Raw genomic sequence first — 52655 nt, 5'->3', positions numbered from 1 at the left:
AGGTTCAATTTTTTTGCTACTATTAGCCCTATTTTTAGTACATCACTTGAGGTTTTTTTTATACTTTTTGGAATGATGATGATTATAAGTTGGGTGTTCAAACTTTAGTTTGGACCAACCAGCTTGGTCTTAGATTGTCCATAACTTAGTCTACTTATACGCTTCAATTGATTTTTGATCAAGTCTAGAATAGTCACTAGTCATAAATAATATAACATATTAAATTTAAACAAATTTAAATATATAATAAATACTATATGAAGGATAACCATGCTTTGCTCATATCGCAAAGGATTAGTTAATTCTCCCTTATTTTGCTAATTTGAAATTGAGTTGAATTATAATAACTAAGTTGATACTGATTATCTTGTCTTTAGTTCATGAAAACTTAGACATATGAAATTTGAGAGGCTCAAAATGCCAATCTCTTGATTATTTGCAACGGGTTCGGATTCATTCAATCCCTAAAATTTAGAGATTGCCTTGGGTATATTTGATACAGCTTTGAGGTGTTCTTTTATTGATAGTGTGAAGTGCCTCTATATTCATCTTGTTTGGAGTGCATTTAGGATTTGAAGTCTAGCTTTGATACCTTGGCTTTATTTGAAGTCTAAATTATTTTCAATCGTTATTATGATTTTAGTCTTGACTCAACTTAACGGGACATTAATATTTAACATAAAATAAATGATAGTTTCAAATACCACCAACAAGCAACAAAGTTAATCAATCATACAATAATAATTGTTCGGTTTATATTAAAGTCTCTAAGACAATATGTCTATACAAGAATTCAAATGGCAAATAGCACCATGGTAATGGTAAAATACTGTGACTTCTATATATATATATATATAATGCCACACTTTGAATAATTTCACATTCTTTATGCTTCACTAAAATTTAAATTTGTTACACCAACCAACCAACCAACGAACAACCAAAGTCAAAATCAGCAACGAATGTGGCTGATTCTTCGCAAAGCCCAAAAATATGATACAATTAATAATATTCATAGAATGCAAAGATGCCCAAACAACATCCTATCTATAAACAAAACAAAGACTGTTTCTGCTGCCGCCGCCGCTTTACAAATCTGGTCATCGAACGCGGGGTGAGTGCCGGTAGTGCAACAGCGGGGACGCAGTGGCTGCTGCCGGATTCATAGGTGACTGGCGGTGCCTCATTGGCGACTTGCCGGCTGAATCAGGAACTGTCTGATGCCCTGATTGGGACTGTTTGCTGCCGGAAATATTCTTGGGATCCTCGAGCTTCACTAGAGTTGCTAAAACGTCTGACATCCTTGGCCGGAATTTAGGCTCCATGCATAAACACTGTAAGGCAATGGTGGCGGCTGTGTAAGCAGCTTTTTGGGGGTATTGGCCCCCCAAATTGGTATCCATTATCCTGAATAGTTTTCGTTTGTCGCCCAAATATGGCATTGCCCAGACCACTAGGTTCTGCTCCACACCAGACTTTGATCTATCAACAGCCCGGCGACCCGACAACAGCTCCAGCAAAACAACCCCAAAGCTGTATACGTCGCTTTTTGCCGTCAGCCGACCTGTTCATCGGCAATGACTTTATCACAAATTCTCGTCTATTTGACCAAAATAACACAACATAGGATAGCTATGAGCAGAAAAACGACCAGAGAGGAATGAATGAATGCTTCAGAAAACCAACCTGTAGCCACATATTCTGGTGCTGCATAGCCCTGAGTACCCATAACTTGAGTAGAAACATGGGTTCGATCGCCGGTGGGCCCTGCCTTAGCTAATCCAAAATCAGACAGTTTCGCGTTGAAGTCCTACATCCCAGAGGCAGAGTGTGATCAATATGAAATCTATAAACATGAACTCCATATACAATGCAAAGCAATTTTAAATGCGTTCCTTCTATTTTGCATACCATATCTAGTAGGATATTAGAAGCTTTGAAATCACGATAAATGACTTGTGATTCAGCATCATGCATAAAAGAAAGACCTCTGGCCGCACCTATTGCCACTTTAATCCTTGTTGCCCAAGGCAGTGGCTGGGGCCCTCCTGCAAAACAAGAAAGGGTGGTGTCAGGTCAGAAGAGCAATCCCTGTGGGGGGAAAATATTCAAATTAGCATCAAAGAATACAAAATCTCCTATCCTATCGATTTGAATGAATGGATACAAGCGTGTCGGTTGTTATCATCAATGAGCAGATCTAAAATACACCAAAAGGTAATCTACAGAGAATACAAACTCAGCATAAACTGGCAGCATCAAAAGCCATTCATCATACCCTTCTTTTAGCTCTTCCCTTGAGATTAGTGCTCAATATTATCTGAAGAGGTGCCAAGTTTTGGGATCAATTCAAAGCTAATTCAAGATCAAACATATTGCACCGTTCTCCACTGAAGCCTACAATACTCTCAACAACACGGGCAACACGATAACAGATAAGCCCATTTTTCCTCAAGTTCAGAAGGTAGATAGAGATCAAACATTATCAGACTGTAATATTTCCTGTTATTAGTTAGCTTACTGTTGTTTGTATTGTGGTTAGTTAGTTTGCTGTATTAGTTAGCTTGCTACATTGTGTGCTGTTGTTGTGAACCAAGGATATTTCTGTAATTAGACAATGAATTAGTTTTAGGGTATTTAAGGCTGAGATCTGATTAATGAGGCTATTATTTCTCTGGCTTCCTTCTCGTCTCTTTACTGTCTAAGAAACATACTGCACTGTTTCTGATTTTCTTCTTCTTTCTCCCTTCTGCTATCTAACATAAAAAGAGTGTGCTCTGCAATCTCATTATAGTTACCTTACAACCTCACTTATTACCCACATATCCCTTTTTATCCAAGTTTGTTGATTTTTTTTTTCTCTTCCTACTGTGTATGTCTTTCTTAGTTGCATACTCTTATTATTTGGTGTAAATTACATACCCACATCATTCCTCAATCATTTTCCTTCGTTGATTTTTATATTTTTCTCTTCCAATAATGTATATTTCCCTTGGCTATATACCCTTAACCTTCTATTCTTTGTCTTTTATTAAGATTGGAGAATCATTTGTCAACAAAATTGCAGGTACAACAATAAGCTATATGACCCATTGATCACACAAACCACTCTTTTATTATCATTTAAGTCTATATTTTACCGCCTCAGCCAATGACACACTAGATGACCCATTGATCATCTTCTTACAATCAAGCACACAGTAACAGTCATAGCCTACCATTCACTCAAATTTTGGAAATGAAGCTATTAGCAAATTATCTTAGTCTACTTTAACAAAGTGCTTTGAACAGTTTAGTTTTTCTTCAAGAAAACTATTTGTTTGATAAACATGTTCACTGTGAATTGAAAGGGCAACCCATGGCTGCTCATCATCATCATCAACTGTAATTTATCCTAACCCGGTTAGGGTTATCGGCATGACATTAATAATGACTTCTAAAAGTCACATTGGCAATACAAATCCATACAAAAGAACAATGTGGAAAAAGTTTTGGTTGTTGATTTTACCATCAATTTTGGTTTGTTCTTTGTTTGATAAATTATATATTAAAATATTCACGAAAGAAACTAAAAACTCCATTTAGGTAATTTTGGGATATATCATAGCAATTTATTATAAATTGGTTTTATTTTCAAATGGGCTTGAGAAAAAAGAGCATTGACTATAATTAAATGGTTATCCATTTAAACTAAAACTTTACTCACTATTTCAATGCATATATATTGCTTATGCACAGAAGGTCCATTATTAACAGTATACTTATTTTTTTAATTTTTAATTTTTGGTAAGTAATTTTTATTTTATTAGTTGACCATACATTCCAATTTTTCCACAGATACTAAAATAATATGTTTGGCACATATAGAGCAATGTGATGAACCACTAGTTCTAACCAAATTTTATGGCATATAGTTCCATCACACCAAAACTAAAATGGCAGGAAAATAGTAGAAAGAAAACAAATGTACCAGTAGGCATATGGTTGTAGAGAATATCAAAGAATATGTCTAACAGAGAATTAAAATTAAAAGAAGACAGTTAAGAAACCAAAAGTTAAATCTGAAATAGAATTGCCTGATGCTCTTAGGTATACCCATTCAAATTGTAACTTACTTCGAAACAGATGATTCTCCAAGCTTCCTTTGGGCATGAACTCGTATACCAAAAGCCGGTTATTACCCTCTGCGCAGTAGCCAACGAGTTTAACCAGATTCGGATGATGAAGTTGCCCAAGATAATTGACTTCAGTCTGCAAATGGTTGCTAAATAAATAAGCCAACACTAACAGTAAAACTTAGGCACTAAATTACTAATCAAGAAGACATACCAACCACTCCTTGTGGCCCTGGTAACCCTCTGGTTTAAGCTTCTTGACAGCAATGACCATACCAGATCCAGGCCTTACAGCAGTGAGCGTATTTTCATCAATCCATCCTTTAAACACATAACCAAAGCCTCCTTCCCCAAGAAGACTGTCGGGACGGAAGTTTCTGGTGGCAATCCTTAACTCATTAAATGAGAAGGCTTTTAAATGAGGGGATGACAATAATTCACCTTCAGATCGAGGAGTGAGGAGACTTCCAGAACTCCTTTCACTGTAAGATGGAACTGTCAGGGTGGAACGAGCAGAAGAATTGCTAGTTCTGCTGGTACATTTTGAGGCTCCTGAAGTAGACAGAGAAGAGAAGATTCAAATAACAATAGTTTAAACAAAATAAAATTTTGGATATTGCAGAAACAACAGAATCAGCAAGTTTTTAACACAGACAATAATCTGATCCAACTCCAGTACCACTTCATCAATTGCACAATACATTTGGCCAGCGCAAGCATCTTGTTTGACATCTACTTACTACTTTTGATGCTCAAGGCATCCGTAATAACATTAATAAACAGAAGAATACTCATTTGAGCATTTCCTTCATTCTTCCATGTCTAGTCTCCACCTTCATATTAGGAAATCCCTTCAAGCCCAACACTTTGTATCTAGAGTGTTTAACTTGTCAAATAGCATCATTCCTATCAAAGTTTCTGATGGTTGCTGTGTCACCAGAAACCAACACTTCATGTCTAGAGGGTTTAAGTTGGTCAAATGAGATATATCAATCTCCAAAAACAAATTCATCACATCCTCCACATTATGAAGCCCCTCATTCACAAGACCTCTTCAAATCTTCACCATTTGCCAAAACTTGTCCTGAAGGAGCACCTCATAAATATGATCTAGATTCTTTCTTAAACATAACCAATTCGTAAAAGCATTATGGAAGTTTCATCTTCTGCAATGCAAAATGCGTGAATTGAGTTTAGAAAAAAAATTAGAAGTTTGTCATTAACATGGTTCTTGCCACTCTTGTTGAATCATATTTGTACAAAAGGTAGAAATTTCTTCTAAAATATCCTTTGGAGATGATTGATAGTCCAAACAAACCAGAAGAAAGACAACTTTCACAAGGCTTTGATCACAGTTAATTTCCAAATATGCTATTTTTCTTAAATTTAAATCTTAATAGTTTTAAATGTTATAGGATCCTGAATTTATCCACCATGATTGGTCCGAACAACTTTGGTTTTAAACATCTACAGATGCATCAAGCCGAGGGAGATGTTCTTAATGCAATACATGAAGATGCGGATCCTCCTTCCTATATATGTTTATGTTTGATCGAATCCTCCTATGTTTATGTTTGATGGAAGCAAATTAACAAATCTTGCAGCAACTAAATCTCATGACCCAAGACCAAAGAATTAGGGAACGGGTGTGGACATTTAATCCAAAACCCTAGAACAGAGATATAAGCAAACAAGCTACAAATAAAGCCTTTAAGTTAATGAAAACCATGAAAAAGAAGTTCAAAGCACTCACGTATCAAAGGTTCAGAAGAGAATTTCAAGGGCCCAACCAACCCACGCATCAAAACTTCAGAGCAGAAATTATACCCAACCATGATTATCAAAACCCTTAAAAAGAAAGGAAAGGGAAACAGATAGACGGCTAAATGAGCTGCAAAAGAGATTCCCCATTTTTCCCTTCACCCAAAGAGGAGTTTCAAATAAAACACTGAAAAGTGAAGGAGAGATTTATGCATTTTACCGCTGCTAATATGGGAGCTATGAGCAGTATCAACTCTTACAGACGAATCCAAGCAATTCCCCATCCGGCGAAGTCCGCCCTCCAAAGGTGAGAGATAAACAAACACTTAATGGCTACCAAAACAAGTTATCTTCTTCACATTAACAAGAACCCAGTTTTTATTCTCTTTCCCTATTTTTCCCCCTGAATTTTCCTTTCCTTCTCCCAATCCAGGTTGTCCCAATTCAATAAGAAAACCATTTCTTTTACGCACATAATAGAATAATAAGAAGAAGAAGTAGAAGAAGAAGAGAGGAGCTGGTTCTAAGAAGCTGAGAATGGAGGAAAGGGGCAAGAAAACGCGGAGAAGATGCTGTCCAACTTCAGATTTCACCTCCGTACGATCTTATCTTAGAACACCCACATGGAGGGCCACGAACCCTGGGGGACTCGTCTGGCTGCCACCTTTGTTTTTGTCTCTTTCCCAGAAATGTTAATTCATTCATTTATGTTTTTTTTTTTTTACCACAAATGATGTCAAAATCATCAATTGGACATTCTTTTGACAGCAAGTGCCCATCAAGTTCATGGACAACATCCCTTTGTTCCCCGACTGTTGTTCCTCCTCGATTGGGTGGTCTTGTTATTCTTGGCAAAAACAAAAACAGAAAAAGATCCTGTTTTGTTTCATGATGGATTTCACTTCCATTCATCCTCTAAGCTGGAATGATTTCTCCCTTGCTTTAAATCATATTTTACTTTTACTTTTACTGGTGAGTTATGGATTGACAAATTTATAAGTTTATCTTCCAACATAATTTTTTTTTGTAATGCAAAAATGAAGGAGTCCTCGATACATACATTAAACCATCACATTTTTTCTATAAACTATGGTCCAACCGATTGGACAAATAAGTTTGAGTCAAAATTCTGACATTGACTTCTTTGTCTTTTTGTGAGTTTATCAGCAATCTTGTTTTGAATAAATTTTTAATCATAATTTAATAATTTTTATCTTTAAATTAAATGAATCTAAAAGAAAAATGACTTTAAAATTTTTGTTCACACTTAATAGAGAACAATATTAAATTTTTAAATAACATTAAGGGTAACACATAGTAAAATTTTTTCTTAGTTCAAAACTTAAGGTTGCGTTCTTTTTATTATTTTTAGATTATTTTTAGTTTTTAATTTTTTAAAATAATAAAAATACTTTTAGTTTGTTATTTTCAAAAATAAGAAAAAATTTTATAAAAAAAACTCAAAGCAACAAATGTTGTTTTGTTTGTTTTCAACCAAAACAATCTTTAAATCCAAAATATGGAAAACATAATCTATTTTTCATGTTTTGGCTTTAAAAAAGAAAAGAAGGACGAAAAAAAATTATTCTTAAATTTTAAAAATAAAATTATATACTTATTTAAAATTTTAAAAATATAATATATTTATATTATAATTAAAAATATAAGATAACATATAATATATTATTAAGTATATTACACATATTATATATAATAATATTTAATATAAATTACCACTCAGATATCAATAATTTATTAATTAAATTTATTATTTATTTTAATAGTAAAATTTTATTAAAAAGAATTAATTTTATTATTTAATAATTAAATTTATTAAATAAAATATTATAAAATATTTTTCTCAAAATTCTAAAATAAATGCGTTTTCTAATGATACAATCTTATAATTTATAATCACATTATGTAATATTAGTTCATGTCTTTAATTTTTATTTTAATACTTCCTATTTATAATCACATTATGTTTCCATTTGTTATTTTTTTTAAGTTAATTTATTTATTTATTTAAAATTAAATATTTTAATTTTTTAGATAATTAAATTTATTTAATAAAATGTCATTAAAAATTTACTTTTAAAATTTCAAAGAGAACAAGTTTTTTTAATTTTCTGTTTTGAAAAATAATTTTTTAAAATGACAAACAGAACAATTTTCAATTTTTTGAAAATAGATTATCAAAATAAAAAAATAAAATGCAAAATTAAAAATTAAAAAGTAGGGAGAACGTAAATTATTTTAATTTTAAAAAGAAAAAAAAAAGGGAAAGCTAAACTTAATCACAAAAGACTTGTTTATACCACTGGAAGTAAAGCTTATGATTTGGCATAAAATTGGAAATCTCAGCATAGATATTTATGGGTACATGCAAATTTAAGGAATCAAAAGGGAAGGATGAATACTAATTAACTCACCACCTTTCATCTATGATATGATGCATGAATATTTTAATTTTTAAAATGTCAACAAAGATTAAAATTGTTTTAAGATTATTTTTATAATTTTAAAAATATTTTAAGACCATTTGATAATATTAAAAAATATGGAAAATGTGTTTTCAAATACGAAAAAAGTCAAAATTCTATCTCTATGTCTGCTGCATACCTCAGCCATTTGTCCTTTTGGTCTTCCCTCTTACCTTGTGCTTTCTTGACCTTTTCTGTTCTTCTTTTGCACTCTTTTCCTTTTATAATTCTCTTTCTATCTTTGTATCTTTTTTTTTTTCCCTCCCATTTCTTCTTCTTTTAATATTAATTCTCAAATATTAATATTCAATTAATTTATAATATTAATTTTAAAATAATATTATTAATTAATTTATAATTTTTTTAAAAACCCAATTAATTACATTTGTGTCCTTTGCTCGTTTCCTATAAAAAAAATTTAAATTATATAAAATTCGTGTGAAACTAACACTTTAAATAGGAAAAATAACATCAAGTTAAGACTAATGAAGATGCCAATAAAACCATAACAAAAGAGACTGATGAAGATGCCAATTAACAGAGTTAAAGAGTATGAGTGCTTAAGAATTGGATTAATTTAGGTTTTATAAAAATCAAAATCGTACTCTATCATGGTCAAAGTTCTGTTTGTATTTTAGTTTAAAGGCAAATTGGGAATAAGTCAACCCCTCCATAACTATGGGCTCCATTGTGTGCCATTTTTTAATAAAAATTTGATTTTTTTTTTATAAAAATAATATCATAATAAATAGTTTTATAATTGTTGTCAAATTAATATTTTTTTAATGTGTGACATGCATGGTCACTCGATCAAGTAACTGATTGGTATTTGTTTCTATCTACCCAATTAACATGTTTGAAGGATGTGGATTAACGGAATTGGTTAATTTAGTTTTTCAACTCAATTAAGTTAAAAAGAAGGTGAGTTTTAAGGTCTTAAATTCAATTTCTTCATTTTAATGAAGTTTGGGTGAATTGAAGTGTTCTAAACTCATGTTTATGGTAGAGTTGGCAAATGGGTTGGGTGGTTCATGGCCCATTTTGAGCTGTTTATTAAAAGTCATAGGTTGTCCTGGGTTCCCATTTCTCATTGCTCGGCTTGATCTGTCTCCCTTGTTGGTCAAATTCGACCCATCCCATAAAATAGATGGACCAAGTGGGAGGCGGGCGGGGTCTGACCTATTTGCCGACTCTAGTTTATGGGTTATAAATGAATTGAATAATTTGCGAGCGACTCAATGTTTAATTAGATAAAAAATTATTTGAATTCATTTGTTAAGTTAAACGAATCAAATTTTAACATCATTTTAAACTTCATACCATTGATCGATTGATAGTGTTTTGAATTAGGCGTGACTCGCCTTGCTTCAAAGACGGTTAATGTATTTTATCTATCCTTTCTAAGTGTGCCTAATAGAGTAAAGTTTATGAGTTATCATACGAAAGTAAAATTAAAAACAACTCGTTTAAGAATAGTAGGCACAAGTTCTTGAGACCTGAATAATAGAAAAACATGAACATTATGGGCTATTGGGCCATAGCACATTGATTTGGAGGCTGGAGCCCATGTAATACCAATAGTGCCAGCCAACGAGCCCAGCAGTATTACTTACGCCTAAGCCAAGCCTAACGAGTAAAAAAGTGGCCACGTTACTCCAACCAATAGAATTCCAAGATTGACTCAACCAGCCAATGCCAGATCTCCACGTGGAATGCCCACGTAGCTCCGAGCCCCATATTAATATCCCGACGCCAACAAGAGCAACAGTCTCGCCGGAGGGCGATTTGGCAGTTGGGAAAATTCTCTCGCGCCCTCGATCTCATTCTCTCTCACCTTCTCTGCAAATCTCGCCGGAGAAAGGCGGTTGGCTTACCGGATCTGGTGCTTCCGGCGGCTTTTCAGGGCCGCGCAATGGAGTCTCACGGGCTCCGCCGTGTTCTGGTGCTAGCCTTTTGCGTCGCCGGTATTTGGTCGGCTTACATTTACCAAGGCGTCCTTCAAGAGACTGTGTAAGTGCTCTCTCTCCCCCTCTCTGCGCTCTACTTTGATCCCTGCTTAAAAAGTTTGTCAGAGTTAGTGCCTCTTCGCAGCCTACCCGATTGATCGCCGCTTTTATATTGTTGTAATTTCGGTCGAAACGAGGTTAGAGCTCAGCTTCGATTAATCAGAGTATTCGGATGTAAAACTGCAATTTTTTGTGTGTAGTTAGTTCTGTACGGATCGCGTCGTCATTGTCATATTCTGAATTCTATTCCAATCCTGTAGAAATGTGGTTTTTTCATTCACAATGGCATTTGTTGGGCACTCATTTTTGTGCTATTGTAATGTTTAGGTCCACCAAGAGATTTGGTCCAGACAAGCAGAGGTTTGAACACCTCGCATTCCTGAATCTGGCGCAAAATGTAGTTTGTTTAATCTGGTCATTTATCAGTAAGTGTTTCTGTTATCTTTCAACTATGTGTTTCCCTTAACTTGGATTCATACATTACAATCTGTGTGCTTATGGGACAGTGATAAAGCTCTGGTCCAGCAGTAGTAGTGGGGGTGCTCCATGGTGGAGTTACTGGAGTGCTGGCATTACAAATACAATTGGCCCTGCCATGGGGATTGAAGCCTTAAAGTACATAAGTTACCCAGCCCAGGTATCTTATATTTATTTTTTCTAAGTGAACTAATGATCGCTAACTACAATAAAAAGCGTCAAGGATAATAACACATTTTCAAATTAAGCTTACTTTTAGTACATTGAGTGGCCATTGTTTCCTGCAATGATGAAAGATTAGGATATAAAATATTGGGACATGGCCAGATAGATTCAAGTATAAATGCGGTCAATTTGTGTCAATTACTATTATTCATGATTTTATCATAGTCATCAAAAGCTTGGTACATTTCCTTCAAAAGATCATCAATTTATATTATAGTTTGAATGCGGTTACTATATGTTTCTATTATTAATGACAAAAAAAAAAAAAATAAGTATTAGTTTTTGTAAACTTTTGTTGTTGCTTAAATGTGATTGGATAGTTTCTTCTCATTTTTATAGTTAAGAATAGTATTTAATCATAAAAAATTTTATATTCAAAAAAATGTCAATACCCTTTCAAATAATTTCTAAAAACACATTTTTCAATTACTGACTAAACATCTATAATAGCACGAAGTGCATTTCTTGGATCAGGGGCGGATCTAGGAGTAGATCTGGGGGAGGGCTGGCCCCCAGATCCATAACCCATTTCAGCCCTCCTCCCTTGCAAATCTGGGGGAGGGCTGAATCTTGGGGGGGGGGGCTGCAGCCCGTGCCTGCCCCCCCCTAAATCCGCCCCTGTCTTGGATAATCTAGCCAGCTAAACTAGTTTTTCTTGAAAGTAATTCTTACAAGTGTTTTTTGCACAAGTGATTTGCATGACAACAGAAATTTCACAGCAATTGCAAATGGACACGGGATATGTATATTATCAACTGAATACTCCAAGTACCAAAATAGTCAGTTTTTGTATTTGACATTACCCTTCCTCTGTAAAGAGTTTGTTTTCACAATTTGAACCCATGACCTTCCAGTTATAAAGGACCAACCTTGCATTTGCTACCTAAAGTTTCCCTTGTTCTATAAACAACCTTCTTATTTTGTGTACCCTGAAGCAAAATATATTGTTGCTACTAAAACAGGGAAATAAATGCTTTATAGATAAAGTGTTTTCTCCAAGAAATGGGGTTAAAACAAGGAATATATGTGATATATCGTCATAGTCAAAGTTTAGTTTAGGAATACCAAAATACTTCACTTGTACACACCATAAAAGGTATACAAAAAGTATAAAAAGATTCCTTTATTGAAATGAATTCTCTTCAAATTGAGTTACTTCTTTCTTTTTTCCTTTTTTGCTATTTCAGTCTGAGTTGTTTCATTCCCTCATTTGTACCCCTTAAGGCTTGTGATTGTTGTTATATTTGAACCCCACATTTGTAGGAAAAAATTGGATGCTACACGATAAAGTGAAAAATCATACAAGATCTGAAAAAATTAATTAAACAAATTTGATTCCTTTATGCTAGAATTGTTGCAAATTCAGTCTTTCAATGAAATTCACATTTGATTGTTACTACTGAATTAAAGTGTTGGCAAAATTAAAGGCTTGTTGATAGCCATCCTAATTATCTTAACTAATAACCCCAAATAATTTGCACTGGGCGGGAACACATCAAACCATTCTGGCCAAACACACATTGATGCCCATTATTACTAGACTTGAAAAATGCCGGAAGAGTTTATCTAATATAATGACAGAAATTATTCCAAAAGAAACCCTTGAGTTATAGAGACGTGGTTAGAATGGATTTGAAGTAAAAGGTTGGGTTTGATTCCTTTCTCCTGTGATGTGGAGGGAGAGATTTTGTGTTGCTAACCATTACAAATTTTTTGGGGTTCTTAAATTATGGTAAGTTGGAAACTGATTGGGCTACCAACAAGCCTTTTAATTTTGCTTACATTTTAATTCAGTCAGTAGCAAACATTGAGTTTGAGTTTGTTTGAAGGATTGCATTTGCAGTGATTTTGGTGTGAGGCAATCAAGCCTATTTAATTTCCAGATCTTGTATGATTTTCTACTTCATGTAGCACCTGATTTTTCTATAAATAAGAGTTTAAGTGAGGGAATAAAGCCTCTTGGTCTGATGGAATTCCCCTTGACAAAAGAGTTATTCTATATTTTTTGTATATCTCTTCTAGTGCATGAAAGAGTTAAAAAGTATTGTTTTCTTCCTCATGTCTTTGAGTATTTTCTTAGAAGTGATCTTAAATATATTTACCTTTTTGAGAGATTATTTGTCTACCCAATTTTCTTAAGAGTATTTGTATGCATTAGTTTATTATTCTGTAGAGTTTTGTTTGCCCTTCTTTTTTGCCTATTAATTATTAGATGGGTTTTCATGCAAATTTGGTGTTTCTTCAATTATTTACTATTTTTCATTTTTAATGTGTCCTGAAATTAACACAAAAGATATGTGGTGCCTAGCAATCTGTACATCTATGTGCCTTAGCATGTTATTAACTATGCCATTAGTCAGTTGCACTTGATTCACAAACCTGAGCTGAAGCTGTCTAATATGATTCTTTTTGCTGTATTCCGATGAACATTTATCTAGTCATAGCTGAAGCTGTCTGTTTTGATTCAAAAAATACCAATGTAGTACCTTAGCACCTTCTTTTAATTTGAGAAAAGTAAACAAATAATCTAGAATACAGCAACAATAGCAATCTGGTGTAAAAAATTTCCACCTTGTTCTTTTGTATAGATTTGTATTCTTAATGTGACTTTTAGAAGTTAATTGACATTCTAAGTACCATGCTATTGACTCTAACTTGGTTAGGATAAGGTGCAGTTAATGATGATGACAACAACAATAATGATCATAAGCCTCCCCCTTGGTGGGGTTGGCTACATGAATTTTAGACCTCTATCTATCTCTAACCATGGTCATATCCTCTTTTGCCCATAATTCATGATCTAAGATCCACCAACTTTTACATTGGTTATTGGCTACTTAATGTGACCACTCTCCTTTATCTGAGCTCAAGACTGGCTGTCAATAAGAGAAACACCTTCCAACACTTCTGGTGTTGATAAGGATTACTCAACCACAGGCGGGGTTATTATTAACAATCTACAATATTTAGAATGATACCATCCATGATATTTTAATGGGTTGCTATTGTTAACCTAATGCACTAGGTAACTTTCTTTTTTTGTTTTTTGTTTTTTTTTTTCTGGGCATGAAGTATCTTTTTTATGATGGCTCAGGTCTCCTTAGTTGGAACACCGTGCATGTCGGGGTAGCAAAGTTCGTATGAACCGTTTCTGATCCCTTTTTATCTGGCAGTCATGGGATAATGGATCGGAATTTTTGTTTTCCTGTTCTGTTTGGCTGTTCTTCCAAATTATGCTTTTTATCTTCATGTTGTGTTATGGGGTTATTGTAGGAGCACGAGGCACACAGTGTACCTCTAGATTCATGCTGATGTTTCATCTAAATAAACTTGTTTTAATTTACATCTATGGCAGAATAACTTTTCTTTTAATTATGTATTTTATCTCTATTGCTTTAGCCTTTTGCCTGTAGTTTTCAATGAACTAATATTATGGAAATTTAAAGTAAAAAACAAAAACATTACTAGTTTAAATACTCATACTCTTACTATCAATTGCAGGTCCTTGCTAAATCTTCAAAAATGATACCGGGTGAGTCGTCACATATCTTAACTATGTGTGACTATCGTTTGACAAAACTGGTTTAAGGCTGTTTCATCTTGTGAAGCATAAACACTTATAAGAAGGTGCATACCTTGATGCTGAAAACCCTAGAGTCCCTATGTGTCCAACACATGTAGGGCACACGCATTCTTATGGGGCATATCCTTTTCTTTAAAGTTGGAAGAATTGAACATGCTTCAAACACCTTGATGACATACATGTTATGACAAAAGAAAGGAGAAATAAAGTAAAATGGTGATGTACTCCCCTATGTGACATTTTATTTTTTGTTTGCAAGCCAATATGAACTCAAGAGTAACTGGTAACATCCTCCTAGAGAAAAAATAAGCCATACAAATAAAAGAAGAGAAGGGCAAAAAAAGAGATAGAACATATTATGTCGAACATGAAGAGGATTCTTTAGCATGATCTTGAAGTAATTGTTACGGTCTCTATATCAATGTCCCCAGAAAGTAGGTGCTGGCTTTTTTGGTAAGCTTATCAAGGAAGCCTTTGAATTGCTGGCCATGAAGTGACATCAGCCAGCATTTATGGCTTTTGTGAGGAACTATCACTTGGGTACATCTAGGAACATGCAAGAAACACGGATTTCAGTCACCAAAAAACTGAAGGACGTGTCTATTTTGTGATGGATGATGAATGTTCTCCTAACTTTCCTTGACAAGTACAAAGAAAAATCATCAAGAAAAGAAAAATAAGGAACTTCTATGTCCAAACAAGAAAAATAAGGAAAACATTTCTGCCCTGTGCTCTGTTTGTGATGTGTTCAGAAATCCAAAATTTCACTTGACTTATGTAAAGTTCTTATCATAGTATTCGGGTATATCACATCAAAGGTTACAAAACTTTAGTGTCTTTTGCAACTTGATCACTAAACTTCAATTCTTTGCAAAGTGATCACAAACCTTTAAAATGTTTTGCAATATGGTCACTAAAGTGATTTTTTGACAATTTCTCGTCAAAATTGTTGATGTGGCAATGGCCACATCATCGCCACGTCAGCAATTTCGGCTAAGAACTATCAAAAAATCACTTTAGTGATCACATTGTAAAACATTTTAAAGTTTTGTTATCACTTTGCAAGGAATTGAAGTTTAGTAACTAAATTAAAAAGGACACCAAAGTTTTGTGAACTTTAGTGTGATTTACCCCATAGTATTCTGAAGGCAGTTTTTTGTTAAACAGACCTATTTTTTCTTGGCTGTATTGCTTGTTCAAAAAAAAAAAAGAGATGGAAAAGAACAAGACCTTTTATAGTGGTTTATGTGTTTTATGTATTTGATGTCTTCTCTTTTTGCAGTGATGCTGATGGGCGCATTAGTTTATGGTATTCGATACACTTTTCCTGAGTATGTCTGTACTCTTCTTGTTGCTGGTGGTGTTTCTGCCTTTGCTCTTTCAAAGGTGAGGAATATATAATCCATTTCATAGGATGTACAAGCGTTCTTGTCCTCTTTACAAAATGTTGTCTTGTTTTCTGGTTCTTTTCCTTCTACATTATTGTTATCTTGGTAACTTGCTTGTCTGAAAGAAATAGGTCTCTTCCTGTTAAATTTAGTGAGTTATGGGTGAAAAATTGAATACTTCAGTTTTCAGCCTGATCCCAATTGGCTACTTTTTCTAAATACTCTGTGTTCCAGACTAGCTCAAAGACCATAAGCAAGCTGGCACACCCAAATGCTCCTCTTGGATACGGACTGTGTTTTCTTAATCTTGCATTTGATGGATTTACGAATGCTACTCAGGATTCACTTACAGCAAGGTATTTCAGACGAAGTTGTGTTTTATTGCATTTCTGATTGTCTATATTTGTTATTGCACTTCAATGCTTCCCCCCTCCCCCATTTTCTTCTGTTTTTTTTTTTTTTCTTCTTGGCCGGGGGGATGGGAGACTTGAAAAGATATGCAACATGACATGGTCATTCTCTATCAAATGTAACGTGTCCTGATGGCGTAAGAATGACTCACGGTCTTGTAATTTTGTCCTAGCTTTGAACCTTTTCCACCAGTGAATTATCCATTTTCCTGTCACGAGCATAGTACTGTGCTGAAAATAACTTTTGGCAAATGTCATAGGCTATAGGTTTGATAAAGTTTGTTTCATGTTTCGAATTATTAGTTAAAAGTAATGGACCATGTTTATAAGTTTATCCGCAAAATGGATAAAAACAGTGCCCCCTGTAAATTCCAAATCTTTACCATATGACATCATAATTGGGAGATTGGAATATAGTAAAAGTTCAAAGAAATAATGTTCTCTTAAACTACAATGCTTTGCTTTACTTCAAGGGCTTCTTGTCACAGCTCAAAATGTTTCCATCTCTACAGACTGCTTTGAACATTGATTCTCAACTTCCCCCCTAGAATATAACTGCAAGGACACCTCTGAACTGTGATTTGCTGTGTCTTGCTCAGGTACCCAAAAACAAGTGCCTGGGACATCATGTTGGGTATGAACTTGTGGGGTACCATTTACAATACGGCCTTCATGTTTGGGTGGCCGAGCGCCAGTGGATACGAGGCTGTTAAATTTTGCAAGCAGCATCCGGAGGCAGCATGGGACATTTTCCTCTACTGTTTATGCGGTGCAGTGGGCCAGAATTTCATTTTTCTTACCATTAGTCGATTCGGTTCCCTTACTAACACTACCATCACAACAACACGCAAGTTCGTCAGCATAGTAGTCTCTTCGCTGCTGAGTGGAAACCCTCTTTCTCAAAAGCAATGGGGAAGCGTTATCATGGTTTTTTCCGGGTTGTCATACCAGATCTACCTCAAGTGGAGGAAATTGCAGAGGTCGCAGAAGAAGAGGAAGCCCATGTGAAGGAAGACGAGAGCTTTGCTGTGTTATTATTGAAACTTACTATTTACCTTAATTCTTCAATTCTCGTCTATAGCATTTGTATAACCGTAAGGTTCATTTTTAACTTTTTGAATATAGAGGCTTGTAAGGTTACAGAACTTAATTCAAATTTACATGTAGTAGTGAAGTTTTGAGGTGCCATCTGAACTACTTAGTGTTAGTGAATATCAGTGCCGTTTGGTTCAACTGACATTTGATAATTTTATATGTTTTTGGTATTGTTGTGTATTGATATGAGTTGTGAAGTCTTATTTACTTATTTCCTTCCCCCCTCCACCACCTTCGAAATAAAAGGAGTAAATAAATAAAATTAATGTGAAAACGAAAAAAATTAACAGTGTGGAGGGGTCAGTGATTAGCTGGCGTTGAACATATGCGGATTTGACTGAGACTGATGTGCCACTTTAAGCCTATTACACACACACACACATATGTAACCTTAATTCTGAACCCTCTGGTAAAAGGTGAAAGAGAGAGAGAGAGAGAGAGAGAGCATTTGATTTATTTTGTATTCCCTCCCTCTTTTACCAAGTTCTTTTGCTTTGATCATGATGAGACTACTCCACCACCATTGCTGACCAGCTTAAACCCAACAGATCTATCAGACCCCTCCCTCCTTCCTCGCAGCAGCATTCTCATTTTCAAATCCCAGAGGAAAAGGGAACACAGGTTTCATTTGTGTAAGTGCCGTGTCTTCTTTCTTTCTTATTCTTTTTCCATTCTCCACGTTCTTATCTTACTTGAATTTCTGGGTGCTGATACTTCCACCGTCGTGTTTGTTCTATTATTAATATTTAATGTTTCTCTGGTTGGCTGCTCTGCTTCATATTTCTTTCATTTGTTTTCAGAAGTTCTCTGAAGGCAGAACAAGAAGCAGACGCCAATAGAATTTCTACAAACAAAAACCATATCACATTCTCCACTCCTATCCATATATTTTACAATATTTCATGAACACATGAATTGTCCCCCTGCACACCTACTTACTAAGCTAGAAGGAGATCAACACAACCTGTTGATCCGCTTTTCCTGTTTTTCCCTCTACGGCTTTACTCTTTTATCTTTTTCCCCTTATCCAGACCCCGCCTTCAAGGGATAATATAGGCGAGATGCCCCTATACAAATGACAAGTCAAGAACAAATCTTTCACCGGGAAAAGGAATACCCACGTCCAAATCCCGTAACAAAAGAGTAAAAAAAAAAAAAAAAAGACAGGGATCACTCTTCAAAGTCACACGAAAATTAAAGATTATAGGTACGGTAGCTCTAAGGGTCCGTTAACTCTTGAGAGAACGATAACATACTGTCAGATCTGCGAGAATGCACCCAATCATTCTAGTCAGAAACCACAGAACTTAGGCCACTTCGTAAAACTGAGGTTGAAATGACTGCAATCAAAGTGCAGTCAGAAAGAGAAGGAAAGAGCTCTATATGCTGAAAACTTTAGGTAATTTAGTAATTATAATGGCTGCAAACGACGTACTTGAGATGGATCATCAATGTTGATCATAAGCTCTGGAGCAGTGCCCTCTTGCAGGGTGGAGGTTGGGAAGGATTAGCGCTTGAATTTGAGGATGGAGATTCCATTCCAAGTGTTTTCAGTAGGAATTGCCTTTCCTGAATAAATGTATGAAAACTTGTGTATTCAGCCAACATTTAGTAGAAGGATATACGCAGAGAAACAAGTGTGATGGCTTAATTCGCAAACCAAAGACGACTCCTTCACCAGTTAAAATATTGACAGAAGGCGGCTATGGCGAAGAAAAGATGATTAAATGTGAATACCTGATTATCTTTTGTAAAACTTAAGCCACCTGATTATATTTTGTAGAACTGTTCATGAGCCAGACAGAATGAACAGTTCTAATTGAACTCAACCCAATCAGACCATGGTCTGAATTATTTGGGGGTAGGCTACAGGGATCACCACTTCCTCCCAACTACCTCTATTAAAAGAACCATTCAAGGGGTTAACTAAATTCGTTGCACTACGTGAAAATTAAAACTATTGGTTGAAAACAAGCAGCCCTACGTAGGAATGATCCGTTGCAAATTTCTGCAGGAAGATGGCCAATTCAGACAATTATTCGTAATTTAGCTCACTATTCTGAATTTATGGTAACGTTGTGTGTTGAGTTCATATTAGATGTATCAGTGATTAATGACCAGTAATGATGCGCACACGGAATTTTTAATTATTTTATGTATACTATATATGCTTATTATTTAATTCCATCCCACTATATTATAATTTTTATATTTTATATTTTATCTTTTATTTACTTTATTTAGATAATTATACTAAAATAATATTACGGTTAAGAATAGGATAGAGTTTTAGGCTATAACGAAGGCTACAATGTATTGACAAATTCACACTTTGGGTATTGATTTCTCTTTCTTGATCTTAAGCTGCTTCCGCTCTTCTTCTTTCTAAATTTCTGGCTGGTCCGTGTTAAATTGGTACTAGATCAAACCTCTTGGCTCCATGGCTTTCATCAATTTCATCACCATACACCATACACCATACATCAGCAGCAGTTTCCGCCATTACAACAGCAAGCCCGTTCATCAGAAACCCACCGTCTTAATCCTCAACAGCGACCGACAGGAGCAATCGACGCATATCAATCCACCGAAACGACCGAAGGCCACCGCTGAAATCAACAGTAGTCTCCTTCGTTCTTCACCAGAACCCTCGTCGTCGGCAACGTCGTCAAGGTCGGAACTCCATCGGCTAATCCCCTGCTGTTACCCCAGCCGATTAACCCGCCCTCATACCTCAATTTCAGAGCCCGATTACAAACTTAACCCAATTTCAGTTGACCCGAGCCCAATTTGGTACCCGACCCATTCCAGAACACTAATTTGCTTTGAACCCAAGCCCATAACCACTATAGCCTTCAATCCAAGCCCAAACCAGATTCATCTTACCCAATAACAGATGCGGAAGGGGTTTCTTTCCTTCCTCTTGGTTTAATTTTCTGTTTTCAAAATTTGCGTTAATTTATTCTTGTGTGCTTTTTAGAATTTTCATAGCCGTGCTTGAATTCTTTAACCATATTTGCCTCACTACACTTCATATATTTTGTAATTTAGTTAAAAAAATTGCCTTAATTGTCAATTGGTCTCAACATATTTGATCAGAGTGTGTCAATGAACATGCAGAGTGGTAGGGCCATGGAGTCTAACCTCTCAGACCATTCTTCCCAACCACTAGCCCAAGTATTACAAAGTCTTCAACAGCCACAAACCCAAATAGGTCAAATGCATACTAAAGTTGAAGCTTTGACCACAAGGGTTGAAGAATTTGAAATGAACCGTCATCAATCTAAGGCTGAAGAGAGTGATGCATCTTACATTAGGAACCATCACGATAGACGAGAGGGCATGATACCTGATGCGGGCCATAATATACATAGGGATTCAGAAAGAGACCATGGTAACTACCATTGAAACGCTAACATTCCTCTAACCAATCAGGATGAGTTACTCTTGAAACATGTCAAGTTAGAAGCCCCTACCTTTGATGTTTGCCTTGATCCTTGGGCTTTCATCCAATGGACTAATTCTTTGAATGGTACAATTTCCCAGAAAATAGAAAAGTTTTATTTGCACATCTAAAATTAACTGGGGGAGCCAAACTTTACTGGGGAAGTGTCAAAGCCCTCCTAGCAAGAAGGTGTCAACCTCCAATCAAGGATTGGGAAGAAATGAAGGCACAACTTCAAAAGAGGTACCTTCCTCCATCTTAACGGACCAATGGAACAATCTTAGACAGGATAACAAAAGTGTGCATGACTATTTGTCCCAAGTTGATGATTTAAGATGAGGTGTAACATCTTGAACATCTTTGAGGATGAAATTGTAACTTTGAGTAGGTTTAAAGAGACTTAATGACGATCTTAAGAGGGAAGTAGTTCTAAGAGGTATAAAGACCCTTGATCGCGAAGACCCTTGATCACGCTTATACTTTGGCCCAAAACTATGAGCTTTTGTCGAGACCTTAGTATGTTAGACGTAGAGGCAGTCATCCTTCTCCAGATTAGGTTGTGCCCCCCTTCCCCCCGGCGGGCTAACTAACTCTTTTGAGGATTTTCACATTCAGCACCAATATTTGTTTTGTGTTAGTTGGCTTTATATCCCATCCCATGATCAGTGAAAGATTTCTTAGTGTGGGAAATTCATGCAAGAGATCTTTCAAGACATTTTGGGCATAACAACACCATTAAGGAAGTAGAACACCAATTTTATTTGACGAGTCTAAAAAGAGACATAGCCAAGTTACTCCATTAGCATTGCACTTATCAGTTAGCCAAACATAAGAAACAAAGCACTGGCTTCTATACTCCCCCAGTGCTGTTCCTAGGTGTTCGTGGCAAGATGTTAGCATGGATTTTGTTTAGGTCTTCCCTGCACCCCGAAAAAACATGACTCAATTTTTGTGGTTGTGGATCATTTTTCAAATTGACCCATTTTATCCCACTTAGCAAAACCTCCTATGCATCTGAGGTTATATACTTTTGTGAAATTGTCAAACCATATGGTCTTCCTAAGACCATAGTTTTTTATTGAGATGTTTGATTTACTTGTTATTTTTTGAAAAATCCTATGGCATTTAGTTGGGACCAAGCTAAAATTTTGCGCTGCATTCCCACCCAAATGAATGGACAAATTTGTTAAGTCTCTCAATTGAGACTTGAGCAGAACAGAGAAGAGGGAAAGATAGAGAGACAAGAGAGAGAGTTTTGGAGGGAGAATTTGAAAGAGAGAATTGAGAGGGAAGTGAATTAGGAGGGAAAGAATTCTATATTCTCAACATGAACTCCCATCCTCTTACATCTTGGCCTTATATAGGCCCTTCCCACTGGTTTAACAGCATAACCGTGGGGAATCAATCAATAACTAAGGCTACTGCTTTTACAAGAAATTTGAAAATTGCCCTTGGGTCGTGACAAAATTGAGGTTGTCAACTTACTTGTAGGAAATTTGTTGAGATGCTTGGTGTAAGACAACCAAATGAATTGAGATTTGATCTTCCCCACTACACAATTTGTATATAACAACTCTTTTAATAGGTCTAACGATATGATTCCATTTGAGGTAGTAGATGGTTACATAGTGTCACAGGTGGATTCTTCTTTCCCAAGTGCGGCCTTAGATGCCCTGAATGTCCCTTGAAGCACTAAGTCAGCCTATCAACCTAGATGTTATTCAACAAGGTTGGAAATAGATGGAAGGTGGAAGAGAAGTCAAAGACACAAGCAAGACGTGCGAAAGGAAGGCAAACTTTCAGTAGGTGTGGGAAAATTGAACAAGTTTCATCAAGCACAAATGTGTCATGTACGAATTGAGTATTTATAGGCCTCAAAGCTCGCTCAAATTCGGTGAAGGTGGCAAAAATCTAACGCAATATTGATTTTTAAACTTCTGGTGCGGAGTGTTGCGTGCGCCCATATTGGCCAGGCCGCGCGCACCTAGTTTAAATGTGTGCACGAGCGCCTCGCCAGCCCGCCTCAATTTGAAATGCCTGAGTGCACGCACACACCAGGATGCTTGTGCCGCCATCTCCCTCCAGCTGCACAGTGTTGCACTGGTGCCGTTTGTTGGATGAACCTCCACCTATCTGATCGAAATTATTGGCCTGTGTGGGGCTCACGGGCACCAAAACTTGGCCAACACTTTGGTATCCCATGACAATAGGAAGCCTTTAACCCCCATTCCCATGTCACCCCAACGTTCGAGTGTTAGAATCCGCTGTGTCTTTTGCACAACACATTTGTGATGCGTGTTGAGATCAATAAACAACTCGAGGCAAGTAATTCATTATACTATCTTCAAGTTGATATTCATAGGCATCGTGTTGAATTTATTAGCGGTGGTTATGTTATGATCTGCCTAGGCCAGAGCAGTTTCCTCAGGAACTTTCTTAACTTGCAACCTTGTAGTGCGGGTTCTTAAAAAAAGTTGGACTGAATGCATATGTCATTGGTATACCACCTGATTTTGGTTTTAGCTCACATTTAATGTTGAGGACCTTGCTGCATATAGAAGCCATATCACACCACTTGATGATCCATTCATTAATTCACCTACCAACTATCCTCAACCCCAAGCCTAACACTTCATCACCTAAGCCTAACACTTCATACCTTGTAAATTCTGCACACAAGGTTAAAATTGATGTTATTTTAGATAAACAGATTATTTTTATCAGGGATTGGGGATTCAACAATTCTTTGTCCGTTTGAAAGGTCATCCTAGTTCTGATTCTACATGGATCACTAGAGCCAAATTGTAATAGCTTGACCCTCATCCTGGAGTTACAGGAGCCGACATGATATAGACATAACGACAGTGTTCTCTTTCTATCATAGGGGAGTCTGTGTTGATGACAACACACGATATCTAGTGATACAGGTATATGGTAGGTGGCAACAGAAGACCATCTGACCACTTTCCTTATGATTGGGCAATTGAGTAGCAAGGATCCATAAAACTCAAGGACGAGTTTGTCTCCCATTGAGGGACATTGATAGGATATTTAGTTGATTTATCTTATTCTATTTAGATTCTAGATTTTTTCTTTTATTTATTTTTTGAGATAATTGTAGTAAGGGTAATTATATTATAGTTAGAATAGGATCTCATCTTATAAATTTGCATAAGATGTATTCAGAAATTCATGTTATTGAATACAAAAATTTACTGATTTTCTCTCCTGAGTATTCTCTTTCTGTTCTTTCTTAATTCTTCTTCTCGTATTCCTTCCTTAATTTCTTCTCTTTCTTCTTCGATCCTTCTCAATGTTTGGCTGTTTCAGATCATCCCCGTATCATAAACATTTTGTACTTCAAAATATATATCTAATTGGTTCCAACGGCAAGATGCGTGCAAACTAATTGAAGTTTGTTGTACACCACTCCTAGAAATGAACAAAAACATCTAAGTTTTCAAACTTGAACATATGCTTAAACTTCACCACTAATGAGGTGGAGCTGGTCCTTTGAAGTTGATGTGAACAAGATAATATGCTCTGACTTTATCTAAATTCTTTTATAGACTAGGATAGTTAGTGGTGCTGCATCTGCTACTAGTATGGTGGTAAGTTGATTGCTTCCTATGAGGATCCAAGTGCTAGTATGGTGGTAAAGGCCTAACACCCAGCATACTAGAAGTCTTATTGCTGGAAATATTAGTAACAGTGACAGAAACATATTTAGTGTTACCATTATATAATTGGTCCAAAAAACAAATTTTAGCTAGTTTGACAATCAATAGCATGTTTGTCTATCTTATTTGTGTTCTGTGGAGGATGATGAGTGGGTGGCTGACTTTATGACACAAAGCATACTGCTATCCATAAGGTTAATAACAGCAGACTCAAAGATAAGATGACTTACACTTTCTGAAAATTTAGGGCTGGGGATCTCTGCAGCAAACGATCTGAATATTGGGGTTACTTGAAGAGGAGAACTGAACTCTGTACTTGAGAAGGAAGAGATGACTCCAACGTGTTCTTTTTTATAGTAACGAGATGGCAAGACATCAGCAGCAATTAAATAAAATATTTTTTTTCAGAAAAATTCTTGTCTATGATTCTATTGGATATGTAATAAGAGAATACCCAGTAATCCCGAATAAAATAGAGAATAATTACCTTGATTTGTGGTTTCCCCATAAAAATTTCCATTTTCACCATCACAATTTTCGTCACCCATATGAGTTGCCTGCAACTCAGCTATGCTGTCTTGATATAGAGTAGAGATATCACATTGACTCTGTTCCATTTTATCACGTGCCAAATCATAGAGGAGAGTTGATCCTGTACTGTGCTCAGAGCTGCAGGGGGACTCTTCGCATAAATCAGGTTGCCTGCAGTAAAAATACTCTAAAGCTATATCATGAGTAAGATCTACTTGAATCTTAATAGTAATATGCTTGTTTTTATTACCTCCAGGATGGTTGACTGCCCTCATTACTACTCCTTAAGTCCTCTACCAAGTCTTTACAAACTTCAAGTTGAAAATCCATATCATATATTCTATTATTGAGCACATCACTCCCATTGGTTTGGTGCAGAAAATCTTGTAGAACCTGAATATCATTTTTAGTTTTATGTTAAAAAGTATGCAACACTAGGGTGTGGTGTACGATTTACTACTACTGCAATTTAAACAAAATATTTAATTAGTTTGCAAGACTTTGTTAGCAAGAAGCATGTCACAGTCCTGTTTCTGGCTCATATATGGATTGGGAGCATCAGCTCAAACTATCTATCTCGAAGTTTTTGTGCAAGGAACACAAAAAAATATATAAAGCCACAAAAGAACCATACCAGATAACCACATCTGTTACCACTAAGAAGTTGTTGAAAGAAATGTGTTGGTTGCTTTTTCAATATCATTCATGCATTAAACTGATTAATTGGGCGGCACCTCTTGTATGCCTTATCAAAAGAGCGCGGGGTAAATCATGTGGGGTTTGTAGGCAAGGCATCCTCAGACATGTAAAGTTGTGTATTGAGACATAACCAAGATAGTGACCATAATGTTTCTCACCTCCCATGCATTTTCAAGACTCTGCCCTGTACCCTCTGTGTTAACTTTGACCGCAAGCGAGCTTAGTAGTTCTGCTTGTTGCAACAATGCAAATATCTTTGGATCATCCTTTTTGAGAAAAGTTCCTTGAATATTGTGGCTATTAACTGCTTTTGAAAAGGAAGAAAGTAGCATTATCACATCAGTTCTTAATCTTGGGGTGAGAACGATAAACAGACTTTTTTTCCGAGCGCAGAAATGGCAAACATTTCGTTGGCTAAAACCCTTGGTGCCATGATATTTTACAATTTCTGCAATGTATTATCCAGGTCATGACTATTAAGTTCATTTTCCAGTCAGGTGGATTTACCTTCATTTGAGATTTCCTTGGTGTCATGGCCGTGATGCCTAGAAGACAGGTCTTCCAGATTATGGAGGTTTTGCACCAATACCGCAAATGGAGGCCTGGGCTGGTGATCTGTTTTTGTTCCACATTCCGTGGACAATCTTTTTCCATGATTGCAGTTTTCCGTTAGATCAGAGAAATGGGTCCTCCTACAATCATGACAATTGGGAGTTAAAACTTTTGCAACAACAATTCCTTTATAATAACGTTCACTTGGAATTAGGCATTCCCCATGGGCTGCACCTTATTTTCTTTAGAAGTGTTGCAGTTTCTGATATTTCAGCTGCACTAGACTCATTTCCAAAGAGGCCCCTTATGTTATTTCGGTATGAAATGTTGTTCCCTTTTGCTAAGGCGTCATGTTTTGCCCTCTTCTTACACAGGGTGGAGAATCGATTCTTCACAGCATTATCAGTTCTAAATAAACCAAACAACAGACAAACTGAACTTTATTACTTTAATGCCATGAAATTCCGTACTTTAAAAGAAGAAACAAATATTTAGAACTTCGCATACCTCCCCGATACCACCTTTGCTATTTCAGTCCATCTGTTACCAAATATTTTTTGAGCCTGCATTTGATCTTAAAGGTGTTAGATTCCCTCGTATGCTTACCAAATATTTTTCTAGGCCTGGCCGAATCATTATAAATCTGCTCTGTTTTGTTTTATACTCAAAACTACTAATACTTTTGGAAGCAAGTCGATCAACTAACTAATGTTTGAACAGAGATCAATAAAAGCTACCGGAAAGAAAATTAATCCAACATTAGTAAATTAAGGTGCAGTTCATAAATTAATTTACCTCACATAGGAGCACGTCTTCCTCTGGAGACCATCCCCCCTTCTTGAAATCAGAATTCAAGTATGTGTACCATCTGAATTAAGGATTCGTCACATCCATGTTGGGGTAGAGCTAGAAAACCAAAAAGGAAAAGAAAAATGATAAGGAGTATTGAAATGGATTTTACCTTCTTCTGCATTGTCTGGTTGTTTTATCCTTGAACTTTGATGCAATGATTGACCAACTGCAAACGTAAATTACACAAAAACCCATTGATTTCATTCAATAAACCGCCTCTAATCCCGTCAAAAACAAAACTTGAATCAAAGACAAATAGGAAATTAGCGACAATAACTAACAGAACTATACTTTTCTGTTCCGTGAACTTGAATTTGCTCACGAAGAATATCATCCTCCTGCAACTCGAAGCAATCCTTATTATATCAGAGAAAGCCAACCAAAGCAGACCGAATGAATTGAAAGGGCTAAACGGGCAGATACCTCTTGCGACCATGAAACTATGTGACGCTCCTTCTGGCTAGACTTCCCCATTTCCTTCCCTCTTTCTCACTCGCATCGCATGCTAAGGCTACGAGTATTTATTGTCTTGTATGTATATATATAATTTGTAAGGCAAGGAAGAGCTCGTCCCCTCCCTTCTTCTCTTTCCAAAACAATCGACAAACACGACGCGTCTTTTACCTCAACGCAATTGCCCAGGACTCGAATTTTTCACTCCCTTTTTTTTTTCTTCTAATATCACGGAATTGAAATTAGGGTTCAAACAAAGCACCGCAAATGCACCAATTGCAATCGTGGCTCCTGATTTCCCTTTGGACGTTGTATAGTGTTCACAGAAACAGAGAGTGTATATAATTGGGAGTGACGACCCGAGAGTAGGTTACCTCACCTAGGATCCGAACTTTTGACTCGCTTTTTTATCAAGGAATCCAAATTAACAAGGCAAGGAAAATGCGCTAATTGCAAACGTAGCTCGCGATTTACTTTGAACATTGCATTGCATTGATAATATGTTCATATATAGCGATCCGATTGAAACAGTGATGTCCGGAAGTTGTCGAAGACGAGGAGAAACAGAGCGCGCGCATACAGATTGGAGAGATTTGCTGAGTGGATCTTCAATCGAGAGAGATTTGCTGTGCCGTGTGTGTACTTGCGCTGCTTCTTCTCCTCCTCCTCCTCCTCCTTTCGGTTTCTCTTTCCCTCTCTCTCTCTCTCTCTCCAAAAAGCAGGAACTTTCTCTCTCTAAAAGGCGTTTGCGTTCCTTTAACCAAACGGATCGTTGCTTTTGAGCGCGGGGATGGAGGCAAGTTTGAAAAAACAGACGCTGAAATCCACAAACCACCAAAGCATATGCGTTTCATCAATGTTGTCTCTGACCTTATTCCTTCCCACGCCACTCACCCCTTCGCCCCGCCTTCCCATCACTACTATCATTACCTCGTTTCATTAGTATTAATATTAATAATTTTATTATGTTAAGGGTACAAGTCAAGTGGTCTAGACACGATAAATTGAGATTCGCACCGGTAAATTATGTGTTCAATTTTTTATCTTGCACAAAAAATTAAATTTTTTACCTACAATTTATCTTTTTTGTCAAAATCAAAAATACGAATTACGAGAGATCATGCAAAATGATAATCCCAATAATAATAATTTAATTAACCATCGTGTCAGGTGAGGTCATTGTCTACTAACTAATAGATAATAAACAAACGTTAATTGTTGTGTTTAAATTTTAAATTTAAATTTTAATAGCCTTTCAAAGTCTTTATTAGTATTGAAAATTCTCTATATTGAATTTATCTCCTTTTACGAAAAAATGATTATTAATTAATTATATCATAATGATAACGTTAAGCATTGTCTTTGGGACAATAATTAAAGTGTTATTTTTGGATAAGGTGGATGTAATACACATTATTTTAGCATGTAGCAACTAATTATTTGTAAAAACTCAAATTAAGATGTAATAATGTACATATGCATGAGGCCACATAAGAGTTTTCGGGGGCATTGAATTGACATTTTGTGTGTGGTTTCATTTGAATTATGGGCGCGTTTAATTAAACAATACAGGGCATCCTTCGTGACCCTACAAGCCCTACAATTAATAACATCAGTGGACTAAGCATCTGCCGCACAGGCAAGCATGCATGGAGTAGGCAGTGAATGAAACCAAGTATTGGGGCAGCCTCATTGATGGATCAAGGTGATCCTAAATCCAATCCAGAGCATAGGTTAAGTGATGGGTAAGTAATATCTTAAGTTTAGTATTAATAGGTTATGAGTTTGATAATCGGCTTAGATAAGGATCAAAGACCCATTTACGATTTATTTTCTTTGTCGAAATCAAGGGCATGAGTCACGAAAGACCGTGCAAGAATGATAATTCCAAAATAATCGTAAATCCATTCATATTCAAATATTTGTTGCCAACTCTGGTAATTAACATTTGGCACGTGCATTTAATTAATTTGTAAAGAAAGTTATAGCTAGGCTGCTACCAATTTTGCTATTTAATTTGAGTGTCTAATGATAAATTGGATAAAGTGGAAAGCAATTAATTCAGTAGTTTCAAAGTTTTGACATGTGACTTTTAAGTTATGTTTAATTTCAATCTGCATTTCATTTTGTAATTATAATGCCAATTTTATTAATTATATAGCTTCTTAAATTTAAAATTAAGGATAAATTTCACATACTATCGGCAAAATTTACTTAAATTGCACTAACTATTTTTCTGTTTTTGAAATTAATATGCACATAATTCCTTGAGCTAGTTTCATGATTGTGAATTACTTTTCACCTCTTTTAACATAATTATTACAATTAAAAAACAAAAGAAAAATTACAAAAAAGTGATGGTCAATTGATTGCTACCACCATCATCTTCTATCTTCTAGGTTTAAAGAAGAACCCACAATTGTGTACATGCGCACACCAAGTGGCATTTGTGATGGTATGTAGGGTTTTCAATTAAATGTCATTATTGTGAAATTGATCGATAGAGAGAGACAGAGATTTCATAATTGATGGGGTTTCAACGAAAATCCTATTGGTCAAGATAAGATTTTTGGTAAAACCTCAGTAGTTACAAAATTGTCAAAGAGAGAAATAGTTGTCGACGATCATTAGAGATAAGACATTAAATAAATGATTTATTAAAATCGTTGTAAAATGAGAAATAAGAGAAAAAAGAGATAAGCGTGAGATGAGAAAGAAAGAGAATAATTTTTTATATATTAGGATAAAATAGTTAATTTTCATATTCATCACTTTAAGTGTAAGTGTGGTTTATGTCATTTTAAAAAATATATGGGTGATAGGTGCAATTTAAACGAATTTCGAGGTAGCATGTGAAATTTATCCTAGAATTAAATAAGGACGACAAAGTCTTTCCAAAAAAAAAAGAAAAGATCTCTTGATAACTAAATTAAATTTCAAGATAGCCCTTCTATATAATTTTTTGTGGGTCACAATTTAAAAGATCAATGTTTTTGATAACTAATTAATTTACTTGATTGAAAGATCTATCTCATGTCTCGAGGAGAGAATAAAAATTCAAACAACAATTAGAGTGACCAAGAAAAGCTTAATAGTCATGTAAATCAATGAATTAATCATACATGGATGGAGGTGGAGTATACAAACAAATGCTTTTTGAAGAAGCAACCAAAATATACATACAAAAGGAAGGTGTAGGAATGGCGTAGAGTGTGGAGACTTCAAGATATTTGCCCAACTGGTAGCCATCAAAGGGGGCACAAACACATGACATGGAAAGGACTAGACCTTGATATTGATATTGATACTGATAGAACCCTATGCCCAAAAGCTTTCTCTGCATTTTCCCGCACTTTCCTTCCCTTTTCAAAGTTGAAAAACCCTAGATAAGATGCCCATCTCTCGAACCCTGCAACATGACCTCTCATTTCCAAAAAGAAGGAAAATTGCCCTCTCCACTTACTTACTCTCTCCTTTTATTTAATAAATTGATCAAACATTCAATTAATTGATGATCAATGCCTATACCCAAAAAAGCATAGCTGGGCTTGTAAAACTGATTAAGTGGTTAGCCAAATCTTTGAAGTCCAATCAAAATCTAGGGTTAGCCCCATAGAGTGTGGATGAATAATTAGACTGCCATTGTTGATTTGGTGACACTTTCCTCACCTCAATTCAAGCCAAAAACATGAGACATGTATCATATATAATTATGAAGTGGAAAGAATTGAGCTTGGGAGGGAGAGAGGCCCAAGTTCCCAAGGAGATTGATGATGAAAAACATCCTCTCTCTCTCTCTCTCTCTAGTAATTATGCTTGCTGTTCTTCTTTTCTTCTTCTTGTGCAAAGTTGGTTATCTAATAAACACATTTCCCCCTGTTTATTAATCTCATTGATTACTTTTAGGAAAGGAAAATAATTCATAGTCTTGGTCTGATATATAACCAAGGACAGTTATCTACATTATACAAAGCTTAATTAATCACTGCCTTTTGCTAAATCAAGGTGCATGGAGATTACTATATAGACATAGCTAGAAAGGAAGACAAGATGACGCTAGAGTGAAGAAAAAGAGAGGAAGTTTTACCCCACAAATAAAGTTTGATGTAAAACAAAAACTAACAAGCAAGAAACAAAGAGTCGAAGGCCACTTTCTGCCTGCTCTTTTCTTCCCATCCTTTTCTTTTTCTCCTTTAATTTGATTTTGATTTTATCACATCCTGGCTGCACCATGCATAGGCTTCAACTGTTAAAAATATATATCTTTTTGTCAGACTTAGATTTGGAAAATTATATGAGAGTATGCATATGTTCTTACCACACTTTCAGAGCTTCAAAAGCATCAATATATGTGCTTTGTCTGACCTATTCTACAGCTATATATTGCACAGAAATAACTAGATAAAAATGCTTCCAATATAATTCAAACCAAAATGAATAAATAATACTGTAGCCTGTAGGTCATAGTCCTGTCGTGGGGTTCAACAGGATATTGTTGTATCTTTCATTATTTTGCTGTGGACTGTTTCTCTCAAATGGCTCATACTATGCAACTGAGCCCCATGGGGTTATCTTTTCTCCTTTACTTTTTATCCAAGATGACAAAAGTTGTGTATTTCTTTTGAAAAAGATTGCACATTTATTTGAAAAAATTGCCCAATCCACCAAAAGAAAGCAACAGATTAGCGAAAGGTCCCATGTGTGGAATGAGAATGAAGCTTTCCTGTTTGTTTTTATCTGTGTTCGGTTGTTTCCTTTTGGTCCAAATTCAGCTTCATGTGAATGTAGGATTAATCTGCTTGGGATTCCTATATATATATATATATATATATATATATATATATATCATCGTGGGGGCAACCCCTTTTTGTGACATGGGGCTGTTGTTCACTTCACTTATTTTCTATCCCAATCCATCTTTTTAGAGCAATACTCTCAAAAGAGAGGTTTATGCCAATTCTATGCCCCTCCCATGGAAAATGACAGTTGTGTATGCAAAGTTTCACATTAAAAAAATATCATCAAACTCACATGTAACAATAATATATTTTGAATAAAATAAAATTACATCATTTTTCGAATCTCTAATTAAATTTTTTATACAAAATCATGAGTTGTGTATAGTAATTATATATAATATGTGTAGGAGTAATAATATAATGTTAATCTTATTGAAGATAAGAGAATTAACTCAACCAATTAGGCACTACACACATGCCCAACACTGTCAATTAATAGTGAGGCTTTGATGTTTTTTGCTAGCCTTATGGTCCCAGTAAGTATAACCCCTTTTCCTATCCATTTTTCATCTGTGTGGTCCTAGGGTTTCTTGTTTTTGCTACTACGTATAGTAAGTATCTCTTCGGTAGTGAAACAACTCCAATCGATTATTATTGTCCCTCTTTCGAGACTCTATCATGCTGTTTGGACTACCAATAAAATTATTGATTGGAGTAGGTAAACTTTACTAGCTTGTTGTGATTTTATCATCTGATCTCTATTTCTGTATTACCATATCATGAGCTTGCTTGTAGATCTTTGTATGCTATATGCCCTCCCCATAAGGCCATTGAAGGCGAACGATAGACTACTATCTTGAGTCCCATGTTTTCCAATAGCTTTGTAATTGTGTGAGTGATGATTTCTTCTTTTGTTTCTCTTTAATTAGTAGTGGTCTAGATCATGGTCAATTGGTGCTTTTGATTTTCATGTCTTAGTCTTTGTTAGATCTTTTGATTTATAACTCCAAGAATTTTAGTTTTGTGAAGCTGCCCCAAACTATCTGTTTTAATATTGTCTAGAAATAAACAAAAATCATTGCCAAATTAAGTTTGTTAGACAAAAGAAAAAAAAAAAAAGTTAACTAATATGGGTAAGAAATCATATCTTTGTAAAAAAAATTATTTAACAAAAGTTATTAGATGGGTGTAATTTTATATTCATTTATTAAATTAGCTTAATATTAACGTAGAGTGTAACACTCGTCGAACTAATCATTTATTCTCTAATAATAATTAGAAAATTATAAGATTTTTTCTCAATAATATTTATAATATATACTTTAATCCTATACTCACTTCAGACATATTTGTCATGGCATCAGGCATATTTGTCGACTAGGGGAAACTTTTGATTGATCTAAAATATTTAGACTGCCCTATATATATATTGAGGAATTCAACATAATACAATAGACTTCTCACTATTATATGAAGGGTCAAAAGGTATTAGATTTATATAATCATTTTCAAATATGTTAGAGCTCTTTAAAGGAGTTTTTCAACTGCAAAAATGCGTTGGAATTTAATACCATTTGCATAGTCAAATACTTGATTTATTAGACAGTGTTTAGGAATTATAATCTTGTTTCAATAATCAATTCCTCGTAGGGTTGTTCTTCTCGTATTTTAGTTTATAATTTTGAATTTTAAATTTATTTTTATTTTTATATTTTAAGTGTCTGTTTTAAATTATTAAAAATGTATTCTTTTTATTTTTAACATTTTTTACATTTTAAAAGTTTTGAGTGTGTTTATAATGAAAACAATTAAAATGACTTTTTGTTATTTTAAGTTTTCTTTAAAATTTCTTTTTGTTTTCAAAAATAATTTTTTAAAAATATGAAATTAACATGTTTTCTCAATTTTGAAAAATTAAAAGTAAAAACGATTTGAAAATAATAAAAAGAATAGACAGGGTCTTAGTTTTTATTTATTTTCTTATTAGAGCCATTTCTGGTGACAATTAATGATTTGATATTAACATTATATCATAAAAACACTTTTCCAATCATTCACGGAGAAATCTTAGGTATTTTCCTTAAACAAATATGAGATCTCAAAATTGTAACGCCCCGTTTTCCCACAACGTGCATTACCTTGAGATTTCGATAATATTTTTTTTTTTTTCAACATCAAACGCACAACATAAGTCTCCCGATACATATACCTTTATCATAATTATTTCCCGTCAATCCCGATCGTACCTTCTTAGCATATCAAAATTTAATAATAAATAAACTAAGACAGGTATTAACAATCACATCAGCGGAAGCAAGATCGAAATCTCAATGATATATAACTGACAATTCCTTTATAATAACCAAATCGATGTTTCACATGAAAATATCAAAATATTACATAACCTCTGAACATCATAATCATAGACAAAACCTACGAAAACTAAACATAGCAGCTACATCTCGATGACATTCTTTCCCTTGGCGCCACTGCTTTCACTTGGAACATTTGAATATTCCAGGGACATAGTCCAAATTAGATGCTGAATCATCTAAGTGAGAGTTCAAAAACGTTTTCATACAGATATGAAAAATCATATACAAAATCAATAAATCCCGACATGCACTAGCCTAAGAGAATCCCACATAGCACTTAACCCAAACCGGGAAAAATGCAATCTCTCTAAAGGCGACACGACCACTTTGGCCCATTGGCAAAACAATCCTACTTAAGAGGGACAACCTCGACATATGAACCCGGGAATCACTCCATTGTCATTGTTAGGCTTTACGCTCCAACTCAAAAGCATTCCAAAACCCAATGCAACCCTAGCCCCAAGAATGTCACATCAGCACTATCGACGTCACCTCGACATTAATGCTATTGCTCAAAGGAACCTGGGGTGGTGTCCACTCGCAGCCCCGCCACTTGAGCCAACAACCGGGGTGGTGTCCACTCTCAGCCTCGCCACTTGGGTCCCGTAGGGTGAAGTCCGTCTCAACCCCGTCCCAAGTGAGTCACCTAGCATTAATCCTAGGTACGCATCCCGAGTGCTGTCACTCTGGGCTACGTCACAGGTTACCAACCCACGTCCCACATGGACGACACAAAACAAGTCAATGTCGAAAATCATAACATGTATAGCTTAAAATCAACATTTCGATGTATGCAATTTACCGTACGAAATTTAATGCATGTGTAAATAATCGTTTGGACAATCCATCACAATAAACCAAGTCATAGGATGATTCGGATGAACACTCACAGTAAACCATTCACATGTCACTTAAAGTCTTTTCGGGTAGAACCACTCACCTTGTAACTCAACTTTTTCTTAATGAGCGCGAGTCGCCTCGATTTGTGTGCCTAACCTCGATTCTCGTGCCCGACGCTCTTATAATTCAACCTCGAGCTTCAACGATACCCTAGACATCACGTTTGTTCAAAACCATATCAATATCTATTTTTTCAATTTTTCATAATTTTCCTCCTATTTCCTCTATATTTTTCCTCAAAAATTCTAATAAATGCCTACTCAAGATTTTTCCTCGATTTTTCTTCACAACAATTCATAAATAAATATTTCCTAACTCCTAGAAGTTTTTGAAAATTTTCCAATATCTCCTCCTATTTTTCATAAGCCTTATTTACCTTGAAAATTACAAAATGACCATTTTCTCCAACATTTTTCAAAATTTTCCTCCACCATAATTCCTAATTTATTTTTCTTGAAATAATAAAAAATTTTCAAAATTACCTGAGCCCTCACGTGCGGGTGAGTGGGTTGGAAGCAAAGGCTGGCGCGTGGCAGTCACGCGCCACCGTCTTCAACCTTGAGCCAGGCCGCCGGCGATTGCTCCGATCACCACAAAACGAGTACCCCCTAAAAGCCCATGAAGAATCGATCCTAGCCCCACCGGTTTTAGGCCAAAAGGACGCCAGAAAGTGCTTTAAAACTCGAGTTGCAGGTCTCGGTGGCAGTCCGCCTAGGGCTTTTCCGGCCACCCTCAAAACGCCTAGAAAATTCACCAAATTCTCCAGAAATGCTCCTCTTGCCTCAAGGATGAAAAGCCCCTTATTGGCTTCCCTCGATTTGCCCTCAAACCCGAGCTATTTGGTGCTTCAAATTCGGCTGAAACCCTTGGCTATTTATAGCCCAAATCCGACCCCCACGTGGCCGATTTCCGGCCAAAGCTTCTTCCCCACGCCTCCTAGGCCATGCCCTGACCAACCTAGGCTGCCAAATCGCCCGATTTCCCAGCCAAATCTACGGCCTAAATCGGCCATGCATGTGCAACTTTCTAAAAATTACACTTTAGCCCCTTGAAATTTCTCTTTTGCATTTTGGCCCTTGTCCTCAAGCCCCTGATCTTTCTAGCACCCTCACTAAGACCCTCAAGATTAGTACTTCTCATTTCTCCCTTGAAACTTTTGAAAAATTACCGTTTTGACCTCCCTCGAGCAATTTTAGAAAATTGCACTTAGGCCTGATTGATTTATTTGACCTTAAATCCACTCGATTCAACCTGAAACCACTTAAGGGTTGTTCTATACATCAAATACTAGTCCTTGACACTCTCCATTGACTTTTTGGACGTCGTTTACAATAATTCGGTAATACGACCTAATTGGCAGCTGTATTTTCGCTGTACCGAAAACTATTCCCGATCTCATTTCTTTCATCACTAAAAATCATAATTTATTTTACTTGATGATAATACACCATTTCCTTGGCTATCTAGCGTTCTGGGTACTCCCTCCGACTAATTCGGTCTTCCAAAACTGTGTTAGTGTACCCCATAGTCTTATTTTTTCTCAAAATTCCATTTGTGCCCTTTACCAAATATCATTTTTGTCCTCAAATTACTCTCAGGTATTACAAAAATAGCAACATAATACCAAATAATTTCACCTATGTTTACAAAATGATCGAATGTGAGATTACCCTCTCACATGACATCTCAACAAAAAACACCACAGCCCTAACGACCCAAGATTAGCTTATACGTCATTTCAAAATAATAATCACTACAAAAAATTAGCGTTTTAGCAACGAAAAATTCGTCGCTAAATTTTTTAGCGATGGATTTAGTGACTAGTACCTTTCAGTTGCTAAAAAGGGCGTTGCTGAAATTTAGTGACGGGTATTTTTTAGTGATAGAATCAGCGACGAGGTTGTACCCGTCGTTGATTAGCGACAGGGTTGATCCCGTCGCTAAATTTTAATTAATTAATTAATTTTTTTTTATTTTTTAGCAATGAGGTTTAACCTGTCGCTAAATTTAATTTTTTTTTATTTTTTAGCGATGGGGCTGACCTCATCACTAAATTTAAATTTTTTGGGGTTGACCTGTCTCTAATTCCGTTGCTAAATTCAACCCCAAATTTTAAAATTCATGCGCGCCAGGCCCTATGACCTCCCCTATATGTGCCACGTGGTAGCGCTGGGATATTACTCTCCCAACTATTATTCTCAAGTTTTCTACCGATTCGAACCCTCAACCTCTCATAACCAAGTTTCGCATGCGAGTCAGCCGATCTAGAAGCCTTATTGTTTATTGTTATACATAAAATATATTTATAGTATTCTTTTTCAAATATTTCAGAATTATATTTATACACCAAAATTTCTTAAACTTATTTAATAATATTAATTTTAATATTAATGTTAGTAAAGGGAAATGAATATTAATTTTAATTTTATTTCATTATTAATTCAAATAAAAATTTATTAATTATTATATTAGAGTGAAAAATTATGTTTTTATTTTAATTTTAATTTGTAATATATTTAAAATTTGTTAATTTAATTTTTACTAATATTAATGTCAGTAAAAATTATTATGTTGTTTAAATGTAAAATTTTTAATTAAATTTTTAATTTTTACTCAATTGTTTTTATTTTTTTAGCGATGGGCCGTCGCTATATTTTGATTTTTTTTATTTATTTATTTTTATTTTTAGCGACGGGAGCACCCGTCGCTAAATTTAAATTTTTTTTATTTAATTTTATTTATTTATTTTTTATTTTTTAGCGACGAGATTGACCCATAGCTAAATTTTAACTTTTTTTTATTTATTTTTTTTATTTTTAGTCACAGGTTGGCCCTGTCGCTAAATTTAATTTTTTTATTTTTTAGTGACTGAGTTGAGCTTGAATTTTAATTAATTAATTTATTATTTTTTTATTTTTTAGTGATGTGGTTTAGCCCATCGCTAAATTTTATTTATTTATTTTTTATTTTTTAGCAACAGGATTGGCCCGTCGCTAACTTTTAATTTTTTTAATTTAATTTTTTATTTTTTAGTAACTGGTTGAGCCCGTCACTAAATTTGAATTATTTTATTTAAGTTTTTTAATTTTTTTTTATTTTTTAGCAAAGAGGTTGGTCCCGTCGCTAAATTTTAATTTTTTTTATTTAATATTTTTTATTTTTAGCAACTGAAATTCCGTCGCTAAGTTTAAAAAATATTTAAAAGAATTAGCTATAGAAATTCTGTCACTATCCGTCTCTAAAATACAATTTTTCTTATTGTGAATGTTCATTTAGAATACCAACATAATATCAAATAATTTTACTTACGTTTACGAACCGGTTAAAGGTGAGATTACCCTCTCACATGACATCCCAACAAAAAACAACACACCTCTAACGACTCACAAATAGTTTATACGTCTTTTCAAAATAATAATATTCATTTAGAATATTAATATAACATCATATAATTTCACCTACGTTTACAAAACTGATTAAAGGTGAAATTATCCTCTCACATAACATCCCAACAAAAAACAATACATCCATAACGACTCACGAATAGTTTATAGGTCCGTCCTTTCAAAATAATAATATTCATTTAGAATAGACTCATTAATTAGCAATCTAAATATGCACTAAGAGTCTCCTAATGGCCTTTAACACTTGTAACCTTCTCTCGAACATCTAAAAATAATGGAGACACAATCACCGATCTTCTCCAGTTTAGTAAATCTAAACAACACAAACATCAAAGGATGAACCCCTAACCACATTAATTCTCAACATTTTAGGGCCTTTGTAACCATGGATGCCCCCCACCTTCAAAGAGATGACCTCTCTATTCTATTCTTTGAAGGTTTATCTTACACCAATCTCTTATTGGTGACAACCCTTTCTCACCAGTATTATAATTTTTTGTCAATAATCTATTTTCTTAAAATACTATTCATGTATCTTGTTTAAAAAATAAAAATTAATTAATTACACTAACAATTTTAATTCATAACCTGTGAATATTAATTGATTTCTCAAACAACTTAATTTACTATTACACTAAGAACCATTTTGTTTAAAATTTTACTTAAAAAATAAATTATAATTATCAATATCACTTAATGAAGTTTCATTATATGGCTGTAGGGTAAATTAAGACAGTTTTAGTAAAATAGGTAGTTATATTTTTAATTTGACTTGATTGGATATTTGTTTGTAAAATTATCTTTAGTATTATTATTAGGGTAAATAGCAAAAAAAATCTAAACCTTTTCACAAATTTATAAATTTATCCTAATTGACTCAATAAGATGTAATTTTATTCAACACCTAAAATTAATTTGAAAGACGTGTGTCATTGCTAATATGACACGCCACCTGTCATTAAAAAAATTATATGAATGAAACTCACATGTACATATATGAAAAAAAATAAAATTATACATGTAGGTCCCACATATATATATATATTTTTATGATAAGTGTCTTGTCTAATTAGCAATTATTGAACCTTCCAAATTAATTATAAGTGTTAGATAAAATTATTAAAATTAAAATATTTAAATAAATTTGTAAATTCGTGAAATAGTTTGGATTTTTTTATTATTTACCTTTATTATTAACATAAAAGTTTTTAATAGTTTTATTAATTTCTTATATTATTAAAATATCTTACTAAAAAAGATGTCAAACGGGTCGATTTGCATAATATGGGTTGGTGGGGTCGAGCCTAATTGTGTCGTGCCAATGCCCAACCCCAATCCCAACCCGCCTATTTTTATTTTTTAGATTCATAATAAAAACTTATTGAATAATATGTAAATTAATTATAAATAAAAAAACATAAATATCTTTAAAGATGGATTATTATTATTTTTTTTTTCTGTAAGACTGCCATCTTTAAGATGAATTAGGTAGTGTCGACGTTCAATTTCGGCCGACCGTGATTCGTTTTGCGTCGCAGTGAGTCAATCCAAAAATACCGAGAAGAAAGAAAAACCCCCCCAAAAATTCCAAGCGTGTACACCAGAATCTTTACGTGGTTCGGCCAGAACGATGCCTAGTCCACGACCGCAGTCTGATTATTCTCTCAGAGTGGCGGTATCTGATTATTCCTCCTGTCCCTGCCCCTCATGGTCTCTTTGACTCTCATTTATACTGAGGGGTTTTTACAATTCAGATAACATATAAAAATACAGTGATTGTATAATGGGGGACAAACAGTTCTTATCGCCTTCACAAGACCGGGAGTGGGATCCTCATTACGAGGGGCATGGGCTGTTACAGATAAAGTGATCGGACCCTACCTCTGACTCCTCAGCAGCTTTGCCACTCATGCGAGCTGGAGGTTTTAGGTCGGCGACCTGGATGGTCCAGCGATCTGGAGGATATTTCAGGAGCTCGTTAATCGATTGCTTGGAGCTCGTTGGGGGATTATCGGGAGCTCGCCATATGCTCGCTTTACGAGTTCCGGATTTTTGGTGGAGGCTGGACTTTCCTTGACGAGGTCGTTCGGACCTTCTTGGCCTTGGGTGATTGGGCCGGTCTATCGGATCGAGTCTGGCCCATGCGGGGTAATGCGAGAAATACATATAACAAGTAGTGATTGACTAACACTTCAGAAGAAACATGAAGTCGTGGATTCAAATTTTTCCATATTCTTTAATAGGGATGCTTATTGTTATTTTTAATTTTAATTAAATTAATTTAATTTAAAATTATTTTAAATATTTATTTAATTTTAACATTATTTATGATAGATAGGGTGTCTTGGCCATTTCTAGAAAGTTCAAAAATCCATATGGTAAAAAAATAAAATTTATAAGATGTTCAAACTAAAAAGCTAAAATTTAGAAGGTATATAGTTAAATTTAATGGGGCTCGCAGATTCATCGAGTAAATAAATAATTATACATTATTCTTATAGTATAAGTCAAGTGATTGGGTCATGATAAATTGAAATTCACACCCATAGATTGTGGGTTCGATCCTTGTCTTGTGCAATGAAGCAAACCCTCAACTTGTAATTTATCTCCTTTGTTGAAATTAAATGCACGAGTGGCGAGGACCGCGCAAGGAGAATAAGTCCAATAAATAACTATACATTAAATAGATAAAAGTTTATAAAAAAATAATCTATAATCATAAAAATATCATCATTGCCATAGTTTTTTAATTTTTAATTAGATCTTCATGTATATGAGCACTAGCATTAGTGTAGATGGGAATATCTAAATAAGAAAATCTAATGGGCCTCGCAGATTTTCATAATCCTAGCGGTCCGAAGTTGGGCCGGTTTCACAAATTATCCGGGCCTTGAAAGGCCCAAAAAGCTGACCAAAAATGACTGCGAAGCCCAATTCAATTGAACGTGGCGCAAGAATTAAATTTCACTGGTACCATTACAATTATGTGAATATAAAACGTCCCTTCAACTTAAATTTTCTGTCACGCACTTAACGATGTGACAAAAATCTCAAATGTAACGAAAAATTCTGGATCATTCGGATTATCTTAAGGGGCTAATTCATGATTTAGCACAGTAATTAATTATAATATATACTTGCTAGTCCTTAGTATCAAGAATCAACCTCGAAGTTAGGCAAAGAGTTGGGTTTATTAAAAACTATATATAGTGTATGCGACAGATTTTATAATGTAATGATGATGCTTCGTTTAGAATGGCATACTAAAGAAAGGAAAATGCTTTAATCATTGAGAGAGATAGAACCCACATTTGATTCTGTCTTTCTTTAGAAGGTTAATTGAGCAGAGCAGCACATGAGCTCTAGCTAGATTCTTAATCCAGCATATATATTCTAGCTAGCTAGCGAACAGGCATTAGAAACCCAGCATGCAAGCACATGGCCACTTAAGAGTCTCTACTACTTAACCAGCCAATTCTTAACATATATATATATATATATGTGCTTTAATTTCCACTATGCATAATTAATTAATTAATTAATTAGTTGATCTTAAACAATGTTGATCATCCTTCACTTCACATGATCCGAGAGAGCACGTAGAGATATTTATGTGTGCTCGATCTTCTTCTTCTTCTTCATCGGGATTCGTGCAGATTTCATCGTATCCCTTTTGGTCTAATTAATTAGTATCTGATGTTCATAACTTCGTTGGGTATTAGAATAAATAGTACATTAATTATATCATAAGCGCTACTGATTATTTGATGGGTATTTGTATTGCCATCGTCATTAAATACTTAATTAGAAGCCAGCCAGCCAGCAAGTGGAAGGATGGGATCTGCTTGGACATGGGAGGAAGGAAAGGAGAGGAGAAAGAAGACAATTATTGCATGACTTTGGGGGCGAACATATAAAACACGTATATATAGACGTCTAATCTTTACTTTAAAGTGGATTCGATCGCTTTTGAGAATCAACAAGAAGCAATTGAATATCGTAAACTAAAGGCAGTGCATGATTAATTAATGAATAGGGTCTGTTCCGCTGGCCATTCCTTTTTTGTCTTTTAATTTTTTTAACTGGGAAAAACCTAATGAAATGACATCGACTTTGGTTTGGTCATGGAGAGAGCCATATTGGAATCAAATCAACAGGCGTTGTGAATGGGAAAAGGGAGAAAGGTTCAAGCTGGAGCAAGAAAGGAGAGAGTGGGAAAAGAGACTATGATCGATGCCAGGAAGTGGGTGACACTGAGTGGGTCACATGAACTCTTTCCAAACAAGAAACTTTGAAAAGAGGAGAGAGAGGGTGGTGACTGGTGAGGTGGTGGTGGGTACATGTGTTAGATGCCATTCCCATTACTTGTCAGCGTAAGCTTTGGCAACGTCTCCTTCACGAGAATGACCATTTCCAACTCTCCTTGGTTTTTTCTTTTTCATATGTTTGTCTTCTTTCCCTCTTGGAATGTGTGCCCTTTGATGCTCTCTCTCTCTCTCTCATCTCTCTCTACAGAAATTCATACTTTACTAACTCCGAGTAGATTTTGTTCACCACAGGAGCGTGGTTATTGCTGGTTACTCTGTGGTACTGATTGATGATGAAATCAGCAAACTTTGTTTACGTACAAAAGGGCTTTATTTCAGATCCAAATACTACAAGGGACATCATTCCAAAGCAAGAAAAGTGGTAAAGGTTGAAATGGGCAGGACTTTATCATTTCATAGAGCTCAAACCAAACGCTAGCCAATGTAATTCAACTTTGCCATTCTTTTGTTCCATGAAACAACCCAACAAATTAACTTCTATTCTTGAGTTTTTATTTTATTTTATTTTTTTCCCCGGGGGAGTGTAAAAATAAAAAGACAAAAACAAAACAAAACAAAACAATGGTATATATATTAAAATAAATGCAAAGGGTGAACACCCCTTTATTCCTCCATAAAGATCTGCAAAAGACCACCTCAAATTCAACTTGATATGTGCTACTATTACTCTTTACACCAGTCTAAGGTACCAAAACAAGAATTTAACTTAGCCTTATAGAATGATGATCATATATAGTGATGACGAGGACAACAGCCGAGACGATGAAGATGTTCTTAATCCACCTAGCAAAACCATTCATGAAATGGGTAAATGCTTAATCACTAGCTTAGGCTAGGCTATATTTTGTGGAATGGAATGGATTCAATTGAAATGCTGCTGTTCCAGCCATGGCCAGAAGGCAGTTTGATCATCAATGCCACAGAACATGTTGGAAAAGCTCTCATCTTTAACAGTTTGGTCAAGCTTGTGGGAGTGGGAGTGGGAGTGGAGGTCAGGTCTTGAGGATGGGGTGTGGAGGAGTTGGGACAGGCCAGTGGGCCTCATGGAGGAAGGGAAGAGGGGTCTGCTGGTTGGATGTGTGGATAGAGGGCTGTCAATTGCGGGTGTCCTTGAGATATCCAGCTTGATTTCTGAGCTGTTTTCACTTCTGTTGCTGCAAGATCCCTCTGTCTCTTTGTTGAGGTTGATCGACTCCGTTGGCTCTCTACTGCCTTTCAGTGCCAATATCTGCGTTCATTCAATTCCACAATTAACAACAAATTCGCAGAGAGAGAGAGAGAGAGAGAGAGAGAGATTATAACTGTAGTCAATTGATCATATCAAAACGATGATCCTAATTAAGGCTATCTAGAGTGATTCTGAACTGGCCAATATATATTCTAAGTTTTTTTTTTTGGCTGATGGGCTCTTCAAAACAATTATTGATCAAATTATCAAAAAAATGCAAAAAGACATGGAGAGAGCTGCTTCCTTGAGAACCACCATTAGTACTAGAATATGAATATTATCGATCAAATCATCAAAAAGAGTTGGAGAAAGCTGCTTCCTTGAGAATCACCATTAGTAATATAACCTCAACACACACACAAACACACGCAGTAAAGTTCTCCAGAAAAAACTATATCTGAAACAACTTTAAGTTGAGAGCCAGCAATGATTCTTTTTCAATGAACAACAAAGAACAAGAATTATTCCCACTTTGTATCCAGTAGTCATCAACAGAGTCCCATGCAGAAATGTAAGTTAAATTGTGTATAGATGTACCACATATTTCTTCTCAACAGTCATGAAAAGATGAAAAAGAAAAATGAAGGATTGCCATCCTATTACAGTACAGATTCATTCTTTAGTAACATACCTCTGCCTGAAGCTTCTGGTTTTGGGCTTGAAGAGCATCATTGTCAGCTTTGATTGCTTCGAACTGTCTCTTTAGGACTTCATAGTCTTTCTCTAGTTGCTTGGTCTTCCACCTTGCCCTCCTGTTCTGGAACCATATAGCTATCTGCCTTGGCTGGAGACCAAGCAACCTAGCCAACTGCATTTTCCTCTCAGGTTCAAGCTTGTTTCCCAACTCGAAGTTCTTCTCAAGTGTCTTCACTTGCTCCATATTCAGCCTCCTCTTCTTCTCTCCAGCTTGTGACCCATCATCAGACAAGTCATCATCCCCATGAGTTTCCTGGTGATCACAAACCTCAATACCTGAAAATGACATGGATCTCTTCCCTAGAAGTGAAGCAACACCTGAACCATCATAAAAGTTTGGATACTATTAAGAGAAAATAAGTATAACGATATGCTACTTTTGTGTGTTAATATATTAATATGAATGCACAGACCTATAGTACCATGGAAGTCTTGAGAAGTGCACGGAGGCAGAATTGGATTGAGAGATGTTGGAGGCTGATGGTCATCCTCATGAGGAGTTTGTAGCATAAAGTTGGCTGGGAAGAACGCCATTCAATGCAGGTCATGATCTAGATCATAGCCACCAATCTAGAAAACAGTGGTGCTGATCCCACTGTCATGTTTAGTTTTGAGAGAGAGAGAGAGAGAGAGAGAGAGAGAGTAGTGGTGAAGTAGGGATTGAATGGGCTTAATATATGACACAAGTGTATTTGTCATGGAAATAGAAGAAAATAAAAGTTTCTTGAATTAGAAAGAGATGCATTCATTGCCGTATGATAGATAGCTTATATACCATATCAACTCTTAAGTATTTATTTTATATATTTTAGAGAGAGGGAGAGAGGGGTCACTTTCTCTCTATGATGTGGGATTTTTGTTTAATTCAACCTTGTTGTTTGGGACATAGAGTGTGTGTGCCTGCCTTTGCACATAGACATTTGTTTCAATAATTCCAGGCCCCTTTCAATAATTTTAATATTTTTTCTTCTCTTTTAAGTCATAAAGAGTAGTATATTATCTTATTACATAGTTGTCTTTGGAAATATAATATTATAGGCTTGTTTTTTGGTTTTCAATATTATATGCTTTTCAAATGGGAAATTATGTGTAATATTATATGCTTCTCAAATGGGGGGCTGTTATTTGGAGCGCTGAGAGGCTTGTGGTGCGTTGGGGAAAGAAGAGAGTAGGATGTGTAATATTTTGATGTTGTTCCAGTTTTGTGACAAAGAGGTTACTAATGAAAACAGAGAAATGAGTTGGCTGTGTCTTTAGTTGTATTGAAGGTTTTGCTTGGAGAAAGAGGGAAGGAGAGGGGCAGGAATCTAGGGGGTGGGTCCAATAAGGGGGCAGGGGCTGCCACCTAACCCACCAACAGGTATCATGCATCAGGAAGAAGCCCTTTCCCATCCATTATCCCCTCGGCCAGAGGTGAGAGAGAAACTAAAGAGAGTGTCTCTGCGTTTTTGAAATGCCAAACCACCCTCTTTAACCCTACAAGCTGGTCTTTTTTTGTCTTTGTGCAACCCAACGTGTCCATCTCTATCCCATTGCTCCTCTCTCTGCTGCCACACCCATCCAAATGCCCTTGTACATGTCCACTCCTCCCTCTCTTTCCTTCCTCTTTCCTCCTCCTCCTCCTCCTCTCTCTCTCTCTCTCTAGATATATAAATGTGAATATATATATATATATCCTAGTTTCTTTCAAGTTCCAAAGTAAATCCATTCATTGAGCAACAGCGGGTACCTAGGTGCATGCAAACATGGCACATGATGACAAGCTACCCTTGTTTTTTACCCATGTAAATTTTCTGTAATCTCCAATGTAGTTCTCCTTTTAAACTCATACCATCAAAATGATTATATCACATCTTTATATTAAAGCTGGCAGTCAAAAGTAAAGATGTAATTAGCATGGAGTGAGATAAAAACTTGAGAAATCCACAGGAAATTAATCCCAAATAAGGCATGTTATATCAAGCATAGACTGCATCAAAACATATCATGTTCCTATATCATTAACATTTGTTTAATTTATACACACATTAAGTTGACGCTCAACCCTAAAATGATTTGCCATGTATGGATTTTCTGCCTCTTGTTGTTTAAGGTTGGTAATTGAAGTGTCACAGAGGACATACAAATGAAGAAGACTATAAAAAATTGATGCCATATCCCATATGCATGTTGCACATTTACTGTATTGTTCACCAAACACCAAGCCTACCAATTTTTCACCACTTCTACTAAAATATTCTTCTGAATTCTTCTAATTCTATCACTAGGCAACACCAGAAAAGACATTGGACCCCAGGGAAATATACAAGGATCCAATCAATTTTCCATAGCTTGTTAAAGAAGACACAAAAGTCTGCAGCCAGAGATTCACAGAAAATTCAGTGGTTTGCCAATTACCTGAACAGTCCATCGATTGATTGCAGCTAGCTATACTCACGAAGTTGAAGGTTTGATATTGACATCGCATGCTAATGACAAAGGAATCCATCACATGTTATTGTGATGCCTTTCCTTTTCCTGGGTATAGCGACATTACGTTTGTACTGCTTGGAGTTATAAGCCAATGAAGTCTACATCATGCATCATATATGGACGCTGTACATAACCTCATTCATTCCCCTCTTCATTTTTACTCAAATTAATAGCAAGGCTACATAAATTAATAAATATATATATTTAGGTAAATTAATTAATATATAATTAAACATAAGATGGCAAGACTCAATATTAATACATTCTAATGAGCTCTGTTCACTCGGTTTAGAGTGGGAATACGAGGCAAATTTCATATGGTACAACATTCTTCACAGTTTAGACATGCATGTTTAAACAAGGCAGAGAAATCACCCCCCCCCCCCCCCCCCCCCCAAAAAAAAAAAAAAAAAAAAAAAAAAATCAAGAAGTCAGTTAAATAGTTAAACGAATTCATTCAGCTTGATTTGGTTTTGTTGAACTCTTGATTCGATTTTCATTTTAAAAATGGTCAAACCAGTATATACACTTTGTCATTAAGTCTTTGGCCGTAAACCCAAATCAAACCATAGATCGAAACCAAATCCATCTGGAACTAAACTACATCATATAACATTTGCAATTTTATATGTATGAATGGGTAAGTTCATCAAATAATTAGTTGTATCAAAAATCATATTGGTTGCCCTAATTCCAGAGGGAGGATGTGTGTGTTGGTTTAATTATCATCCAAAAAGAATGATGAGACCTTGCCCATCTTTATTCTGGTGACGACAGGGTGATTTGGGTCCCATAACTTGCCGATTTTATATTGGCCCAAGACAAGTTCCACTCACTACATCACATGACTCTCTTAGTTGGAAGCTGAGGGGCTACACCTTTGGAATGGGGTGGATCCATATTCCTAGGCCCTCACCCAATTCTATATTTTTTATTGCCCAACAGTCATATATGCATATGTCAAGAGTATTAAAAGAAGTAGATGAATCTTCTCAGCCACATGCCTTCATGGTTTTGGTGCGTTCAGCTTTCAAAAACTGATCATCCCCATGTGCCTTCTTGACGTCACTCTCTCTCATCTTTTCCAGACGGTGATTCGTCAACTGCGCTGCCTTGTTTCTCTAAATCAAACGTCTGATTAAAAAACACATCTTGATGCTATTTGTTTATTGTTATCCAATTGAGTGTACACACTTCTAACTCCTCAGAATTTAATCGAGATGATCCAAAGCCATGAAACTAATACAAAAACTAAAGAAGAAATAAGAGAACAAGTTGTTAACTAACGAATGCATCATCACAAATCAAGAGATGAGCACACAAGATTACTTCCCAGGGGTTTGATAGTTATCTATCTCTTGGTCCAGAACATTTATTAGTGTCATTTTTATATCATTGCGTCACTTCAGTGTTTTGTCTCCCCAATTGCATTCATTTGCTTCAAAAAGAAGATGTCCCGGATCTACAGAAAGAAAAGCATATCAAACAAGGTGCAAGTAAATTGTAATTCTCATGGGTCATATCTCGGCCCTCGGTTCTATGGTCCATTCTCCAGAAAACCATCCATCTCCGCTATTTACTGACCCAGTAACATGGTAGTTTGTATCTGGGTCGGCGGAGTTGGCCCGGTGGGTGAGCCCCTAGAAACCGGCCCCCTGATCAAAGAGCAGGGAATTGGATGGCAACTAAACCAGCAAAGCATGAAGCTTGACCTGAATAACACAGGGAACAATTCGTTAGACTTAAACAGAAATCTTTCTAGATATATATACTGAACAACCAGATTGTTGGGAAAAGAATGAGTAGGATCTGAACCTGAAACAACTATAATCTCATCATATGCTCTTCGCATTATGGATCCCAACAAGGGAGGAAATTTTGAATGAATTTGAAATTTGTATCAGTCTATCAGATACAAAAGATACAGAGAGGCATAAACAAAGGGGAATAAACAAGATTCAGATAGTGAGACAGACAAGAGGAAATGAAAAATTGTCAATGAAAAACTGGAGAAAAATGAATATGGTAGCATAATTTGCCCAAATTTGTCAAAGCATGAAGAATTTGTTTATGTAAGATGGAATTAGATAATCAATAAGAGAGCATGAAAGGGGGCAGTGCCTTGAACAAGAATTGGGACACAGAAATATCAAAGCCCTCCCAGATAGGCAATTTTAACTGTCATATCTCCTCAATTTACATTTTAAATCCACTAGGAACACTCTCACAAATTATAGCAGTGCCTGCTGTAAAAAAATTAAAAAGAAAAAACATAAACTATCTCATCGCCGGAACGAGTCTTGGACCAATGCTGACACTCTCTCAATGAAGAAAAAGCAAATGGCAAGTAAAAGCCGTCGAAAATGAAATGTATCCCCACTACAAACTTATCTGACCACCAAATCCATGTAAAAAAATGGGAAGGGAAAGGAAAGGAAAAACTGCAACCAAGAGAGTGATTACTAGTGGCATCAGACAAGGTTGAAACTGAAAAGATTAGAACAATAATATAATTAGACAGAAATAATCAATGAAAGACAAATAGCCTAATGCAAACGCCACAAACATAATATTGCTTCAACTGACAATCAGGCACTTACCATAAAAATCAGCATTGAATGCATGGTGGTGGTAAATGCCTTGTGTTGGCGAACAAATAGACTGCTACTGCTCGAACGCTTTCATTTAGAACTTCACAATGATCTTCTTCAGTTTTAAATTTTAGGTTCTTTAAATAACCAACTATTTGATATCCTATCATAGACGTGTTCCCCATTGCATTGTCACCGTCATGCAGCCAGTCTGAGATTTTGAAGGGTCAGTGCATCCATTAATTTGTACACAATATAGAAGTATAATATGATAAAGTTGAGGCGATCTTTTTGTTTAATGCCCCCTTCGTGGCAAATTGTGTCACAAGTATACATGAAGGAAAATCTGCAAGCAAACAAGACAAGTTCCAGTAATTGGAGCAAAATTTCAATATACCGGGGAAGAAAATTTAATTGGAAACATCTTCCTCAAAAAAGAACTAGTTATGAGGGCTGAGAAGTGATCAACTTATTTAATTATCTAAATATTTCAAAACTTAAAGCAAATATTGTTTTCCAATTACTTGGACATACAAGAAAACATTGTTTTTACTGTATTTACTCAAAACATAGTGAAACGAAAAATCCTATGGATCAGTCCATTATTAATGATGGGTCATATCACATATAAGCAAAATTTAGTAGTTCACCAGTCCCAAAAAGACGTCAAACTTTACCTTATACAAGCAGATATGATAAATCTATTATATGCTGTACCGAAAAAGTAGGTGGAGTTGAAAGCTGCAAATGACAAAATAAAAGCTTATTTAGATGGGATCTTGTGACCAGCAAACTAACTCTAGAAGTTTACATGCAATTTATTGACAACATCCAGCGTCCAGAAGTCAATTATGAAGACAAAAGCAGCCCTTGCTTGAGTATCATTGAGCATGTTGCTCATTCATATGTCGACTTGGCTACTAAGCACACAGATTACACACACAAGTGAATATATCAGAAAATCAGGAAATACCTGTACTAGTTGTTCTCTTTGCCCAGAAGATATTCAATGTCCAACCCCAGGAAACTGACTACTTCACCTTTAGTAAAAGAGCTCACAAAGACCAAGAATATAACCAGTGAAAAATAACCGTGAAGGCTCTTCAAAGCTCACAGCTACAGAAATCATGTGAATAAATGGTCACCTTCTTCCGTATTTGAAGTACATTATTACTTCAAATATCTAAACAAGGTTGAACCTAACTTAAGAAAAAAATAAGATGAAAAATCTAATTGACATCTATGTTACTTAACATGGGTTAGCAAAAAACAAAAAATAAATTCTACATTACTTAACATTGATTGCAGGAAATTTACAATTTTCTAAATAAAAAGTAACAACAGATCTTCACAAATGCAATTTAGTAGATATATGAGGAATAAAATAGCAATTAGACAGGTAGGATTGAGAATGTCAGAATGTAAAATTTATACAAAACAGGAAAGCAACAGGAAGGGGACATTAGTGCTATATCCATGAGGAGAGAAAATTGCATCAATATGTTAAGAAAACCAAGCATGAATTAGTTTCACCACACATATCAAACATTATGAAAGCATATGAAATTTTTTTGACAATTTACTGACTTGGGTAGTTTTCTAAGGGCAAGTCTTGATAGGAATGATAATGTTACTCTTTTGTGATAGGATAAGGTTTTATTTTTAAATTGTGAAAATCATCTCTTTGCTTAAAAAATAAAGCAAGGGTGGCCTACAAAACAAAATTATCCTTGACCCTTGGAAAGTGAGAACCCCATATCCTAGTGGGGACACCTTTATTGACTTGGGTTCTTTTTGCCTCAGAAAAACGTGGCTAGGCTTTGGTAAAAGTTTCATACTTCAGCAATTAATTTTGTCCAGGAAGTTCAATATGTACAGCCCGATCTGTTTCTACCAGCTCCAAAGAAACATAAAGCATTTTCTAATTTCTACAGAAAGCAGATCATAAGTTCCGATATCAATATCAATTATCAACAACCACGTGGTAACACATTTCCAACATATCTTTGTTACAAACTCAAAATGCAATAACCTAAATTAACCTCACTTATTGCTCCTCCATTCCATAGTCCCTTTTTTTTTTTTACCAAAGATGCATGTTATTTACTGCATGTTGATTTCTATCTATTGTCGGTCCTAAGCTTGAATAAAGGAGGGTTGTTTTAGG

General features: G+C 35.4%; 4 protein-coding genes and 1 long non-coding RNA gene across 15 annotated transcripts; 1 reads left to right on the top strand and 4 right to left on the bottom strand.

Moving 5' to 3' along the window:
* Positions 1-733: 733 nt before the first annotated feature.
* On the bottom strand, positions 734-6510 carry LOC127797814 (probable serine/threonine-protein kinase PBL3). Of its 2 annotated transcripts, XM_052330971.1 has the most exons (7): positions 6097-6510; positions 5869-5963; positions 4330-4667; positions 4116-4251; positions 1912-2048; positions 1687-1810; positions 734-1564 (listed from the first exon to the last, which is right to left on the bottom strand). In XM_052330971.1, the coding sequence occupies exons 2-7, from the start codon at positions 5948-5950 to the stop codon at positions 1101-1103; spliced, it is 1281 nt and encodes a 426-aa protein (XP_052186931.1). In that variant the 5' UTR covers positions 5951-5963; positions 6097-6510; the 3' UTR covers positions 734-1100. The 2 variants fall into 2 exon arrangements, with proteins under 2 accessions (XP_052186931.1, XP_052186932.1); XM_052330972.1 differs by lacking the exon at positions 5869-5963 and having other exon boundaries at positions 6097-6506.
* A 3716-nt stretch (positions 6511-10226) lies between these two features.
* LOC127797060 (UDP-galactose/UDP-glucose transporter 3) lies at positions 10227-17713 on the top strand. Its single transcript, XM_052329557.1, has 7 exons — positions 10227-10369; positions 10693-10790; positions 10872-11002; positions 14569-14599; positions 15933-16036; positions 16273-16394; positions 17048-17713. Exons 1-7 carry the CDS (start codon positions 10272-10274, stop codon positions 17454-17456), a joined length of 993 nt encoding a protein of 330 aa, XP_052185517.1. The 5' UTR covers positions 10227-10271; the 3' UTR covers positions 17457-17713.
* LOC127797059 (transcription factor MYB124-like) lies at positions 10263-28650 on the bottom strand. Of its 8 annotated transcripts, none has more exons than XM_052329554.1 (13): positions 27726-28650; positions 27594-27640; positions 27412-27468; positions 27246-27318; positions 26958-27013; positions 26685-26858; positions 26406-26590; positions 26057-26202; positions 25450-25592; positions 25156-25370; positions 24899-25014; positions 18979-19112; positions 17791-18883 (listed from the first exon to the last, which is right to left on the bottom strand). In XM_052329554.1, the coding sequence occupies exons 1-12, from the start codon at positions 27774-27776 to the stop codon at positions 19002-19004; spliced, it is 1374 nt and encodes a 457-aa protein (XP_052185514.1). In that variant the 5' UTR covers positions 27777-28650; the 3' UTR covers positions 17791-18883; positions 18979-19001. The 8 variants fall into 8 exon arrangements, 5 of the variants coding, with proteins under 5 accessions (XP_052185515.1, XP_052185514.1, XP_052185513.1 ...); XM_052329553.1 differs by having other exon boundaries at positions 17791-18807; XM_052329555.1 differs by lacking the exons at positions 17791-18883; positions 18979-19112 and adding an exon at positions 10263-10411.
* Positions 28651-44056: 15406 nt separating this feature from the next.
* LOC127796261 (homeobox-leucine zipper protein ATHB-13-like) lies at positions 44057-46164 on the bottom strand. Of its 3 annotated transcripts, none has more exons than XM_052328315.1 (3): positions 45848-46164; positions 45361-45768; positions 44057-44729 (listed from the first exon to the last, which is right to left on the bottom strand). In XM_052328315.1, exons 1-3 carry the CDS (start codon positions 45971-45973, stop codon positions 44364-44366), a joined length of 900 nt encoding a protein of 299 aa, XP_052184275.1. In that variant the 5' UTR covers positions 45974-46164; the 3' UTR covers positions 44057-44363. The 3 variants fall into 3 exon arrangements, with proteins under 3 accessions (XP_052184275.1, XP_052184277.1, XP_052184276.1); XM_052328317.1 differs by having other exon boundaries at positions 45361-45743; positions 45848-46162; XM_052328316.1 differs by having other exon boundaries at positions 45361-45743; positions 45839-46161.
* Positions 46165-48946: 2782 nt separating this feature from the next.
* Positions 48947-51520, bottom strand: LOC127796262 (uncharacterized). Its single transcript, XR_008021978.1, has 4 exons — positions 51462-51520; positions 51166-51229; positions 50498-50834; positions 48947-49609 (listed from the first exon to the last, which is right to left on the bottom strand). It is a non-coding gene; the product is annotated as an uncharacterized LOC127796262 (long non-coding RNA).
* Positions 51521-52655: the final 1135 nt, after the last annotated feature.

This window comes from Diospyros lotus, chromosome 3, assembly GCF_014633365.1.
Source record: "Diospyros lotus cultivar Yz01 chromosome 3, ASM1463336v1, whole genome shotgun sequence".
Lineage (NCBI taxonomy): Eukaryota > Viridiplantae > Streptophyta > Magnoliopsida > Ericales > Ebenaceae > Diospyros > Diospyros lotus.
The sequence above is the reverse complement of the archived record's forward strand: the minus strand, read 5'-3'. Positions and strand labels throughout refer to the sequence as shown.

Coding starts and splice junctions, on each gene's coding strand:
- LOC127797059 (XM_052329551.1), bottom strand. CDS start 27,776: ATGGGGAAGTCTAGCCAGAAGGAGCGTCACATAGTTTCATGGTCGCAA. Junction 27,469..27,593: donor CAAGTTCACGGAACAGAAAA/GTATAGTTCTGT, acceptor TTACGTTTGCAG/TTGGTCAATCATTGCATCAA. Junction 19,113..24,898: donor GCCCTAAATTTTCAGAAAGT/GTAAGTCATCTT, acceptor ACATTTATTCAG/GAAAGGCAATTCCTACTGAA.
- LOC127797814 (XM_052330971.1), bottom strand. CDS start 5,950: ATGGTTGGGTATAATTTCTGCTCTGAAGTTTTGATGCGTGGGTTGGTT. Junction 4,252..4,329: donor AGGGCCACAAGGAGTGGTTG/GTATGTCTTCTT, acceptor AACCATTTGCAG/ACTGAAGTCAATTATCTTGG. Junction 2,049..4,115: donor GGAGAATCATCTGTTTCGAA/GTAAGTTACAAT, acceptor CTTGTTTTGCAG/GAGGGCCCCAGCCACTGCCT.
- LOC127797060 (XM_052329557.1), top strand. CDS start 10,272: ATGGAGTCTCACGGGCTCCGCCGTGTTCTGGTGCTAGCCTTTTGCGTC. Junction 10,791..10,871: donor TTTAATCTGGTCATTTATCA/GTAAGTGTTTCT, acceptor CTTATGGGACAG/TGATAAAGCTCTGGTCCAGC. Junction 16,037..16,272: donor CTGCCTTTGCTCTTTCAAAG/GTGAGGAATATA, acceptor TCTGTGTTCCAG/ACTAGCTCAAAGACCATAAG.
- LOC127796261 (XM_052328315.1), bottom strand. CDS start 45,973: ATGACCTGCATTGAATGGCGTTCTTCCCAGCCAACTTTATGCTACAAA. Junction 45,769..45,847: donor CACTTCTCAAGACTTCCATG/GTACTATAGGTC, acceptor TTCTCTTAATAG/TATCCAAACTTTTATGATGG. Junction 44,730..45,360: donor ACCAGAAGCTTCAGGCAGAG/GTATGTTACTAA, acceptor GAATGAACGCAG/ATATTGGCACTGAAAGGCAG.